The sequence below is a fragment of the Arachis hypogaea genome, chromosome 4 (genome assembly GCF_003086295.3).
Source record: "Arachis hypogaea cultivar Tifrunner chromosome 4, arahy.Tifrunner.gnm2.J5K5, whole genome shotgun sequence".
In the NCBI taxonomy this organism is placed as follows: Eukaryota; Viridiplantae; Streptophyta; class Magnoliopsida; order Fabales; family Fabaceae; genus Arachis; species Arachis hypogaea.
This window is the reverse complement of record NC_092039.1, coordinates 5,940,222-6,012,310: the sequence shown is the minus strand read 5'-3', so window position 1 is coordinate 6,012,310 and position 72,089 is coordinate 5,940,222. Positions and strand designations below refer to the sequence as shown.

General features: G+C 35.8%; 4 protein-coding genes, 1 long non-coding RNA gene and 1 pseudogene across 5 annotated transcripts in view; 4 read left to right on the top strand and 2 right to left on the bottom strand.

Annotated features, from left to right (window-relative positions):
* The first annotated feature begins 179 nt into the window (after positions 1-179).
* On the top strand, positions 180-2,446 carry LOC140184280 (uncharacterized). Its single transcript, XR_011880703.1, has 3 exons — positions 180-360; positions 451-505; positions 2,119-2,446. It is a non-coding gene; the product is annotated as an uncharacterized lncRNA (long non-coding RNA).
* An 11,508-nt stretch (positions 2,447-13,954) lies between these two features.
* On the bottom strand, positions 13,955-14,559 carry LOC112794171 (nuclear transport factor 2B-like; annotated as a pseudogene).
* Positions 14,560-20,773: 6,214 nt separating this feature from the next.
* On the top strand, positions 20,774-26,191 carry LOC112796001 (E3 ubiquitin-protein ligase UPL5). The gene is made up of 3 exons (XM_025838236.3): positions 20,774-22,963; positions 23,933-24,522; positions 25,213-26,191. Exons 1-3 carry the CDS (start codon positions 21,130-21,132, stop codon positions 25,474-25,476), a joined length of 2,688 nt encoding a protein of 895 aa, XP_025694021.1. The 5' UTR covers positions 20,774-21,129; the 3' UTR covers positions 25,477-26,191.
* Positions 26,192-27,503: 1,312 nt separating this feature from the next.
* LOC112796002 (uncharacterized) lies at positions 27,504-29,077 on the bottom strand. Its single transcript, XM_025838237.3, has 2 exons — positions 28,913-29,077; positions 27,504-28,211 (listed from the first exon to the last, which is right to left on the bottom strand). The coding sequence occupies exons 1-2, from the start codon at positions 28,925-28,927 to the stop codon at positions 27,789-27,791; spliced, it is 438 nt and encodes a 145-aa protein (XP_025694022.1). The 5' UTR covers positions 28,928-29,077; the 3' UTR covers positions 27,504-27,788.
* A 35,725-nt stretch (positions 29,078-64,802) lies between these two features.
* Positions 64,803-66,455, top strand: LOC112794170 (uncharacterized). The gene is made up of 5 exons (XM_025836288.3): positions 64,803-65,325; positions 65,503-65,614; positions 65,704-65,785; positions 66,014-66,065; positions 66,187-66,455. Exons 1-5 carry the CDS (start codon positions 64,936-64,938, stop codon positions 66,340-66,342), a joined length of 792 nt encoding a protein of 263 aa, XP_025692073.1. The 5' UTR covers positions 64,803-64,935; the 3' UTR covers positions 66,343-66,455.
* A 4,760-nt stretch (positions 66,456-71,215) lies between these two features.
* Positions 71,216-72,089, top strand: part of LOC112796000 (rho GDP-dissociation inhibitor 1) — a 3,465-nt gene continuing 2,591 nt past the window's right edge. The window contains exon 1 of the mRNA XM_025838235.3: positions 71,216-72,089. This exon is cut by the window's right edge and continues 42 nt beyond it. Within this exon, the coding sequence (XP_025694020.1) occupies positions 71,886-72,089 (204 nt within the window). The 5' untranslated portion in view covers positions 71,216-71,885.

The following is a 72,089-nucleotide window of genomic DNA, read 5'->3' as shown; positions in this document are numbered from 1 at the left end:
AGGAGGATTAGAAATGTAAATATTATATCAAATTAGGATAGAGCTCATTGAAACGAAAATTTTGACACTAATTTCGAAAGAAACGGTCCAAAATTAGATCGAATGGGCCGAACCGATTTAACCGGACTATCGATCCAACCGGATCAGCCCTTTTAAGTGAACCCAACAGTGCCTTCTCCCTCATTTTCAGTAGCACGAAGTTGAAAGCTTTTTCAGGGAGGAGAGGAACGAAACACCCCGTAACCTTACGATAAATTTTCAACTCCCGTAACTTTTTCGTCTGAGCTCCAATCGCCGTACTGTTTGTGGCTACGCGTTTACCGTGTCGAATTCTACGTTTCTATTGGAATAATTTCATAGGTAACTCGTTATTTCACACTCAGCCTTCATTTCTCCAATTTTTGAGTTTTGAGAAGGAATGTTGAATTTCTTTTCTTTTTGATGTTTTAGGAGCTAATTAGCTTGAGAAAAACGTTCACTCTTACTTATGTGAAACTTGGGTAAGGTGAGGATATGATAATTCTATTTTAATTTCATTGGATTTGAGCTTTGAGTATTAAATTGGATATATATGTGTTATAAATGTGTATTAGGTTGTGAATAAATAATTAGAACTTGAAATTGTGAATACTGGAACTTGGAGGAAGCAGATTAGTTGAGATTTTGAGGGCTGTGTTCTTTTAAGAAAATTGTCTTAGAATAATACTTGAGAATTGGCTAAGGTATGGTTTAGGTTTTTTGCATTTAATATATAATATTTTGTGAAAACTTAGGCTAGATGACCATACGATAAGTTGGAATGCAGGTGTATGTTAATGTTTAGTCATTTGTTGTCAAATATATTTGGTTGGTGCTTGTGGATTAACTGGTTATTTGGTGAATTATTGATTTGAGATATAACTATTGTGGAGGTTGTTGTGATAATGAGGTATTTTGTGTTAAAAGTCTAGGATTTGTGAACTATGATTCTTGGTTGAATTTTGGTTGTTGGATTTGAATATTCTATGAGTATAATTGTTGATCTGAGGTAGATTTATTGTGGTGATTGTTATGATGATGAGGAAGGGTACATTGAATTGAAAAGAATGCAGATTTGGACCCGAAAAGGGTGGCAAAGTCCGAATTTTAGAGGAGATGCTGTCGAAATTTTATAAAAATTAGAGATTTTGTTTATATGATTATTTAAAAATATTTAGATTCAAAGGTTATATGGTTTGATTTTGAGTTATTAAGAAAATGAGCATGTTTTGAGTTTGATTCATTTAGAAAAGAATGAATTATATTTTAAATTGGAACTATTGAGGGACGGAATGGGAAGTGTGATAATGAAGGATAAGTATTGAATATGATTTATGTATGATGATGAATGAGATGCGATTGAGAATGATGTGGATGTTGATGAATTATAACTGAATTATTTATATGGCTTATGAATTTGAATAATCTAAGATACGGGATTTCCTGGATTAAGTGTCGTGGCTTGCCACCACGTGTACCAGGTTGAAAAATCGATACTCTGTTGACCCTACGACGTAAGTGTGACCGGGCACTATATAAATTCCCGGGAATGTTACTCCCATTGAGCAATATTGATTATTTGAGAAAAACTATGCATAGACTCTTTGGGATGCACGTTGGGGGACAGTCTAAGTACAATTCAAACTTGTCGGGTTGGCTGGATAACCGACAGATGAGCCTCATCAGCCATAGGACAGGCATGCATCATATGCATATTACTTGAACTACTTGCTTGTGCTTTAATTGGGTGTGCCTATATGTACTTACCATATTAAATGCGTATTTGTTACCTGTAGTAATTGTAACCTTCTTGTGTTTGCCTTTATCTGTCTATTTGTCTGTGAAAATGCATGATGAAGTTGGAGGTATGGAGGAATGGCAGTATGGGACTTAGATTTAAGGTTATGTTAAGTTAGGTTTAAATATTCTTAGAAAACCACCTTTTATGACTTCTGTTTAATACTTTAAGCTCTATAATATGAGAGTCGGCGTTCTAAGATTGCCTCTGGAATTCTCAGGACCTTATATATTATATGTGTGGTACCTTTACCATACTAAGAACCTCCGGTTCTCATTCCATACTATGTTGTTGTTTTTCAGATGCAGGTCGGGAGCTATCTCGTTAGGCTTTTGGACTCTTAAAGCGGAAGGGTTACTGGGTAGCTTTGTTGTATAGTGATGTATATATATGTACTTAGTTTTTTCTCCACATAACTTGTCCTTTTTTATCCTCTTAGATATTTATGGAGAGGCAGGATTGTGTATATGTACTTTTGGGTTTTGGATATGTATGTATATATGTGTAAATATTCTCACGCCAGTCTTGACTTCACAAGTTGAGTTAGGAGCTTGTTATTTTGTATCTTTGGCACTCTATTCCTACTTCTGTTATCTTGTGTTTAATAGTTACGATTTTCTTAGTACGCAAGTTGACTCGTTCCTTGAGCGTTGCACTTTTATTTTGCGATTTTTATTTCCTCTATTCTTCAAGGCTCCTAGCATATTATAATTCTTCTGCTATTATATGTACTCATTTTATTTTATAGGTCGTAATACCACACCACCTCTATTTTACGACTTAAGCGTAAAATTTAGTGTGGTAGGGTGTTACAAATTTAATATATTTTTTATAATTTTATGAATTTATTTAAATTATATTATTTGATTAATTTTATTTATTTTTAGAACAAAATAGTAGATAGAGAAATAAAGATTAAAAGAGAAAAGAATGAGAAAGATAAAGAAAGAGAGAGAAAATTTGTTAATTTTAGAGAAAAAATTTTATTCTAATTGTAATGAATGAATATCTCGTGATACATTTTGGTTTATCAAATTAGTACTATAAAATATAAATTATAAGTTATATATAGAATGAGAAGGGTAGAGAGAAATACTGAAATAGAGAAGGAGAGAGAGGTAGATAAGAGGATGTAGGAAGAAAATTTATTAATTTTTGAGAAAAATAGTTTCTCTTAATTTCAATGAGAGAGTGTCATGTGACACATTTTGGTTATTAAATTAGTAATATTATATAATTATGTTTCAATTTTAGGTGCAATTAGAGAATGTCATGCTGCGCGAACATCTTTCTTATCTTTTTTTTTAGTGAATTTGCATGTGAAATTATTGAATTAAATCAAGATTTAGATGTTTTAAGTCACCTACTTTGAGTTTTTTTGCAATTTGATTTATTACAGGTGGCATTCGAGCGAGTTTGACAGAGTTCGTGTAAAAGAAAAGGAAGAAAGTGGATGATGTTGTCAACCCTGACCTCTTCGCACTCCAAGAAGCATAACTTGAGTTACAGAGGTCTAATTGACGCGGTTTCAGCAGCATTGGAAAGCCAACCTTTAGGGCTTTCCAACAATATATAATAATCTATAGTTTTCTTCTGGAATCACGGCACCAAACGCTACCAAGGTGGCGCCAAACTTTATCCAACCCAAGTTTGGTGCCAGGACTCATAATACGTCACATTTGATGCGTCCTTGGTGGCGCCAAACTTGATCCAACTCAAGTTTGCCGCCAGAAACTTGTAAAGCTCTTATGGGATGCGGTTATAGTGGCCTCAAGTTTGGCGCCAGACTCTTGGCCCAGGAGAACCTCCACATGATCTTTTTATGATTTCGTTGATTTTATTTGGTTTTGATAATTTATATTTAAATGAAGAAAAGATATTTTAGGTTTTAGAAAATATATTTTACATTAATTAGGATTAGATATAAAAAGAGAAGAGATATTGGTCTAGGGTTTCTTCTTCTCCTCTTTCGCACTTTTTAGAATTACACACTTTTTCTCTGCTAGGGTTTACTTTTTCCAAGAGCAACTAAACCTCTCATGTTAAAGTTAGGAGCTCTGTTTATTCTATGGATTAATACTATTATTTTCTACTTTTGATTAATGCATTGATTTACATTCAAGAATTAGTTTCATTCTTCATCCCATGGATTAGAATATATTGAAAAATAACTCTTTTCTAACTTGAATTCTTATTGATTCTTAGAAAAGCTATATCACTTGAATTATAAGCTTGAAACTAAATTCTCATGAACCTCTGATTATCTGAATTTAATGTGATGTGTGACATTTAATCATATTATCTTTGGGTCTTTAGGATTTTGTGTGGCTTGAAACTAGGATTTGAACTTAAACCCTCTAATGAGGTTAAGTGACCAAGGAATTGGCGGTTAATTGAGTTAGAAGAGGATTGAATTACTAAGAAATTGAAGTCTAATCACTTAAAGTTGCTGTGAATAGAATCTTTGCAAAATCAAGGTGGTTAATGAGAATTTTTAATCTGGAAGTCTAAACATCTCTAAAACCTTAACTGTTTTCTCAGATATATTTCACACCAATTCTACTGTTTACTTTATTACTTTCTGAAGTACTGTTTAATGCTTTTGAACCTCAAAACACCATTTTTTGCTTGCCTGACTAAGTGATTCATTCGACTATTCTTGCTCAATCCATCAATTCTCGTGAGATCGACCCTCACTCACTTAAGGTATTACTTGGTATGACTCGGTGCACTTGCCGGTTCAATTGTGGGCATTCTAATTCCGCACCATGTCACGTTGTACATTTTAATCGTCAAATTGTAATTAATTATTGATAATGATATATAAGAGAGATAAAGTAAGTGAAGAAATGAGAGAGTAGATAGAGATAGAGAGATAGAGAAAAGGAGATAACTCTTTAATTTTGAAAAAAAAAAAGATTTGATTTTCATATATACAGTAGTAGCTGACTGCTAAATAATCAAGGGATAAATGTATAAAAACAATAAAAAAATATTCGACATGTATACTATTTAGACGTTTACATGTGTAAATTTATTTTTTAATATTCTTTAACCATAAGATCGATTAATCATTAGTTTTATTATTATTTATTGGGCCATTATACAAAGTTTTAGACCATCAAAAAGACTTTAAAAAAAATTAAATAAAAAAATATGAAATGAAAAGATATTATATCTGATTTAAAATTTTAAAATATTAAATTAATAAATTTTTTATCTTATAAATTTTTTATTTTTTATTTTTTAATATAAAAATAATTTTATACACTCTTTATACCTATAATATTAACATTTTAAAAAAATATTTATTTTTTAATTTTTTTAACAGATAAAAAATTAATCTGTTATGATATTAAATTTTATTTAAAAATTTATTGTTAGTTAATAAATTATACTAAATGCGGAGGGCAAGATTCAATTTCCAAGACCAATCCAACTTGGTTAAAGGAAAAACATTCATGCATTGAGTTGAATTGAGATATTCTAATGATAATTAATAATTCAATTTTATGCGGCAGTGCGTATATAGGAACAAAAAAGTCTCATGAATTCTTAAATCGACCAGCAATACCAATGTTTGGTTTCATGTAGTTACAGATCAGCATGAAGAAACGTCATCGTTCGACAAATATTTGGTGGGTTAATTTGATCCTATGCATAGATAGAGTAGGATAAGGTTGTCTTCTCTTACGTGATTACTCAGCATATATATCCTTGTCTCATGAATTTGATTCGCTTCTACTTCTTTTCATTTTGTGTATAATAAATTGGCTATAATAATGCTATGTATCAATCAACCAAGGTCACGATCCCTCAAGTCAAGTGGCTCAAAATAACGTGTAAATGTTAGAGTATGTTATCTACACTAATTTTGTGTGTATATATTTTTTATATATTATTTATATTAAAAGTAGAAAATATTAATAATAGGATATATTAAAAGTAGAAAATATTTATAAAATTTGTGCAAATAATATTTTTAATAAAATAAAAGAAAAAAATCGCATGCATGCTCTGTGAACAAAACATAGATTGTGGATTGAGTGGCCATGAATTATATCCAAAATACTCTTAGTCACTCACTACTCACTATTTGGTATGTACCACGGTGATACTTATCTATGACAATTAGATTTATTACTTTCCGAGTATATAATGAATTTCGTATTGGACATTTTGGTGTATTAGACTAGATAAACTCTATAAATCCTGCTCTTTTATTTTTTTAATAATTAAATCCTACTTCGAGATGTCTAAATAAAGAACGATGGTATTTGTAAATCTAGTTTTCTAAATTAGTTCCTATTTAAGAGATCTACTAGCCTATATTAATTTGAATACCTAATTAACAAAAAAAAATGGAACTAAAAGAAAAAGATCCACGGATCTACAATTTTACTTTATATTGACTCAACACTTTTAAATATTTTTAAATATTATTAAATAATCACTAATAAAAAATAATAAATTGTACTGATTTTGTAGAATTATCCAAATTAAAATTTATAATGTAAATCGAATAAATTTTATTAAAATTTGTTTTCTCATCAAGGATATCCATCAAAAATGAAATGATTAATTTATTTGCTGCAGTAGATGTGATAAAATATTTTCATATCTAAGGTGGAATTTTCTTTCATTATTAAATTTTCAAAACTTTTTTTTGTTGGAGAGGTGGGCTATGCCATTTTTTTGGGTCTGAAATTTGTACACAATGACGATAAGTAGTGCGGTTTATTGGGCCTTAGAAAATGAAGCTACTTTTATTTGGTCAACACGGAAAACAAATGCGTGAAGAGCAAGACCAAAAAAAATTGAAAAGCATGCACAGTTTAGTAGAATAAATAAGTTATTCGCCATTATAAATATGGAGAGATTATGTTATTTGAGTTATAACTCATTGACATTATTGGCAATAAATTGTTATGTACACAAAATAGAATTCAAATCTTTTAACACTTATTTAAACAGATAAATAAATTAATCAATCTATCAATCAAAATTAGTTAACCTAAAATAAATTTATTACGTAGAGGGTCCAATTCAATTGGGCTTGCCTTCACAGGCCCTAGAAAAAAGATGCATTGGGGTTTCGCTCAATAAAAGCTTGCACAATTTTTTTAACCCAAACATGATCAGCCAAAGAACACTCTACGTATTAACACATGTTTCCTTGTTTGGTTTGTTGAACCGTCTTATCTCTCTCATGGAGAACTCTTCTCTCACATGGAGTGTTTCCTGAAATAAAGGTTATGTGCTTACCCGCTTATTATCCACATCTTTGCACAAACTCCTATTTCTAGCTTCTTTCTCTTATTCTCACAATACTACATATGGCCTACAACGAAGAGCAATCTGTTGATGGAAAAGTTATTTCTATCAGCCCAGAAGAGGATGACAACTTTGTTCCTGAAAATTTGAATATGGTGAAAAAGATTCTTTCGGACAAAGAACTTAGCTTCAACAGTTGCAAGGCAGCTCTTCTGAGAATTTGGGATCATCCGGATGGAGTAGCCATCTCCGATGTCGGCAGGAATAAAATGCTCATTAGCTTCAAGGATGTGCGGAAAGGGATCCAAATACGTAACGGAGGGCCCTGGAGTATTCGAGGGAGTTTTCTTAACCTGCAGATATAGAATGGACGACAGTCAGTCTATGAAGTGGATCATAGATATATGAAATTATGGGTAAAAATACACGGACTTTCACTTAATTATATAACAAGGAAAATAGCGGAAATTATTGGTAACAAAATAGGAACTGTGATGGAAACAGAAAATTCCAGATTGCATGATACACTACAGAGAACGTTCTTGAGGGTAAAGGTAACAATGAATATCACTAAGCCTCTACCAACTGGTTTTTGGTTAGCAACACAAAATCATCAAACTATTTGGGTTGACTTCAAGTATGAGAGGATCTAGGACAGTTACTGTTTGAATTGTGAAATTCTAGGTCATGCTAAGAAGGAATGTAGGAATCCAATGGCAATGGCTAGCTGGGATCATATGAAACCAAGGTATGGACTGGGTTTGGGGGTGAATCGAGCCAGGGTCATCTCAGCCAGGGGAATAGAGCAGGGTTCCAAGGAACTGAACAGGGAATGGACTGATGCTAACCAGGATTGTGAGGGGGTGCGAGTAAGAATGAAGTATATGAAGGAACACGTGGCAAAAGATAGTGCTACGGGTAGGGGACTAGAAGCAGGGTTTTAGAGAAATCTCAAAGCAAATACTGAGCAACAGACGAGGTTAGGTAGGAAAAGCCAGGGATCTAGACAGTGTGTTGAAGAGGTCTTAGAAAATTTGCTTTTCAAACATGTGTCTTCAGATGGCAAAGCTTTGAGAAGGGATGCCAATTTTGCAACCGCTAAAGCTGATGTCAGGAAAGGTAAAGGTAAGCTCCAAGAGATAGGTGAGGTTAATCGTGCACTTAGGCCCAATGCCATACTCTCTATGGAGCAGGAGGCTTCTGGACCTTGTAATCTTCAGAGTTTTAAAGAAGGGCGTCAAGAGCATCTTGGAGTCGGCGAGAGCATGAAGTGCCAACCTTTTGGTATTAAGACCGGGCTAGATGAGGTGCATTTTGGTGAGCCTAAGCAGATGGAGGATTGTTGTGAGCACCAACAAATGGAGGAAGCTGCTTGGGGGAACCCCAAAAAATTAACAATCAGGGAAGAATTGGAGAAGCTTTTTGGCAAGAAAGAGGCCCAGAGATGGAGACACGAATCGTAAAGCATGGCACTGGTCAGTTGTGGAGCTACAGGGAAAAACCAAAAATGAAGAGAGTCATTACTGCAGCTGGTAGAACCATGATTCAACGCATGGAGAATGGGGAGGAATATTATGTCGAACTAGCTGAGGAGAAGCAAGACATGGATGAGGAGCTTGCTGCTGTGTCGGAGCAGGGGAATGACAATCAACGTGTGTTGGAGCTGGCTTTTGATATGGGGTTGGACCTAAACTCTAAAAGGAAAAGGGATATATGCAACCTACCAGTCTATGTTGACATGGCGGAGGAGGACGAACAGCTAAGAATGGAGAAACCAGGTAAGAAGCTTAAAGATGATGCTGGAACAGTTATGGATGAGGAGGCGGGCCTTATCATACCCCACCAGCAGCCATGATTGTTGTTAGCTGGAACTGTCGGGGGATGGCGGCCCCTTCGACAGTATCTGAATTAAGAAATATTTGTAAATCCCTCAGGCCGTCTGTTTTGTTCCTTATGGAGACTAAAGCTAGCAATCTTACTTGTGTTAGGATTAAGAGAAATTAGGCTTTGACAATATGTTTTGTGTGGAATCCCGAAGTTGTCCGGGGGGTTGTGTCTTTTTTGAAAAAGTAATGTACATATTAATGTTTATGCTTGGTGTCAAAACTTTATTAAAACTCAAATCAGCACTGCTAATGATAGAGATTGGGAAGGAATTTTTGTTTATGGCCATCCCGATCACAAGAGAAGAAAGGAGTTATGGAAAGAGTTAACTTATGCTAATAATAATCTGGATGTACTCATGGTTTTCATTGGCGACTTCAATGATGTAATTGCACAACATGAGAAAGTTGGTTTGCATCCAAAACCGACTAGTCAGGTCGAAGCATTCAGATGTTTTGTAGATAAGAATGCTCTCATGGACTTGGAGTTACAAGGGTCAAAATACACATGGTTTAGTAACCCAAGGAATAGTTTTGTTACTAAAGAAAGGATAGATAGAGTACTTGCTAATTGGGAATGGAGAAAAGCTTTCCAACATGCCACTTTTTCAGCCTTACCAGCTATTAGTTCTGATCATACGCCTTTAGTTTTCAATGTTAAACCCAGGGGACTAAGGAGCAGATGCTTTAAATTTGAGGCTTTTTGGGCAGACCATGTTGATTGTGGTAATGTCATAAGCAAAGGATGGAACAGTGTTTGTAATAGTACGGTTGAGCATTGGACAACCTTAACTCGAAGGATGAATAATTGTAAGCAGGATTTGGCCAAATGGAGTAAGGTTAACTTTAAGAGGGTTGATGTTGAAATACAAAAATTTTTGCATAGCCTTAAACAAGCAGAGGAAAGCGAGTACTCAGATAGGCAACAACAGGAAATTAATGCTATGAAAGTGGAGATTACTAGACTGTGGAAACAAGAGAAAAAGTTTTGGGGTCAAAGATCTAGAGTGAAATGGCTGAAATTTGGTGACAAGAATACTGCTTTTTTCCATACATCTACCATTCAACGTAGGGACAGGAATAGGATTGAGAAACTGAAGGATAATAGTAGAGAATGGGTATGTGGGGAGAACGATATAGTTAACCTGGCAGTACTTCATTTTCAGAATCTGTTTAAAGCTTCAGATAACCTTGTTATGTCTGAATGCATTGGCAAAATCCCTATTAGAGTGACTGACAATATGAATCGAGAGCTTATGAAAGAGGTCTCTGATAAGAAAATTAAGGAAGCTACTTTCAGCCTTGGAAGTCTTAAGGCACCAGGTCCAGATGGATTAAATGGTTTATTTTTTCAAAAGCATTGGGCAATTATCGAGAAAGAGGTTTGTGAAGCTGTTAAGAGTTTCTTTTAGGAAGGGATCCTACCAAGCAGCATCGGAGATACTATTATAGTTTTGGTCCCTAAGGTCAATTACCCAGAAACTCTGAATAAGCTTCGACTGATTAGCTGTTGTAACTTTATATATAAGATCGTTTTCAAGGTGTTGGTTATTAGGCTTAGAAGAATAATAGATACGATTATCTTACCTATCCAGAGTGCTTTTGTGGGAGGATGCCTCATTCAAGATAACATGGTGATAGTGCAGGAAATGTTTCACGCTTTAAATAAAAGAGGGCAGCAGGCTTCTAGGAACTTAGCTGTTAAGATTGATATGAACAAAGCTTACGACAGGGTTGAATGGTCATTTCTAGAAGCTACTCTGAGAGCCTTTGGGTTTAATCCGCACTGGGTTAAAATGATTATGAGTTATGTCTCACAGGTCACTTATAGAATCAAGATCAATGGTATTTTGTCAAAAAGTTTTGTGCCACGGAGGGGACTAAGGCAGGGAGCTCCCCTATCGCCATACCTATTTATCATAGCAGCTGAAGTTTTTACTATCCTTATGGATAAGGCTAAAGAAGAGGGTAGAATCTCTGGTGTTAGAATTGTCCCTACCTCCCCAACCATTTCTCATCTCCTCTTTGCGGATGACTGCATTATTTTCTCGAAGGATAGTGCGGAGGAGATTTATCAGCTCATAACTACTATAAATATGTATACGGAAGCCTTGGGGCAGCAAATAAATGTTGACAAGTCTGGGATTACGTTTGGCAATCAGATTCCGATCAGAAAGAGAGTAGAAATAGAAGATATCTTAGGGTTACCTGCTTGGGATAAACCAGGTAAGTATCTTGGTCTTCCAGCTCAGTGGGGCAGATCTAAGAATGAAGCTCTGAGGTGGATTGAAGAGCGAGTGTCTGATAAGCTTCGAGGGTGGAAAGAAAGACTCCTTAGTCAGTCTGGGAGAGAGGTTCTCATTAAGTCGGTTATTCAAGCGATACATGCCTATGCTATGAATGTTGTCCTCTTTCCTAAAGGTTTTTGTCATCGTCTTAGTCAGAAAGTGGCTAAATTTTGGTGGGCTTCTACTGGTAAGGATAGGGGTATTTATTGGAGGAGTTGGGATAAAATTTGTGCTAGCAAAAGGGAGGGAGGATTTGGTTTTAAGAATTTTTATAGTCAAAATATTGCACACTTAGCAAAATAGGCATGGAGAATGTTTGAATGCCCTAATGCGGTGTGGATTCAGGTGCTTAAGGCTGTATATTTTCCGAATGAGGATTTTAAAGTAACCAAGGCAGGCAGGGGAGCATCTTGGATTTGGAAAAGTATTGTGCAGGGTAAGGATTTCCTTTTGAGAAATGGGAGATGGTTGATTGGAAATGGAGAGAAAGTGAGAATCTAGGAAGATAACTGGATTTTGAACATGCAGAAGAGTCCTCAGGTTATGAATAATGCCGTCACTTTTGTAAAGGAGCTAATTACTGAAGGATAGGGGTGGAATATTAACGAGTTAAGGAAACATTTTGATGGAGGTATTATAGAAAAGATCATTAGAACCCGGGTAAGTGTTATTGGTAGAGAAGATAAGTTTAGTTGGCCTTTTAAAACAGATGGGAAGTACACCGTCAAGACGGGATATCATGTTGCCAGGAGAGAGCAGAGTATTGGTAATAGCAATAGCTCATCAACCAGTGATGACTTCAAGGACTTATGGAGGGACATTTGGAATTTAAAAGTGCCTCAAAAGATCAGAACCTTTTTATGGCGGGTCTCACATAACATATTACCGGTTTTTCAAAACCTTTATAATAAAAAAATTTCTAACAGTCCTATATGTGTTATTTATTTGCAGGAACCAGAGTCCACTGAGCATGCACTGCTGCTTTGTCCCTGGATAAGGGCTGCGTGGTTTGGAGCTCAAATTCAGTGTTGTCTTACAGCTCATACAGTCTCATCTTTTGGAAAATGGATTATGGATCTTTTAAAAAATATGAAGGCATGTACAGGAACTGATTATGAGTTGTGTATTAGTAGGGTTGGTTTTTTTGGCATGTGAGGTGTGGAAAGCAAGAAATCATGCAGTACATCAGAGGTCTAAACTTAATCCTTTATTAGTAATCTATAAGGCTAAGCAAATGGAAATAGAATTTACAGAAATGGCAGAAGAACCAGCAAAAGGTTTTGTTAATGATAGAAGGACAGTTAGAAGGGTTACCTGGAGACCGCCACTACCAGGGTAGGTTAAGTGCAATGTTGATGCAGCGTTTCTTGCAGCCCTTTCTGGAGGAGCAACGGCAGCAGTATTTAGAAACCACGCTGGAAATCTTCTCACAGCCTCAAACTCTAAAATAGCGGCCACCTCGCCTTTAGCTGCGGAAGCCTTAGCATTTAGAAAAGCACTAATAATGGCAAAAAACTTTCAATTGGAAAGAATTATTTTTGAATCTGACAGTTTGATTCTCATCCAAGCTCTAAAATTAAAGGCATCAATTGCAGAAATTCAAGTTATTTTGGATGACATTTTGGATTTAGCACGACACATCTCAAATTGTGGGTTTACTTGGGTTCCTAGAGACGAGAATGCCTTAGCACATGAAGTAGCCAAGCTTTCAGCCGACGGTTCTCTTCAACAGGATTGGCTCAGGTGCAAGCCGCAAACCATCACGAACATTTTGAAAAGAGAGGACGACATGTCACTGCAAATGGCAAACAGATCATGAGCATGTAATTTGTTTTGGATTGGCGGTGAATCAATTGAATCAGAAAGGAATTATTTTGTATGTAGGTTGAAAGTTTGAGGGTAATTCAGTTATGCATTTTGGGACTTCCATCCTGGGGAGACGGGGATACAGCATGTTTGCTGGTTCCTTACCTTCCTTATTTGGATCTGGGTGTTCTGGCGCTGTTCCAAAGAGGGAGAGAAGACTTGAAAGATCGGTAGCATTAAGGGAAGAAGGCTGAGTTTCATTGAGTCCCAATCCATCTTCGATTTTGTCTGATCTGTGGCAGTGGGTCCGCATGCATCCCAAGGTAATGTGGCCACGAAGATTGGTGTTCCTGATGTGGGTCATATGCGGTTACAGCTTCGGCAACCTATCGAGATCGCAACTTGAGCTGCTGAGTGCTGGAGGGTGTTCACGGAGACGTCATTGCTGTGGCTTCGGAAGGAAAAGCTCTGTTATAGGCTTCATATTTAAGCACATCTTTCATCCAGGGGAGCATCACCAAACCCTCCGCGAAGAGTCATTGATCTACAAAGAGCTAATCCATACAGCATTAACAACTTTAAAGACTCAGGATATATCATTCTGTTGGCTAAGCAATGTTGCACGGCATAGAGGTTTCGATATTCCTTCAGGGCTTTTGCAATTTTTAGTTGCACAATAGTTCGTGCTCCTTCTAGTTTTTGGGATAATATCTTCTCGATAGCAAGCCTACTAAACAGGGATACAATGGTATAAGCCAAACGATACTATGCACAATTTTCATTTAGTCATGTGACTGCAAGTTGCTAGGAGAAAGCTACTGCAAGAAGGGAGCTCCACTCTCGACTAGCTTAGGTGCAGGGTTAATTTCTTCTTGGGCTGGGCTTGCTGTTGTTTGGGTCTGGGCCTTTTTTGGCCTGGATCCCTGACAAAAAAAAAAACATGATTAGCCAAGTTTTGACGATACAATTAATTAAAACGTTGAAAGTTTTCACTTAAATAAGCTATTATTTCTACTTATTAATAAAAGAAATTAGCTTTGTATCTTTTAAAGATAGTTTTCATATCATCACATATGCCATAGTCTATCTTCAACCATAGTTCAACTGGAATATATCGTTCGAAACATAGCAGCTTCCCTGTGGTGTTGGTAACAAATGGAACATTTGGCTGAACTTGAGAGCGTGTTGCTGGCCGGTGAGCTGGACGTTGCCGCTAACGAGGACAAGCATGCCGTTGGGGCGGAGGAGGGCTGGCAGTCAACGGTGGTGATGGAGTAAACGCATTGGTTGAAAGGGAGAGAGGTGAGCTTGGCAGCGATGTTCTTGGCGCCCTGGATCTTCTGACCTTCGAAGGTGAGCATGGAGCTGTCTTGCTGGTAGAGGTTCACCAGTCCGGCGTCGTTGTTGTCGAACGTCGTGTAGTAGTGTTCAACGAACGCCTTTGCCAACGCATCTGCATCCATTCTTGCTTCCTTTCTTCCTTCCGCTTAACTCTCACGCTATATTCAAGTTATTTAGAATGATACAATATAGAAGGTTTTTTATAGATGGTAAGAAAATCGAAATAATAAAGACGTAATATCCTATAATAAATATTTAAATATGTTAAATAATGCTAATTGATCTTAATTGATTCTAATTATATTCTATTAAAAAATTATTTTTTTATAATAAAAAATATTAAAAATAAATATATTATATACAATATATTTTTTTATTTTTATTTTTCATCTAACTTTTTTTTTTGGTTAAATATCCAGAGATTGAAGCACTGGAAGGAAAAAGAGGGTAAACCAAGTAGCTAGCACCTAGCAGAGATAAAGCCTAGTTATGGGGTGTGGGGTTGATGCAATTAGTAATAAAAAACAAAAAAGATGAGTTGAAAAAGAAACAGTAAATGGAAAGTACCAAGAATCTGCGCAATGAATTCCACAACTTCACTCCCAAAGTGAAATGAGAAAAACACACTCAATCAATCCATGCCATTCACACTTTCACACACTCTTTTTCACACACAAAGTTGTAGAATATAGAATTATAGACAACTTTATAATATATAAAAATCTAAAAACACATACGAGAAATGTTGTTTGTTGTATTTATTTTGTGAGAATTTCCTTTGGTATAATTTTTTTCACAAAGTTATCTATACATTTTGTGTGTTTAATTGTTATAATTTAATTGCAAGTTTTATATACAGCAAAATATTTTCAAAATGTAAATTAATAAACCATGTAATTATTTAATAATTCCTCGATGAATTTTTTAGTCACTTTTACGATAAAGATTTTAATATAAATATTTAATTATATAATATTATGTTTGTAAAATTAATTATTATATTCATTTTAAATATTTAAAAAACTAAGGGATAACTATATACACATTAAATTTAAAATATATTATAATAGTAAATACAGTATGAATTGATTTACATAGAATATTTTATTTGAAGTTATCTAGTAGTAAATATAGTATGAATTGATTTACATTCTAATGTATTTGACTATTTGCCTTGTAGAGAAAAGAACAAAATATTTTTCCATCAGAAATTTGCAATATGTGATATGTCTATTCAAATAAAATAATTTGAAACTAATGGGTAGATATGTATCCTTTGTTGAATGAATCGCACTCGCTTTATATGTAAAGAAACCAAATTAATGCTTGCAAATTGTAGAAAAATTCCTTTTTATCTTCCGTTTTTCTTTTCTACATCTTTACAAAAAGTACTTTGAATATTTAATCTCTTTTTATTCTATGCGGCCACTATTCCCAAAACTGGAATTATAAAAACAAGAAAAATAACTTTAGTAAAACAGAAACAGAAAGAAAAAAAAAAGACAAAACAAGAATAAAAGGTAGGTAAAAGTAGGGTGTTCGCGGTGCGATTTGATTCGGTTTTAAAGAAAAAAATCTTTCGATCTGAACGTTTAATTTATATGCGGTGCGGTTTGGATTTGATAAACTTTTTTTGGAAATCCGATCCGATTACAAGCGGTTTGGATCGGATTTGATTTGCGGTTTTTTAAATTAAAAAAATTAAATACATATAACAAGTCTCAACATCAAATTTTAAATAACCAACAATGACATAACAAGTCTTAACAATATCTTAAAAACCAACGATAACATAACAATAGAAATAAAATTATAGGTTAATTAAAATAAATGAATAAATAATATTTTGAACATAAAATATTTATTAAATAATAATAATATATGAATAATAGAAAAATGTATAACAAATTTAACATGTTATAAATATAATTGTAAATATAATAATAAAATAATAATATTATAACACATTGTGCGGTTTAGATTAGATTAGATCGGTTATAAAAAATAGATCCAAAATCCGATCAAATCCAGCGGTTTGTAAAAAATAGAATCCAATTAAATCCGAATTAGTGCGATTTTAATCGGTTTTCGATTTAGATGGGATTGAATGAACGGTTTAATTTAGATCGGTTTAAATTTGAACACCCTAGATAAAAGTATGGCAGCAGTCTTCTCCATCGTTTCTTCAATTCATAGACCATCATAATTTACCACTTTTTTCTCTTTTCCGTCTAAAATTTTGTATCTCTCAGACTATTACAAACATGAAAATTTTGCATCTATTAGACTATTACAAACATGAAAAAAAAAGAAGAAATATATTGATAGAAAGAAAAAAGGGAAGAAAATAATGAAGAAGAAGTAAAAAAAAATTAAAAGAAGAAGAATTAGGTTTTTTTTTTTTTTAAAAAAAACACTAGAGTAACATAATAACAAAAACGAGAAGCAACAACATAAATAAAATGAAGAAAAAAGAACATGATTTCATACTCATGTTTCCATAAATAATTTTTATTTTGTTAACAAATTATTAGACTAATTTAATTAGATATGATCACTAAAAAAATCTATTCATACGATAGAAATATTAAAAAATAAATTATTATTTGTATCATAAATTTTGGGGCAATTTACTTATTTAAATAAAATGACAGAATCTTTTACCCAAATGTGCAAAACGGATTGTTGTTACGTGCATGTGCAAAAACTCTATTCTATGTAATCCGTGTCAACCCACCACGGTTTTTTGAATTGTGCATAAACCGTGGCAGGCTGAGACGGTTTATGAGAAAACTTAGTTGCTTGTAAACCGTGGGAGGTTCCAGCGGTTTATGAAGGTGGCGTGGAAGGCATAAACCGTGGTAGGTTACCACGGTTTATGAAGAAGGTGAACTGGTCATAAACCCTTGTGGGTTACAACGGTTTATGTAGGTTCAATTATGGCCAGAAAACACATCGTTTATAGATCTACAAATAATATATAGGAGTACATAAAAAATACACAAACAGTAAGCATAGCTTCTTCAAAGATTTTTTTAATAATGAATTAAAAAAAATCATATTTAATAATGACAACCATTATTATCGTCTCCAAAAATACATAGGTACATCGGAATAAGTCATATTTAACAAGAATATTTTTAATTATAAATTAAAAAAATAACTATTTTCTAAAAATAATCCACTTCAAATATGTCAGATTGAAAAAGATTGAAAAGTTAACAATAGTAACTATTATCATCGTCTCCAGAGTACATAAGAGTACACAGGAATAAGTTGTATTTTATTTTTGGGAAATAGTTATTTTTTTAATTTATAATTAAAAAAATCCTTGTTAAATATTTATTTCGGTGTACCTGTATATTTTTTTGAGACTATAATAATGGTTGCCATTGTTAAATATGGCTTGTTTTTTTAATTTATAATTAAAAAAATATTTGAAGAAACCATGCTTATTGTCTGTGAAATTTTTTGTGTATTCATATATATTATTTGTAGATCTATATACTATTTTAGAGACGATGATATGCATTTTAAAAATTTTGAGTGAAGCTTGCCGAGAACTAAAGTGAACTTGCTTATTTTTATAGAGTTCGCCGAACTCCAAATACAAAAAAAGGATAAATCTAAGAAATTAAAGTTGAAAAATCATTTTTTGGAATTAATTAAAATTATACAAAAAAAACTGGTGAGACGCTTGTGTGATTTTTGTCATCATTCTTAGAAGCCACCTTTAATTATCTACTGTTATAAAATTAAAATAAGTGCATATGAAATTAAAATAAAGCACTTATTAACCCATGGTGCGTCCTTTTCTTCACAAAAGGATTATTGTCATTTTCTGGGTGGAATTTTATTAGAATCATTGTCACATAATTCATTGTCAGGAATAGTGAGGCACTTTTGGTTTTAAAATCAAAATTGTTATATTTATTTTTTTTGTATTTTTTATATACCTTTTTTATTTTAAAAACAATTGGTAGAAATATTTGTTTTTTCTTTTCTAATATTCTATTGTAACACAGTTATACATAAACCGTTGTAACCCACAAGGGTTTATGACCAGGTCACCTTTTTCATAAACCGTGGTAACCTACCACGGTTTATGCCTTCCACGCCACCTTCATAAAACGCTGGAACCTCCCACGGTTTACAAGCAAGTCAGTTTTTTCATAAACCGTCCCAGCCTGTCACGGTTTATGTACAATTCAAAAACCGTAGTGGGTTACCACGGATTATATAGAATAGGATTTTTGCACATACACGTAACAACAATCCGTTTTGCACATTTAGGTAAACATTTCGACCATTTTATTTAAATAAGTAAATTGTCCTAAATTTTGTAACATTGATAAAAGTACTTATCGAAAATGAAAATTAATGTTATACTCATAAAAGATGAATTTCGTGTTACAAAATAATCAAATCTTAATATATATTTTTTTAATAAAATTCTAAAATTATCCCTTTTTTATTTTCTTTTTCAAATTTACACAACTCTCACTGCTGCCACCAACACCTTTCTGATTACCACTACCTCTTCCTTCCTCTTCCTTGTTTTTACTTACTGTCACTGTCACTGAAGCACTTGCAGGAGTTGGAAGCTCAACACGTTCTACTACGTGGAGTTTGCCGAAATCAGCGTCGGCGGATACATGATCTTCGTTCCACCAGCAATGTTTGAGCTAGATTAGTCTAGCAGTAGAGGGATCATTGTGCACTACGGAACTGCCGTGACTCGGCTTCAAACTCAGGCCTATAACTCAATTCGCGACGCTTTTAGAAGCATGACTCGGAACCTGTCACAAACGGGTATACGTTCTTTGACACGTTTCCACCACCACCACCACCATGATCACCAGGAATGGTAGGCTGGCCTCACACTTTCGACAATCGAAGGTCGAGTTCTTCAAGGATGTAAACGCGAATCGGATACGGCCAAAATTTTGATCCGATCTGCACTAAAATTATCGGATCAGATTGGATCCAATATTTGCAGTTTTTAAGGTTGGATCCGATTCGATCCGCACATTTGCGGGTCGGATCGGATATCGGATATATCCGCAAAACACAAAACTATTTTTAAAAACTTATTTTTATTAAAAAATATCAATAAAATTCATTTTTTCATTCTTTTAAATATGTTTACTCTTAAAATAATATTAAACATACTTTTATTAGTTAGTCACCAAAAAAAACATACTTTTATTAGTTGAAATAAAAAGAATATTTACTTATTTATTTCTTTATTTTTGTGGATACGCGGATATGCGGATACCAACACAAAATTCGCAATCCGATCCGAAAGTCTTGCGGATCGGATCCATATCCGCAATTTTCATATCGGATTCGAATAAATACAACAGATATGCAGATCAGATCCGATCCATGAACACTCTAAGAATAGAAAAGCAACTCGCGATGAGTTCCAAGTTCGTGAGTGTAACTTCAAAGATTCGATAACATGCCAATAACTTTAAATTTGGAAACTTTAGGGTAAAATTTCGCAATCTAATGAAAGAAAAAGCAGGTATGTAAGAAAGACTCAGGAAGTGGAGGAATGACAAGTCAAAAGAACCGATTTGGGCGAGAGAAACATTGAGATCGTCGATGAAGAAGTTTCAAAAAAGGTAGATGGTTGTGAAGTTGGTGGATGTGAGACTGCGGAAGCGGCGGAGGAGACGGAGGAAGGGTCCATGATGGCGAGGGAGGCGAGGTGTGGATGCGGTTGGTTCGAAAAATAAGGGATAAGGTTTTATAATAGAGAAGGTGACTAAAATTTTTGGATACTAATTTCTAACATTCAAGAGTAGCACAATCCATATAGCAATAAAATTCATAAATGACGGTAAATTGTTGCCGTGAAAAGGAAGAGGAGAGATAGTGATAATCAAGCGGTGAGAATTGTAGAAACTTGTGAAAGAAAATAAATAAGGGGATAATTTGAAAATTTTATTAAAAAATTAACAAAAATTTAGAGTTTAATTATTTTTGTTCCATAAAACTTATCTTTTATGAGTATAATATTAATTTTTTTTTTGGGTATTTTTGTCTAATAATGGCAGTTTATTCAATATTAAATATCACACAAAAGCCATGCGAACTAACGTAAGCAAGATTCATTGGGAACCGTCGGATAGCACGCTCGGCCCCAAGGAAGCGGTTGCAACACGAGTCTTGTGTGTCCTTCCCACACCAGAGCAGCCCCCTCTCCCACACTAATAATTAGTTTTATTAATTAATAATTAATTTAGTTTTTATTATAATTGTTTTACAGTAATATTTTTTAAAAATTAATTAAAACTACAAAAGGACAAACTTTTGATAAAATTTAAAAAAATAAAATTTTGTTGAGTAATGAAAATATGAAATGTCGGATCTAAGATTCTAGAAACATTTGTAAAATTTAAAAGAATAAAAATTGTTGAGTATTTACTCCATTTTATATTTTTGTTGGTATGAGTCATGATGTACTGAAAATCTTCGTAAAGAGTTCATTGATGACGATAAACCCAACACAAAAAAATGCCAAGAAATTGTGATCGCTTCTTCTTCTAAAACGCTGTTCCGTCAAAAGACGCTTTTAACCTCTCGCCGGAAGAAAGAAGAAGCCAAACGGCTTCTAATCGCTTCCGATTTCGTTGCATGCGTTTCGTATTTTTCAAAGACTGACATCGCTTTGTTTCTCTCTCTGCAACGTGACTTTTCGGCGGCGGCAAACATGCCCATCACTCAAACCACGACTGCAGATAGTGTTTTCCAACTCCAACGCGCCAACCACTCCTCCAAGCGGAAGCTCGATGACTACGGTGATGAATATGGGGCAGATGCCGGCGCGGATTTCGCCGGCGGCGACCCCGAGGTCGCCTATGCAGCGGGATTCCTTGCCGGGATTAAGCGAGAAGAGACGAAAAACGCCTCAAATTCGCGGTACCGTGGCGCGGATGCTAGGGTTTCGTCGTCGACTCCTTCTTCGTCGCGAGCCGCTCAGTATCGGAGCGGGTCGAGGTCCGGGTCGCGGTTACAGTTCTTCGTCCGAATGATGTCGCGAGGGAACACTGTGGTGATGCAAGCATCTCCTCACGATACCGTGAAATCGATCCACGAGAGAATCATGGTATTGACCGGTATACCTGTTTTCGAGCAGGGTTTAACATACAGAGGCAAACAACTCCAGTGGGAGAACACTCTTCAAGAGTGTGGGGTTCAGAACGACGCAAACCTCCACCTGGTTGGTCGCATGAGGAGTACGGAGCACCCTCAGGCGTGGCAGGTTCTTGAAAACATGGTCAGTCTTGTTTTCAGGCTCTGTAGAGGCGAAATTGTTCACGAGGCTACCAAGGTGATCAAGAGCCTCATCACCAGTTACATGAACATGGCGCCCAAGGTTGATGATGCTACAGCATCTTATTTCCACATTTTCATCGCCTCGAATGCCCCTTCCATGCTGGTAACTCTTTATGTTTCTCCTTATGCTGGTAACAAGGAACGTGGTGATTTATTTGTCAGGCATTTCTTGAATTCTTGTCGCAATAACATGGCTAAACCTTATCACGGTCAGTGTGCGAGTGTGGTGTTGGAGTTGTGTAGTTTGCTTATGAGGGTTGGGTGTGATGATCCTCTGTATCTGCATTGCCGGAATACTTTGGGGTCTATGTTAGAGAGTGCTGGTTGTTGCCATGTTTATGCAGGTAAGCATGGTAAAGGTGGAGGGTCTATTTTGTTGCAGGATATCTGCCCCTTTGTTCGTGAGCTTTCGAATAGGTTGTTGAGGGATTTGGAGTTATGCATCCAGCGCCCCAACAGTTCGGGGCCATTGCAGACCGATGTTTCGGACTTTGCAGCTTTCTTGACCCCTTTGAGGAAAGGAATTACCCAATTGCAAGCTATGAGGGGTATGGGGTTGGATGAAAAGTGCCATGAGGGGATCTTGCTTGCAGAAGAAGTGGATTACCTTCACCTTATATTTATTCAAATGTTGGAGAAAATGGAACAATGCCTTCGTTCTATGCAGGAATTCTTGTCTGACAAACTAAGACGGGATCGGGATGTGGGTTTGACGTATTCTGGATGTTCTCAATATCTTTCTATCTTGAAGGAATTGTATCAAATCTCCAAGCTATATGATGGGGCGGAGGAAAAATTTTGGAAGGTTTTGATGAATCAACGAAGTATGCTTTGTATACTTGTCATCCAATATGCAAAGAGAAGTGATGATCACCAGTGGATTCTTGATCACAGATCTGTGACTAATTTTGAGGTGAGGAGGCATCTGGCAATGCTGTTGTTTCCTGATGTCAAAGAAGACTATGAGGAGTTACATGAGATGCTTATTGATAGGTCTCAATTATTGGCCGAATCCTACGAGTATATAGCACAAGCAAAGCCTGCATCTCTGCATGCTGGGCTATTTATGGAATTCAAAAACGAGGAAGCTACTGGACCGGGTGTGCTGAGGGAATGGTTTCTTTTGGTGTGTCAAGCAATATTTAATCCAGAAAATGCTCTTTTTGTAGCATGCCCAAATGATTGCAGGAGATTTTACCCTAATCCTGGTACATCTTAATTCTATATGTCCAACCATTTTTCTTCTGCTGTTTTCCATGCATAGTATAGTGATAGTATAAAAGATTAATAACCCAAATATATTCCGAGGAACTTTTAGTCAGATACTTTAATCCTTAATGAAGTTTAATCACCAAATTAATCCGTAACTTTTTATATGTTCGACAAATTAATCAAATTTTGGCAAGAAGTTAGACATTTCAATTCTTATCGTTATTTAGTAAAGAGACAGTTCCTAAAAATTTTTAAATTCTCCTATCAGTCCTTTATAGACAAACAATCGGACGTGAGGACTGATTTTTCTAACATAATTAAAGTTTGGGGATTCATTTGATGATTAAAATTTGTTGAGGGTTAAAATGTCCAACGAAAAATTTCTTAGGAATTGATTTGGGGTATTACTCAAACATACATGATTCATGATAAGACATTATAACAACTTCTGCTCTGATTTTTGTTGCCTACCTTATTTTATGGGACAATACTTTGTTCTTGGTGGTGTTTCCCATGCATACCGATATTTGGATAACGGTTACATTCTTTTGTATTCATATTTTTCTTAATAAATCAATCTTCATCTTCAAATATGCGGTTATCTGTATTAAATGGGAAAGGTTCAGAATGGTACTGAGCCAGTCCACCCATTAACTCAGTGTGGACACTGGGCATGCAACTTTGTTGGTTACTCAGATGTAGCAGCTACTTATTATTACTTAGCTTCTCAAGAATCGATGAATCATTGGATTGCCATTTCTTGTGTTTTCTTTTTGCAGATTTATCAACTCTGTATTCTGAACATGTATGATTACCATTAAACTGGAATCAAATGTGTTTTCATTGGAGACTATGGCTCCTTGTTCAATGTTGAGCATTTTTGTAACTTGCTCTATATAATGCATCTGTGAATATTAATAAAGCACTCATGCATAGCCAAGTTTACTATGTCTTCTTGTTTGCAGCATCTAAGGTAGATCCTCTGCATCTAAAGTACTTCAGTTTTGCTGGTCGTGTTATTGCATTAGCTTTAATGCATAAGGTGCAAGTGGGTATTGTTTTTGACCGTTTGTTTTTCAAGCAATTGGCTGGAAAGTGTGTTACTTTAGAAGATATACAGGCGGCAGATCCTTACTTGTACAGTAGCTGCAAGCAAATATTGGAGATGGATGCTGATTTCATTGATTCAGATGCTTTAGGACTGACGTTTGTGAGAGAGGTGGATGAATTAGGACACAGGAAAGTGGTTGAACTTTGCTCTGGTGGGAAAAACCTTGTAGTGAATAGTAAGAACAGGGAGAAGTATGTTTCTCTTCTCATTCAAAATTATTTTGAGACATCAATTTCTGAGCAGGTATCACATTTTGCCAAGGGTTTTGGTGATATCCTTTCTAACTCAAGGCAACAGCCGTTCTTCTTTAAAAGTTTAGAGCTTGAAGACCTTGATTGGATGCTCCATGGGAGCGAAAGTACTATTTCTGTCGAAGATTGGAAGGCGCATACTGAGTATAATGGCTATAAAGAGACTGACTGTCAAATATCATGGTTTTGGGAGGTATTAATGATACTGGTTTTCTGGAACTAACATGTCTTTACATCCTTTCTGCTCCACTCTCTCCTCTCCCTTTTTGTTAACTTTTTCTTTTGCGAATGTAATTTTACTTCCCCATTTTGAAGAACTTAACAGTTGAGTTGTTTCCGAATGAATTTATGATACAACTATGAATTTATGATACAACTTCTATTTTGTTAGCTAACTGTCTTCCTTTAGTCCTGATATCTTCAATTTTTTAGGTGCTACCTAACTCCCTCCTTGAATCTCTCAGATTAACATATGCATTCTTCCGAAATTTCTAATGTTCAGCGCATGCTGAGAACACCTCTTTCTACACACTACTCTTTTACATAATAGCCACTTACTGGTACCAGTTCTAGAGTACATATCACACTCACACAGATGTCTCCCTTCAGTTCATTTGCCCCCAAATACTATGATTTTAAAATATTTAACTTTAATCATAATTGGTGATGCTTTGTTTAAAGAAAAAAGAAAAAAAAGTACTTCTATAGTTTGGCCACTGTACTTTTGTGAAGCCATATGCTAATGAATTGCATTTTTTTCATATTCTTTCCAGTTTGAGCTATACTGTATGATTATTTAATATTATAAATTTTTCTATTTGGATCATGAATTGCAGAAATACAATAAATCTAACATTATATTCCGTCCAAAAAAATTTGGCAGATTGTTGGTAGAATGCCAGCAGAACAACGGAAGATACTTCTGTTCTTTTGGACATCCGTGAAATATCTGCCAGTTGAAGGTTTCCGCGGTTTAGCTTCCCGTCTATACATTTACAGGTCTATGGAAACTGAAGACCGCCTTCCTTCATCGCACACATGCTTTTACAGGCTGTGTTTCCCGCCATATTCATCCAAGGCTGTCATGCAAGATCGCCTTAGAATCATCACTCAAGAACACATCGGTTGCAGTTTCGGTACCTGGTGAGAATACATTTGCAATTTGGGGGCTACAAGTGGTTTTCGTTTTGACTGCACAGAGAAGTATCACTGCTCTGCTTTGTACAGTTATAGCATCATTGTTCCTTCTATCCTTGAATTGGATAATGTGAGAAGGTTCTGTAGTTCTGTTTCCCGAATCAATTCAGGGTTGGAATGTCATTGCTGCTCTGTCAAATGTTTATATCGGGCTCTAGTGTCAAAAATAAAACAGGATTAAAAAAGAAAATTTCATTATATTGGTGGTGATGTGGTCATTGTTCTGGTAAATAGGTGTTGGTGTTGGTCTTGGTTCATCTTCCCCGGTGACATGTAAGTTTGGACAAAATCATGTTCAAGGGGCAACTCTTCCTCCTTTTAATCTATTAGGAGTTTGAGAATTTCTAACATTCTCACTATTTAACCTATTTATGGGTTTATGCATTCTCGTCTATTCCAGCCAAGGCAACCCACAGGAGAGAAACTGCACTTGTTTCAGTGACAGAAAATCATTAGATGTCAAGGGCTTAAATATGGGATTACATTAGATTTTAGATATTCCTATCTGGTTGGTATGAATACTTCTAGATGAGTTTAGGGAAAAAGAAGAAAGAATGGAAATTCAGTTATTTTCTTCATACTTTTATGTAGCAGTTTATAATACTTGGGAGTTGGGAGTTTTTTGGCTTCTTTCTTCTAATTTATTTATTGGTAATTGTGCTAAATAGTTACATTCGGTTTTTCGCCAACTTTTCAAGATTGTTATGTTAAGTAAACATGAGGTAAAACTTCTATGGATGGATGATTTTCACGTGCCTATGAACATTTTTTACCCGTTATGATCACTTAACTAAACATGCTCTTAAAGGTAGATCTATTTCTGCTTTAAAAACTGTGATCAAAATAGTAGTGCTTAGTTAAATAATCAAATCCATTATGCATGTTTAACCAAATTGATTCTTTTATTTAATATCCTCTTGCTGCACTTAATTTGTGGAAGTTCAGCGTCTTTGATTTAGAAAAGTCCTTTCTTTCACCCAGTGACACACACAAAATTATAATATAGATAGGTGTTTTCTACCGTGACTATAAAAAGTGTCAGTAGGGCTGTATTTGGAAGGGACACAGAGATTAGAAGACAAACATGTGTCTCCACTTTTTTAAAGTATTAAATGGATTAAAATTGTGTTTTAGGACTAAAATTTTAGTACTAATTTTTTAAAACAAATGCTAAAAACTAATTTTAGCATCAAAATGAGACACTATCACACTAACTACTACGCTAAAAACATAATTTTATAATTTTTTTTAAATTGGAAAAAAAATTCGGTCATTTGTATATTTTTTTGGCCCATTATTGCTCCAAGACCCTTCTTGACCGTTTTCTATTTAGCCGTATTGGGCTTTCTATTTAACCTGACACGATTTGCTCTCTTTTTTGTTGCAGGAACCTTAAATTGGTCACTGCCTCCCTTCACCTTCGTAGATCAGAGGATTACAACATGCTGCTATCACCACAGCCTGTAGGAAAATTTCTCATCTCTACTGGAAGTAGAGATTAACCGTCAAAAAGCGATAACATTCTAAGAAGTTAGTTTTTTATTTATCTATATTATTTGTCATGGAAAGTACGTTTTATGTTCTTGTGATAAAAGATAAAAAATTTATTGTCATTAGTTTATCGGTTAAACTTGTTATAGTTCAAAATAAAACTAGATGTCAAATTCATAGTTGATGGTCCATTTATAGGCATTATAACTAGGTGGATACTACAATGAAGATGGCAAAAATATCTTCTTATGAAGATGCTTTGGTTAAAAGTGTAGTTTATTTATTTAGCCACACTTTAAACAAAAACAACATTTTTATAAATATCAAAATCTAACCATACAATTCATCATCCAAAGGTCAAAAAAAAATATACTCATATGAAGACAATTATATCATCTTCATTGTAGTATCCACCTTATAACTATCATAGAAAAGAAAACTACTTGGCAATGAAAGATCTTAAAAAAAGAAAGCAAGAGAATGATATAATATAAAATAAGAATATTTTATTGAAGCCTAGAGAAATACATGGAACACACCATAACAAACTCGTAACCCTAGAGGAGGAGGCATCATAAAACAAACCATACAATTTTCTCTCATATCCACCAACTTGGCATGCAAGTGGTGTGCTTATATGTTGCTAAATATCGAAAGACTTGAGCACCATAGAAAATATAACATAAAAAAGAAAAAAAGAAAAGAACTTTCCAACCTCAAGATGCAAAGAAGAAAAGGTAGACCCGATTCCAACAACCAACTCTGGTGTAATTAAGCTTCAGCCTTCTCAATAGCAACTTCCGGTTCTGCTTCCACTGCTGCCTCATCTGCTTTCTTCTCTTCCACCGGAGCTGCTTCTTCTTTTTCTTCTTCTGTCGTTACTGCCGTTTCAGTTTCTTTTGGCTCCTCTGCTGCTTTCTCTTCACTGGCTTCTTCAGCTTTTTCCTCTGCTGTCTCTGCCTCATCACTCTTCTTCGCTTCCTCTGCTACTACTTCTTCCTTGTTCTCAACCTCTTCAACTGAAACTGCCGGAGCCTCCGCTTCTTTTGGTTCCTCGCTGGTTTCTTCCTTCGGTGCTTCTGTTGCTGGAGCCTCCGGGGCCGCGGCCTCGGTGGCTGGTTGTTCAGCTGGTGCTGCCTCCTGAACCTCAACCTCAGTTGGTTTACTTTCTTGCACTGGTGCTTGTTGTGCTACCTGCGCACAACATCCATCCATTCATGTCATGCTCTGATGATTGCTACCTAGATTATTTTTTATTAATAGTAGATGTAGGTTCAATCTTACTTATAGAATTATTCTTACTTTTTACATCCCTACTTGTTCGATTATCTTGTTACCCTGGATACATGCAACTTGATTAAAAATAATAAATTAAATTCGTGACCAGGAAAGAAATCGAGATCACATGGATCCAGTGGAAAATCGTTCCTGATCAAGAAGCCTATGAATGCAACACGTTGATCTGATTTAAGCTGCTTAATCATGACCATCCACTTAGTTTTTATATTGGTTTATGTGTGTGTATATGAGAAAATATGTAACAAGAACAATAAAGTAAAGTTAGAAAAAATTAAACAACCACCGGGAAATAAAAATAAAATAGAAAACATAAGTAGTAAAGTGTCTTGATTACTGTTAACGCGTGATCAATATTCCGTATTATTTTGTTGATCCCATATTCGCACATCAGAAAAATAAAACTGATTGGTCGATCGTCAGAACTAATTAATTAACAAACTAACATTGACAATATAATTAAAGATATATAGAACAATAGAAATATTTGGTTAGTTAATTAATTTTCCATGATGTTCCTGTACAAAAGTAGAGAAAATAAAGTAGGGTATCTAGTACAAGAAAGAGATCAGAAACTGTGTGTATGTTTTTTAATTTACCTCAACACTGGCCATTTGGAAAGAATTGAAGAAACAAAGCTTAAAAGAAAGGAATGAATAAGAGAGAGAAAGGAGTGAGTGTTGAGTTGTGAGGAGGTGGTGAAGGTGAGAGAGGTTTATATAGAGATTAGAGATAGAGGCCAATACGTGTTTATTCAAAGAGTGTGTGTGTGAGTGAGGTGTCATCACTTATTGGAAGAATCTTTTTCATGTAGACGGCTCATGACACTGACACAAATTAAAAGACGCCAATTATGTGTGTCTAGCTAGTTGTAAATGTTTCTTCTTTTTTTTTTTCATTTTGTTTCATTTTTTCCTTTTCGTGTATTTCTTTCCCCTTCAAGATATCACAATATGTACACACGTATACTCATTCAAATTTCTTTTACCATTTTGACAATAAATACATGACCATTTTTTCTAATATACGAAGGAAACAAGATTGTTCTTGTCCGTGAATTTAATACGTGTATTTTTTACTGCTATTTTTTTTTTTTTTTTACTGTATCTCTTCGTCTGCATACTAAATACTAATTCGTCGCAGTTTTTTTTTTCACTATTATTTATTATTATAAGATACCAAATTAACTATTAATAGTGCTGGATTATATTCTTCTAGAGTTTCAACATCATGACGAACCTCGATCGGTTTATATTCTTTGCCAACATATATTCATTTTGGATTAGTAAAAATTTAATCATGTTCACAAATAAGATGATTTCAAAAGGTGACGTTTAGGAATCTTGATTATGTTTTATTGTGGAGCGAATCATCATAGAAACCACTTAAGTAACTGTGTGTTTATTTACTCTTAAATTGTATACTTTGTTGATTTTCTTTCATGTATTGAACTACATTGAACTCTGCCAATAATATTGATGTTGAGTTTCTTTTTACCAGAAAAAATTACCAACCTGTTATGTAATCGGTGATGATAGATGCACCAAGTAATTCAATGGTGCAAATCTAATAAAAAAATATTGCATAAAATGACACTATAAATCTATATTATCACTAGATTAGATTTTGTGATTCATGATTAATTAGATGAAGCATGCTTATTAAGATTCATCAATTAAACCGTATCTTCTTTTTTTTTTTTTTTAATATGGATCGGAAATTTCAAATAATTGAGAGCTTGTGCGCTGTAGGAAAAAAGCTACTTTGGATCTCGATCCAACACCTTATAGAAGATATATTTCTCAAAACTATGAATGTTGTTGTTTACTCATATCGCATAAGGTGACAAGCGAAAATGTACGAGACCCAATTTTGTAAGATCGGGCATGTCTTTTTATTTTGTGGAGAGGGCCACGTAGGTGATTGATTACTATCATGCATTCATGTTCAAAAGGACTTGCCTCTCAAAATATGTGCTCTATTCTATTCTTTTCTTTTCTTTTCTTTATCGCTCGACCCACTCCTCCTCATACCCCTAAAGTTCGACAGCTAGACACCCCCATAAAATGATCAATCATAAATAGTGAACAAATTAAATGTACATTTCAATTTCACCATATTAGAAGCTACCTCTTCTCCTAATAAAATAACTCCCAATAGATTATAGATCACATGTATATTATTATTATTACACATATACAAATTAAGGCATTGGTTAATGAGTAGGTGAAAACTCAGGTACAGTCAATTTTACGTGAAGTCGTGGATAACTGAGAGTCGTTAGAAAAAAATTTAATCAAATCAGTCAAATTATTTAACGACCCTTAATTATCAACTTCACGTAAAGTCGACGGTACCTGAGTTTTCACCTGATGGGTATTGTACTACCTTCTTCAAGTATTTTTCTAAAGCCTATGGTAGGAATTAACTGTCAAATTGACATTAACGTTAGAGGAGTTAAGAGGAATAGCCAATGGAAAGGGTACAAAGGAAAGGACTTAGGACGGTGCATGATTGGGACCCGCCCAATCCCATCATGAATGGTCATCATGACGGTCCAAAATACATATGAACAATGTGGAGCCCACATCAGAAGAAAATAGGAAAAAAGGAAAGAAAGAAGGAAGGTTTAATTGCGTGGACAGCTTATGATACCATGAACATGGGCCATTTTCATTGCCAAACAGCGCTTAGGCCTTTCGAAAAAGATGAAAAATCCACGTGGACCCCCATACCCCCTGCTTTCTACATCGTACACCCTTCATGGGGCCCACTTCAGGCCCTTGATGTGCCATGTCAGATCGTATCATGCTCTCCAAATAACTCTTTTCATAATTTATTTTAGAATACTATTTTTTTCATAACTCTTTAGTTACATTTATATATTTTAATAATGTTTTCTGTAATATGTATATATAAAATGTTCTTTTTTATTTAATTATATATTATTATGTCAAAATAAATTAACTTTTTATATATATTTAATAAATTTAATTTAATATATTATTAGTATAATTTTTTTTACATATATATTCAGTTATATAACATTATATTTACAAAAATAATTATTTTTTATATTTATTGAGTAATTAATTATTAAAAAAATAAATATAATTAAACGACTGTATAAAATATTTTATATTATTAATGTATTAAAATTAAACTCATATTTAATTATGTAATTTTATATTAATAAAAATAATTATTTTTTAGGATAAAGTATTAAATTGGTCTCCTACGTTTCGGATGAATTCTATTTTAGTTTCGAACGTTTTAAGTGTTCTATTTACATTCAAAATAGTTTTGATTAACATCAATCAAGTCCTGCCATTAAGTGTGAGTGAAATTGTTAACATCGTATCCGACGTGGCAAACTATAGGGGTAGAGGTTAATAGACGTACAATGATTTCCGCGTTGAGACGGAACACATACTTATTCTAAGACCGACTCTTCTTCTTCTTCTTGTGAAAATCAAATGGGTTGAGAAAATTTGATAAAGAAATACCTGACACGATCTTTTTCCAGAGACCAAGGGTTTCAAACTAACTGCTTCGGTGGAATTTGAATGTTACTGAAGAAGAAGAAGAGTCAATCTTAGAGTAAGTATGCGTTCCGTCTCAATGCGGAAACAATTGCACGTCTATTAACCCCTGCTACTTCTTCAGTTTGTCACGTCGAACACGACATTAACAATTTCACTTACACTTAACGGCATGATTTGATTGATGCTAATCAAACTATTTTGGACGTAAATAGGACACTTTAAATATTGAGAACTAAAATAGAAAACGTAAAAGACCAATTTAATATTTTACCCTTATTTTTTATATTGACCGAGTAAATAATTATTAAAAAGCTTATATAATTAGATAATTTTATAAGAACAATACGACACATCTAAGTCTTTTATGAATCAAGTCCAACTAAATTAAATAATAAGACTTAGAGTAATACTACCTACAATTAATTTTTGTTGATATTAGATTAACTTAAATGGACTTGCTTAACAAAAATATTTGGATATGTAGTATTCATTTTATAAAATATTTATACTATTAGTGTATTAAAATTAAACTTAAAAATTTAAATAAATATATAAATATTTTATATATTAATTAACAATATATTAAAATTAAATTTCTTTTATTTTGCTCATAATTTTTAATTATGTAAATTATTATGAATTGGAATAATCTGTCAAAATTAAAATGATAAATTTTGTTTCTTACCATTGATCTTTTTATACATACATAAATAAATATTAATCTATTTACCTTCTAGGAAAAAGATAAATTTATCCAATAAAAAAATTTAATAATTAAATTTTCATTTTAAATTATTTTATCTTAAATTTTCTAATTATAAATTGCACACATAAGGATATGCAATATGAAAACACAAATCATATTTTAATTATAGATAATGCTAAGAGATTAATACACTTTTAATGTAAAAAAAATTTAATCAGTATTGATTCAAGGCAAAATCAAAGAAAAATGTTAACCTCCTAAAATTTCTCTTAATTGTATATATCAAAGTTCAGATCAGTTTTACGGTTTCATAACAGAATGAATACTATTATATATTCACTTATTTGCTCTTAGAATATGTAATTTAAGTTCATAAAACAAGAGATGCATTATTGCGCGACATATCACCATACACACAATTAGTATTTCTCTCTTGTTTCTATTTCTTTTTTATATACGTCTTATTATTATTACTCCCCAGCGGTAAGACACTATTATGTTTGTTAGAAAATTATTGAACATTATCGTGGATCTCCATGATAGCCCTCATCATCTATAGTACCAAGATAATGTATATTCCAATCATCAACGTAAGCTAAAATGTCTCCTTCTATATAATTGCGTGTCCCAAACTCCTATGATGTTATATTTGTATTTGAAGCTCTTAATTTTAAAAAAGAAATTAACGAACATAAGTATCCTAATTAAGTGCAAATTTTCATAATCATAGATAGGATATTTTTGTAAAACTTATGTCACGACTATTTTTTTGTTGATGGATAGTGAAATTCATCATGTCATTTATATTGATAATAGAATTATTCTTTGTTGAAAAACCAAAATAATACTTCTATAAGTAACATGTAAATTGGGTAATCTAACCAATTTTATCAAGACTAGGGCAAAACTAGCTACTTCAATTGTTTCAAATGAATCAAAATATAGCTTCTTTCTGCCACACGGATTCTTCTACATCTTTTAATTGAATAATTTAAAAATATATATATAATTTGTATATATGTTTAGTTTACAATTAGATAATAAAAATGTGCACAAAAAAATTAACCATTGAATTAATTAATATATATTTATATATATATATATATATATATATATATTGTTTAATTAATTCATTTTTAATATTTGTTCGGTTGTTTGTTGAATCAGTTGAGAGTGGTCGTTGGGAGTGTGGGTCAGGACCTAAATACGGGAATTGGAATGAGAAATTGAGCCCTAAGTTCTCGGTTGATCGGCGGATGGGACCACCTGTAAAGATATTCCAATGTCAAAATAAGTATCCGTATGATAAAACGTCTAAATTAGGGTTATGGTAACGTACCTCTGGAGAGGGGTAGGTCCCTCTCCTTTATTCCTCTTCATTGGGTGGACCCTCCCGTTTGAGCCTAGTCGTCTAGAAGCTTATACTAGTTGTTCAGACTTCTGCTGACAATATCGTGTCATATGATGGACACGTTGTTGCTCGGACGGGTCGCGGATCTGTCTGGTGGACCTACGACTCTTGTTGAGCTAGGCCAGAATAGTGTCCCCAATACGTCAAGTTGTAGAACTTACAATTGGTACATTAGTGACAAACTCCATTTTGAGGGTTTATCTTGTGCTAATTTCAAAGGGTTTATCAATGATTTCACACACTTTCTGCATGAAAAGACAAGGATTTGCATTCCTTTCCTAGTTTTGTCTCATGAATGAAAACATGCTTATTTTGCACTAAAATAGATACATCTCTAATCTTCTCTTGATGCCATTCGATGCCGTGACTTGTGCGCTAAGTGGTTTCAGGATATAGAGTAGGAATGGACAGGAAAAGAGAAGGAAGACGGGTGCAAGGGAAGGAAGCATGAGAATTGAAGCTTTGGAAATTTCCGCAAGGGCGCGTGCGCGCACCTGACGCGCCCGCGCGGATAAGAGCAACGTGAAGCCGAGACCAAGAGCCAAGCCACGAGTCGGCTTGAGTAGCGGCTAAGCCAGGATTCTCATGGACGCGCACGCGTACGTCCCGCCTCCGCGTACACTCTAAAACCGCATCCATGGCGCGTGCGCGTACCTTGCGCGTACGCGCCGATGTTCGAATATGATTTTTTTAGAAGTCACGTGACTCAGGCGTGGAGTTGGTTAGAGATCTGAACTTTTGAGGAGTGTATTGGCGGGAAAAGTCTTAAGAGGACTAGGGGAGTAAGGGTAAAAGACACTTAGTTCATTTTCTAGTTTTGAGATATTTTTGGGGGAGAGAGGAGAGAGGACTCAAGTTCTTACTAGGGTTCTTCTTCATCAAAATTCTGGATTTCTACCCATTCTTTGGTGAGATCCATTGCAACTTTCATTCCACTTTGTTCATGTAATAGGTTTTCTTTTCCAATTTCAAGTTGTAGTTGTAATTGCTAAAATTCCTTGGATCTAGGATTCAACTTTATGATTTTTGGATTCCATTGATGTTTTGAGATTTTGATCCTCATTATTGCTCTTTGACAATTGTTGTTAATTCCTTGCATTGCAACATCTTTAATTCTACCCTTCTCTTCATTTTACTATGACCTTCTTTTATGCTCACTACATGTTTGATAAAATGTCAACACTAGCTATGGAGTAGAATTTTTACACTTGACATAGGGTTTGGTCATTGGAAGAAATTGAATAGTTGTATCAATAGTTGATTGAGAGTTAGGGATTGCTAATTGACTTGGAGTGCACTAAAGCTAGATTCCCATGAGGTGAAGCTAGGACTTGTGACTCAAGTTGATTGTTTTCATTTGATTTTCCTCTATACTTAGGGGATGACTAAATGAAGCAAGGCCTAATTGTTGTCAACATTGAATGGACTATAAGGATAGAAGTTCTAATGCCAACCCTAAGCCAAGCCTTTTGATACTTGATTGCTTGTTTCTCATTACTTTGCTAAAACCTTCAAAGAATTCCAACGAGGCTTACTAAGTCAATAAGATGCACACTTTGGCAATTCCAAGGGAGAACGACTCGGGAGACTAGTACTCTCGGATATAGATTGTAGATTTGTTTGATGATGGATTTTGCGTTGGTTTAGACTATACTACGATTGATCACTTGATAAATTCTATACCGACAAAAAAAATTCAATTGTCAAAATGGCGCCGTTGCCGGGGAATTTGCTTAGTGTGCCATGTTATTGTTTGGATTAAGCGTGTATATATGTACATAGTTGCACTTCATTGTAAATAATTCAAGTGACTAACCCCTCATTCGTTACAATGAATTTCATTTCCCCTTTATTGCATGACGCGTTCACAACCGAATCCGAGCTTAGTCCCTTTTGATCCGGAAATAGAACGAACTTTGTTTCATATTAGACAAGCTTGGAGGCGGCTTAAGTTTGGAAAAGGGGAAGAGGTTTTCACCACCTCAACCACCTTACTAAAAGTGAACATTGAACCGTCACTCAAAGAAGGGATTAATCCTACTTCCATCAATCTCACTAACGAATCTTCTTCTGTTTTAGGTACTAATACCATGGATGCTCCGAGGAGAGTTACCATCAAGGAAGCGGGTGCACCGGATTATGTCCTTCAACCCCTTCATGTAACTCACCCCAACTTGAATGCTAACTTTGAATTGAAGACCGCTTTGATCAACCTCCTACCCAAGTTTCACGGGCTTCCCGCACAAGACCCTATTCGACATCTCAAGGACTTCCATCGCATATGCTCAACTACTAGACGGGAAGGGTCCGATGAAATTGCTATATGGTTGTTTGCTTTCCCTTTCTCTCTTGAGGACAAGGCTAAAGAATGGTTCTATACCCTCTCTAGTGAAGTTACCTCCGATTGGGACTTACTTAGAAGGGGATTCTTGGATAAATTCCTACCTCCGGAAAAGATGGATAGGCTAAGGAAGGAAATGTCTTGTATTGTGCAAGGTGAGACGGAGCCACTCTATGAGTATTGGGAACGATTTCGTAAGCTACTAGATGCATGCCCCAATCACATGCTTGACACCCAAGTATTGCTTGGATACATATGTCAAGGGATGCGAGAGCAAGATAGAACCCTCTTGGACACTTCTAGCAATGGTTCTTTGTCCAAATATAAAACCGCGGAAGAGGCATGGCAACTTATTATTGACTTAGCCGAATCCAATCAACATATGAGGCGAAGAGTCAATCGTCCAAGGACCGTGAATGAGGTATCAACTAGTAGTGAAACCACCGCTCTAACTCAATCCTTGAATGAGATGACATCCATCTTGAGGCAACTCCAATTGAACCAACAACAATCACAACTTCAATCATACCAACAACAACACCCTCCACCACCTCAACAACACAACCAACAATTGGTCCCTCAAAAAGTATGTGGCATTTGCTCTTGCTACTCTCACTACACGGATGAGTGCCCAAGCCTTCAAGAAGATAATACATTGGCGGCTACCCATAATTTCTATGATCGCCCCAATCAAGGATACTACCAAGGCGGTAATCCCAACCAAGGGTACTCTTATCAAGGAGGAGGAAGCCACAACCAAGGAAGTGGACACAATAATCAAAATTGGAGAGACAACCATCAACAAGGGAATAGGGACAACAACAACAATGGAGGAGGTCAAAGATGGGGTAACAACTCACAAAACTTCTCACAAAACCGACCATATAATTCACAAAATCAACCATACAATCAACAAAACCCACAAAGAAACTACCAAACATATCAACCACCACATCAAAGACCACCACCCAACCAATCACAAGCTCCTCAACTCACATATACAACCACCACCTCCAACCAAGACGAAACACTCCGAACCATTATCCAAGGTCAAAAGGAACTACAAAACACACTTGCTTCCGGTCTCACCGGCCTCACCTCTACACTACAAGCTCTTCTTGCACGCATGGATACACCATCAACTCCCACTCCTCAACCCCCAATCCAAAGTGTCATTCCCTCTCAACCTCAACCAAATCCAAAGGGGGGCATCAATGCCATCACCCTTAGATCCGGTACGCAATTAAAAGAGAAGGAAGCAAAGGACTCAAGTCCTATCACAATCGCCCAAGAAGAGGAGAGAATAGATATAGAAGAGGTAGTGGAAGAGGAGACACCACAAGCCATAGTTGAAGATGAAGCCCAACCAACAAGGGGGACAACCAAGGCCAAAAGAACCTTGGAAGAAGAAGTTGCTCAACCACTTCCATTTCCAACACTTGCGAAGAAAGCTAAAAAGCGCATAGAACTCGACCCCAAAATGGTAGAAATATTCAAGAAAGTTGAGGTAACCGTCCCTCTCTTTGATGCTATCCATCAAGTTCCTAGATATGCCAAATTCCTCAAGGACTTGTGCATACATAAGGATAGAATTCTTGAATTGGAAACTATTCCATTGGGGAGTTCGATTTCCGCTTTAATGGGAACATTGCCCGAGAGGTGTGATGATCCGGGCCCTTGTATGGTCACTTGCACAGTCAATGGAGTTCAATTTAGAGATTGTATGTGTGACCTCGGAGCATGTGTTAGCATCATGCCACTCTCCGTCTACCGGGTATTGAAGTTGCCACCACTAAAAAGGTCGACGGCAAGATTTGTCCTAGTGGATAAAAGCATAATAACCGTAGCGGGTGTTGCGGAAGATGTATTGGTGAATATAAAAGGGTTGGTATTCCCGATTGACTTTTATGTCCTTGAAATGCCATCAAGCGAAACCGAGAGAGCATCGTCTATCCTACTTGAAAGGCCATTCTTGAGAACTTATAGATTTAAACTTGATGCTTACTCGGGGAACTACTCATTTGAAATAGATGGGAGAATTGTAAGCTTTAGCCTAGAGGAAGCAATGAAGCATCCACCGGAGAACCACTCTTTATTTCGGTGTGACCCAATCGATAACATAGTGGCCGAAGTGCATCTAGCAAGGTTAGATGAGAAGTATAGGGTTGAAGAAGCAAATGAAAAGTCAAGCGAACTAAAGACCACACATCATGCAAATCATCCGGAAACTCAAACCTCAAAGAATGACAAAAAGATGGAATTGAAGCCACTACCACCTCACTTAAGGTATTCATACCTTGATGAAGCCCAAGAGCTACCCGTGATAATTGCACAAGAGCTAACCCCTCAACAAGAAGAGAAATTGCTGAATGTATTGAGAAAAAAACAAAAGGGCAATCGGGTGGAGTTTGGCGGATCTAGTGGGAATAAACCCCAAAGTATGCGAGCACCGCATATTCCTTGAAGAAGGAGCAAGACCGGTCCGACAACCTCAAAGGAGACTTAATCCAACCATTCTTGAGGTAGTAAAGAAAGAAGTCATTAAGCTACTTGAAGCGGACATCATCTATCCTATCTCGGATAGCGAATGGGTAAGCCCGGTCCAAGTAGTGCCCAAAAAGTCCGGAGTGACAACAATCAAAAACGAAAGTGGTGAACTTATAGCAACAAGAGTGCAAAATTCTTGGAGAGTATGCATAGACTACCGAAGATTGAATGCAGCCACAAGGAAAGATCACTTTCCATTACCATTTATTGATCAAATGCTTGATCGATTAGCCGGTAAATCATATTATTGTTTTCTTGATGGCTACTCCGGATACTTCCAAATTCATATTGCTCTAGAAGACCAAGAAAAAACCACATTTACTTGCCCCTTTGGGACGTATGCTTACAAGCGTATGCCATTCGGCCTATGCAATGCACCGGCAACGTTCCAAAGATGCATGATGAGCCTATTTGCGGACTTTCTAGAGCAATCAATGGAAGTTTTCATGGATGACTTTAGTGTGTATGGTGATTCATTTGAGCATTGTTTAGGTAACCTTGAAAAAGTCTTAGAGAGATGCACCAAAACAAACCTTGTTTTAAATTTTGAAAAATGTCATTTCATGGTTAAACAAGACATTGTTTTGGGACACATAGTATCAAAGGAAGGCATCTCCGTAGATCCGGCAAAGATAAATGTCATATCCAGTTTACCTTACCCCTCCTCCGAGAGGGAAGTCCGTTCTTTTCTTGGACATGCAGGATTTTACCGGAGATTCATCAAAGACTTTAGCAAGGTGGCCTTACCCCTCTCTCGATTACTACAAAAAGACACCGAATTTGAGCTGAGCAAGGAATGTATGGAAGCATATGACAAACTCAAAGTAGCATTGACACAAGCTCCTATAGTGCGAGGCCCCAATTGGACTCAACCTTTTGAAATCATGTGTGATGCTTCGAATTATGCGATAGGAGCCGCGTTAGCACAACGCGAAGGTAAAATTCCCTATGTCATAGCTTATGCTTCCAAAACATTAGACGGAGCCCAATCCAACTACACTACTACCGAAAAGGAACTCTTAGCTATTGTTTTTGCTTTGGACAAGTTCCGAGCCTATCTTCTTGGTTCCAAGGTTGTAGTGTACTCGGATCACGCGGCACTAAAATACTTGTTGGCCAAAAAGGAATCAAAACCGAGATTAATTCGTTGGGTGCTTTTGTTACAAGAATTTGACTTGGAGATCAAAGATAGGAGTGGTTCCCAAAACCTAGTGGCGGACCATTTAAGTCGCCTCGAACACACAAAAGGCGACACCACTCCTATCAATGACTCCTTTCCTTTAGATGCTTTGCACGCAATCTCGGAAGTGGTTCCTTGGTATGCCCCAACAGCAAACTATTTGGTTTCACGCACTTTCCCTCCTAATCTCGACAAAAACAAAAAGGATAAGCTGAAAAGCGAATCCAAATACTATATTTGGGATGATCCTTATTTGTGGAGATGTGGAGCGGACCAAATAGTGCGAAGGTGCATACCCCAAACCGAATTCCAAGCAATCTTGGACGCTTGCCATGCTTCCGAAGGAGGTGGTCACTATGGACCCCAAAGAACGGCAAGAAAGGTCCTTGATTGCGGATTTTGGTTGCCAACTCTTCTCAAAGATGCTTCTCTCTATTGCAAATCTTGCCCCCAATGTATTAGGTTTGGAGATATTTCCAAGAAGGACGAAATTCCCCAACAAAATATGCTTTTTTGTGAAATCTTTGACGTATGGGGAATCGACTTCATGGGACCATTTCCAAATTCAAACGGCTTTCTCTACATCTTGTTAGCCGTCGATTATCTGTCAAAATGGGTGGAGGCAATCCCCACCCGAACGGATGACGCGAATGTTGTGTACTCTTTTGTGAGGAATAATATCATTTGCCGCTTTGGCGCCCCAAGAGCAATCATAAGTGACCAAGGATCACACTTTTGCAACAAAAAAATAGACGGCCTCATGAGAAAATATGGCATCATCCACAAAGTCGCCACAGCTTACCACCCTCAGACAAATGGCCAAGCCGAAGTCTCAAACCGAGAAATCAAGCATGTCTTAGAAAGGATTGTAAAGCCGAATAGGAAAGATTGGAGCACTAAACTCTCCGATGCACTGTGGGCCTATCGAACGGCTTACAAGACACCGATCGGCATGAGCCCCTTCCGGCTTGTATATGGTAAAGCATGTCACTTACCGATGGAGATTGAACACAAAGCCTATTGGGCCGTAAAGGAGTGTAATACGAGCTTGGGTGGGGCAGGAACAGAGAGAAAGCTTCAATTGGCGGAATTGGAATGTTTAAGATTAGAAGGTTACGACAACGCTAGGCTCTATAAGGAAAAGTTGAAAGCCATCCATGACAAGAACATTAGGAGAAGAGAGTTTAGACCCGGTGACCTAGTTCTTCTCTACAATTCAAGGTTGAGATTACTACCCGGAAAGCTCAGATCAAGGTGGGATGGACCCTACCAAGTGGAGAAAGTAGAACCTTATGGGGTCTACCACTTGCGCCACCCAACAAGCCCAGACATCTTCAAGGTAAACGGGCACCGTCTCAAATTGTATCATGGTGAGCAAAGAAAGAACTCCAAGGAATTTGAAGTGTTCCTCTTGAGGGATGCAACTCTTGAACAAGCACTATGAGCAGCTGAAAGTCCAACTTAAGGACGTTAAACAAAAGTGCTAGGTGGGAGACACCCCACCATGGTAAGATCTTCCTTTGAGCTTTGTACATAGACCCTTGACTTCATGTTTGTTAGATAGATTTTAATGTCAATTCTCCGTCATTTGTTAAATTCATAGATGGTTTACCAAGCAAAATGTCCTGCTATAGTGCTTAAGCAGCTGTATGGAGGGGGGAGTTGAAATGTCAAAAGCGATGTAAACATATGCACAATTAGGAAAAGCAACCCCCCCTCTGCGCGTGCACGCGCCTGGCGCGTACGCGTCCTTAAGGCACTCGACGGTCACCTACGCGGACGCGCACCGTGCGCGGACGCGTGGATTGCAAATAACAGCCCTCCATACATTTACTCGAGAGTTGCGCCCACACCATGCCAGGACCATGCCTGAAGCACAGGAAGCTCGCGCGCACGCGCACATGGTGCGTCCGCGCCCCTGGGCGAAATCTGCCAACTGACGCGCAAGCGTGCTATGCGCGTCCTCGCCGATTGCCCTGCTGCACTCCTGGTACATATTCCAGAGAGTTAGGCCACTCTCAGGCCTATACCAAGCCACAAGCCCAAAACCTCTGCCGCGTGCGCGCACCTGGCGCGCACGCGTCCATACACTGCGAGCACAACATGCGCGCGCGCCATAGCCGCGCACCCGCCCTTTGATCCTGCACTCCTCCCTGGGCCACTTCACAGAGAGTTGAGCCCCCTCCAGGCCCTTCTCATGCTTTGGGCACAACCGCGTTGACGCGTACGCGCACTGTGCGCGCACGCGCCAAAGGTCCTGAAGCAATCTCTGGTACTGCGTCCAGAAGTTGTGCCACCCCTGTGCCTCCCTTGTGCCCCCAGCCCAAGCGCATGGACGCGCACGCGCACCGTGCGCACGCGCGTCCCTTTCCACCTCGCCTCCCTGCGCGAGCGCGCACTGCGCGCGCACGCGCGGATGATCGGCGCAAATGTAAGAAGGGGCACACTCACCCCTTCACTTTCACTTCATATTTCCCCCCCCCCCCTTTCATACCTTCTACTACACATCCAACTTGAAAAAGGGGCACACTCCCCCTTTCACCCTCATCCCTCCATTCCCTCTTCTACACTACCTTCTACCATTTACTACCTTCTCCACCACTCCCCATCAACCCACACCACAACTCCCTCTCCCATTTTCTTCATCATCTCACAAGGTACTATACTAAGCCACCATCTCTTGTGATTCTTATTCATTTAGTTTCACCTTCTTTTAGTTAGCTTCTTTCTTCTTTTATTTTAGTTACTTCTTTAGGAGTTTTTCTTGTTCTTGTTTTCCTTTTCCTTTTTCCTCTCCCTCAACTTAACTCTTCATGGGCATTTGGGTCTCCACTTCACTTGCATTAGTAGATGAGTTGTGTTGCTTGTTTTTCTTATAATCACTATGGACCGTAATCATTAATATTGGATTGTGAATTACTCCATTGCTTTCACCATCTTCTAATCACACACTACAAAAGGATGCACACCAAGTGTTCGACGAAAGGCATACTTGACTTTTGAGCCCACTTTGACTAAATTGCCTCTCAACTTATCACTTTTAGGCGCATCCTCATCTCTTCCAATCCATCCACTCATTTTTTTTTCTCTTAACTTGCTTTCCATTTGTGGTCCTTAAGGGTATGTGCCTCTCATGCTTTCTTACTTGCATGCTTAAATTACCCTTACACCATATGAGAATGATTTGCCTTGCCCTCTCATGTTATCTTAGTTACATGTTGCAGCTGTCATGTGACAATGATACCCATATTCTACGGCATAACTTTTCATTGTATAATCACATTTACTTCCACTTATTTGGGTTTGATGTTTTTTTCCCTTTCCTTGTTCTCATAGGATGGTCATCAAAAAGAATAAAGGGAAAGCCCCCAAGAAGCCAACTTCCAATAAAGCGCACCACGACTTAACGGCCAAGCCACTCTTAAGGAAGACTAAGGGCCCCGTTGATGTTTTAGAGAAGGACAACCCTCCTAAGGATTCGAACAAGTTTCCCAACCGTTACTGCGAACTTGTTTACTCAAGAATGATCGAAAGGAATTATCATCCGGAACCCCTCCTAGTCCTACCGGCCCACCTCCATCCGATTGTGATGCCACACATTGACCGGAGACAATGGAGGTTCCTCTTGAGGAAACCAAAGGAGGCCAACCTCTCATGGGTAGTGGAATTCTACTCCAACTACCACTCTCCCCTTCTCACATCAATATTTGTGCGCCGAAAGCAAGTGTCGGTCGCAGTGGAAACCATCCAAGAAGTCCTTGGGATTGAACCATCATCGGATGTATATGACGCCTACGAAGAAGCCTTGGCTACATGCGATGACCGTGCATTCGATTGGAGCGCGATCCTCCGCGTCATTGCTTTACCCGACGCATATTGGATTCGGGGGACCATAAAGCAAAGACCCAAGGGTTTAGATGTCCGCCACCTCACTCAAGAAGCCACGGCATGGGCCCAGATTCTAGCTCACTATGTGCTCCCAAGTACACATGGGTCATCCATCACCGCCGATTTGGCCTTATTGATATGGTGCATCTTAACCGAGAAGCCGGTCAACATTTCGCATGCCATCCGCCAATCCATGGGGCACATTCATGCCAAAGGCAATCTACCATTCCCCGCTTTGGTGACAGAATTGGTTGCAAAAGCCGGCGTCAACCGAGAGGCTAAAGATAGGAGAACCTCAATTCCGGTCGATGGTGATATAATTCCGACCAAGAGATGCCTCAAGCCTCCGGAATCCGCCAAGGACATCGGACTACCCACACCAACTCGCAACACCACCACTTCATCTACATCACAAAAATCGGCCGCCCAACGCCTTGAAGACCTTCACAAGAAATTGGACCGTTATGAGCGGCGCAACCAACGCCGTTATGCTCATGTGAAGAGACTTCTAAGCATAGTCACCCCACCTATGGAGGAACCCGATATCTCCACATCTACCGCAACTTCAAGCGGAGAAAGCGATGACATCGGAGATGTGGGACACTCGGAGCTCAACCAACCACTGCGCCTAACCTATAGCACGGAGGACCGTGCTAAGTTTTAAGTGTGGGGAGGTCGGCCGACCGATCTCCGTAGGTGACATCTGAATAAATCTGAATACATTAGGATAGGGTTGCATGATTAGGTCTTAGTTGGCACCATTCGCATGATAAGTTTACTTGGTTGGAACAATGAAATTCTTTCTTAGAAAACCAATACTTTGGGACAACCATGGGGCATTGCAAATTTTAAATGCTTTAATGCCAAAATTGCATGAAGAATTATATTTTGGAACATGGTTTTGAGCTAAGAACACAAGCAAGTGAGTTTTGAGCCTAATGGTGTGGTTACATCTTATAACCACTTATTTTCCCTCTTGTGTGCACTATTCTCCTCCATGATTGCAATCCTTGATTTGTTTGATCCTTTATGTCCATTATTTTGTGTATACATGCATTTATGTGATTGAGGCCATCATTTCTTTAGCTCACTTACCCAAATGGCCAGCCCTTTTATATTCCTTTGTTAGCCAATTTGAGCCTACGATTAACCCGCTTGTTCTTAATTTAGCACACTACAAGCCTTAAAGTGGAAAACAATAAATATCCTTATTTGGATCTTTGATTAGCTTAGGCTAGGGTGAGTGAGAATCGTTCAAGTGTGAGAATCTTGGGACATTGGGTGCATAAAAGGGTAGTTTTGTATTCTCTATTGAAAATGTTGGGAATTGGGTACATGCTCATGTATTGATCAAATGTATAGACCTTATGCATTGATGTTCTTGTATGTAGAAAGAAAAAAAAATGAGAAAGAGAAAAGAAAAAAATAATATGGAAAAGAAAAAAAAATTTATAAAAAAAAAAGAAAAAAAAAGAAAGAGAAAAGCAATAAAGGGGACAAAATGCCCCAAAGTAAAGTTCAAATAAAATCAATGTATAAGTGTTGTGAAATGAATAGAAAATACATGAGTATGTGAAAAAAGTGAGAATGGGTAGTTAGATTAGCACTTAATTGTATAGGTCATTATATAGGTTAGGTGGAAAAGTTTAAGCTTATCAAAGATTCAAAATTCAAGCTCACTTAACCATATATGCATCCTACCTTAACCTTAACCCCATTACAACCTAAGGAGAAGACCTTATGATAGATGTATGCATGCATGAAATATATGTTGATTGTTAGAAGAAGAACAAATCTTGGAAAGCATGATTAGGGGAGAATTGAGAGAATCAACCCTAAACACTTGAGCGACCAGAGCGCAAACACGTCCGGTGAGGGTTCGATGCTCAATCCTTTGATTCCCGGCTCTCGCGAGCATTCCTCATGCAAGGTTGTATATATTGCATTTGATACTTAGAAATTGGCAAGTCCTATGCATTGACCACCATCGTGTCCCATATGCTCGCATATGTCATAAGGAAGCTGATTTGTTCCCAACCAAGTAGATAACAGCACTAGTCGTAGTTGCATGCATATAAGTAGGTTGCATTTCGTGAGTCCTATACGTTTGTGACTCCTCGGTCTTCTGTGTTTCTTTGCATCTTCCTAAGCATGAGGACATGCTAGAATCTAAGTGTGGGGAGGTTGACAAACTCCATTTTGAGGGTTTATCTTGTGCTAATTTCAAAGGGTTTATCAATGATTTCACACACTTTCTGCATGAAAAGACAAGGATTTGCATTCCTATCCTAGTTTTGTCTCATGAATGAAAACATGCTTATTTTGCACTAAAATAGATACATCTCTAATCTTCTCTTGATGCCATTCGATGCCGTGACATGTGCGCTAAGTGGTTTCAGGATATAGAGTAGGAATGGACAGGAAAAGAGAAGGAAGACGGGTGCAAGGGAAGGAAGCATGAGAATTGAAGCTTTGGAAATTTCCGCAAGGGCGCGTGCGCGCACCTGACGCGCCCGCGCGGATAAGAGCAATGTGAAGCCGAGACCAAGAGCCAAGCCACGAGCCGGCTTGAGTAGCGGCTAAGCCAGGATTCTCATGGACGCGCACGCGTACGTCCCGCCTCCGCGTACACTCTAAAACCGCATCCATGGCGCGTGCGCGTACCTTGCGCGTACGCGCCGATGTTCGAATATGATTTTTTTAGAAGTCACGTGACTCAGGCGTGGAGTTGGTTAGAGATCTGAACTTTTGAGGAGTGTATTGGCGGGAAAAGTCTTAAGAGGACTAGGGGAGCAAGGGTAAAAGACACTTAGTTCATTTTCTAGTTTTGAGATATTTTTGGGGGAGAGAGGAGAGAGGACTCAAGTTCTTACTGGGGTTCTTCTTCATCAAAATTCTGGATTTCTATCCATTCTTTGGTGAGATCCATTGCAACTTTCATTCCACTTTGTTCATGTAATAGGTTTTCTTTTCCAATTTCAAGTTGTAGTTGTAATTGCTAAAATTCCTTGGATCTAGGATTCAACTTTATGATTTTTGGATTCCATTGATGTTTTGAGATTTTGATCCTCATTATTGCTCTTTGACAATTGTTGTTAATTCCTTGCATTGCAACATCTTTAATTCTACCCTTCTCTTCATTTTACTATGACCTTCTTTCATGCTCACTACATGTTTGATAAAATGTCAACACTAGCTATGGAGTAGAATTTTTACACTTGGCATAGGGTTTGGTCATTGGAAGAAATTGAATAGTTGTATCAATAGTTGATTGAGAGTTAGGGATTGCTAATTGACTTGGAGTGCACTAAAGCTAGATTCCCATGAGGTGAAGCTAGGACTTGTGACTCAAGTTGATTGTTTTCATTTGATTTTCCTCTATACTTAGGGGATGACTAAATGAAGCAAGGCCTAATTGTTGTCAACATTGAATGGATTATAAGGATAGAAGTTCTAATGCCAACCTTAAGCCAAGCCTTTTGATACTTGATTGCTTGTTTCTCATTACTTTGCTAAAACCTTCAAAGAATTCCAACGAGGCTTACTAAGTCAATAAGATGCACACTTTGGCAATTCCAAGGGAGAACGACTCGGGAGACTAGTACTCTCGGATATAGATTGTAGATTTGTTTGATGATGGATTTTGCGTTGGTTTAGACTATACTACGATTGATCACTTGATAAATTCTATACCGACAAAAAAAATTCAATTGTCAATTAGCTTAGACCGTGTTCTCGTGTGATATAGACTTCATCTAATCGCGACTTCGCCAGCAGGACTCACACTTCTAGTGCTTTCCTCGTACGTGTGAGTTGTCCCCAACCGTTGCTCTGAGACGTCGCTTCGGTTTTTGTACCCGAAGCATTAGATGTCTTTTAAGAGTAATTTGAAAGCGCATGAAAAAGTCAATTTTGCCCTTGACCTTTCGAGCTTCTCCTCCTTCCGTTACAATTACTTTCCTCACTTCATTCTATCATTTCTTTTCCTCATTCTCTTTCTTTCACACAACTGCCATCACCACTCTTGTATTTCCTCATCCTCTCTACTACAACTGCTAGTGTTGGTATTGTTTGGGGATTTTGCTCTGCCACCGTGGGAAACTTGCCATTTTCTGCTTCCATCATTTTTCTTCATCACAAATATTGGTAAGTGACTATTTTTGTGCTTATTTTGCTCCTTGTTTGCCATTGTTGTTATATCTCTTTTTACTACTATTGCTTTTTGCTCTGGTATGTGTTAAGTAGTTTTTAAGAGGTACCATAGGTGTCATTATCATGGTTTAAGCTATGGTGGTTTTAGGCTACAATGTTTTAGTGTAGAATGAATTAGCTTTGGCTTAGGACCTGCCCCCAACTTCATGTTTTAACTTAAGCGGTGCCCTACTGTAGGTATGGCATAGTGACTTTCTATGAATCGTTAAGTATGGTGCACTACCGATGTCATGAGCACATTTTTCAGGATAACTGCGGAGGAGCTACAAGAGCTCCGCGGTTCAGGAGCACTGTGTGGAAGTGGTCTCGAGGAGGAAAATTACGAACTCCTAGTACCGGGCCCCAGGAAATGCATTTGCCAGCTCAATCTCGACACTTTTCGCATCCCTGACCGGATGTGGGTGTACAAATCTATGTTCGCCACCTTGGGTGTTCGAATTCGCTTCCCCCCTTCGTTATGGCCCTCTTAAATAGACGAGAAGTCGTCCCTTCGCAACTCCACCGAAACAGTTGGGCCGCCATCTGTTACTTTGATATGATTTGTGAATACTTGGAACTCCCGACCATTGTAGAGGTTTTCTCATCTTCTTCCTCCTCAAAAACCCTTCTCAAGAGGGTAGACACAAAACAGGATACCTCTCCTTTTGAGCCATGCAGAACCAGAGGATCTTCAGCCTCTTCGAAGACTCCTTCCACAGCTTTAAGGAAACCTTTTTCAATATGAAACCGGCTTGAGGTCGTCACCCCTTCTGGCTAACACTTGAAGGAGAAAGGCACATTCTTACCTATTAGAGCTTTGGCGCTAACTCTAATCACATAAGGGCTCCCCCTCTTTTGGCTTTCTGAGAATTGGTGATCCTCTTAAAATATTCAAAAGCCTTATCGCAAGATGGTCCCCATTCAAAGGCCATTCCCCTTTTTCATCAAGTTGAAAAAAGGCAATGCTTTAGCAGCTGATGCGTCGAGGAAACGGGATAGGGCTGTGAACCTGCTCGCTAATCTTTGCACATCTTTCACACTCTTGGGGCTTACCATGCGAAGCACAGCTTCATTTGTCCGGGTTAGCTTCTATCCCCCCTTTGGGTGATCATGAATCACAAGAACTTCCCTGCTTCCGTGGCGAAAGCATATTTCAAGGGATTCAGCCTTAAGGGATTCAGCTACCAGACTATCTGGCTCATCCATTTCGACTAGCATGTCATTGACGTAGACTTCTATCGACCTACCTATGTGGTCCTTGAAGACCTTATTCATCAACCTTTAGTAGGTTGCCCTTGTATTTTTCAGGCCAAACGACATGACTTTGTAACAATATGTTTCTCCTACCATTATAAACGCTGACTTTTTCTCATCAGGTCGGTGCATCGGGATTTAATTGTATCTCAAGTAAGCATCATGAAACTCAAAAACTTATCTCTGCTACTGCATCCACCAAGGCATCTATATTGGGGAGCAAAAATGAGTCCTTTGGACAGACCTTGTTAAGGTCCGAGTAGTCCACGCACATTCTCCATTTTCATTTGTCTTCTTCATAGGAACTATGATCGAGACTCTGATAAAACCGACTTCTAATAAACTATTTGTTTGTTTGGCTATTTTGTTTGCCCTTTTCGATGACATCTTTCTCTTCCTCTACGTGACAGGCTGCACCTTTGGTCTTACGGCCAACCGGTGGGACATGAAATTTAAGTCTATCCCAGGCATGTCGATTGGAGTCCAGGCAAAAAGGTCTCCGTTAGCTCGGATGACTTCTATTAGAGGTCCTTTCAATTCGTAAGGTAGGTTGCGATTCACAAATGTGAATTTGTCTTCCATTTCCCCTACCCAAAACTTTCCCAGTTTGCCTTGGGGCTTTGGCCTTGGGTGCTCGTCAATCATAGCGTCGAGATCTGCCAACAATACATCGGCTGCTTCCTTGGATCTCTTTTGTAAGGAAAGCTGGCATTATCACAAGTGACAGCCATCCCCAGATCTCCCCGAATCGTCCCTACCGACCCGTCATCTGGCACAAACTTCATTGTTAATAGCTTCGTGCAAATGACTGCTAGTAGGTCGTTAATTGTTCTCCTCCCAAGAATGATGTTGTATGTCATGGAGTCTCTTAGGATTACGAATTCAACCATTGTAGATTTCCTACTTACCCCGGAACCAACACAAATCGACAGAACAATAGAGCCGTCCAACTTGATATATTTGTCGCCTAACCATACGACTCCGTGGCAGTGGTCCTTGATGTCACTTTCCTTCACTCTTTGGGCGTCGAACATATTTCAAAACATGTGTTCAAGTCTGCTCCTGTGTGAACTAAAATTCGCTTAACCAAATCTGTCTCGATTGTCGCTAAAACCACCATTAGCAGGTCCTCCAAGAGGTTGTGACACCAGCAGTCCCTGGGGCCAAATGATATTTCGGGTAGTTTTCTAGGAGAAAGTTTCTCCCCGGTTGTCACGGCAAGTACCTTGGCATCTTTCTTTGTTGCTGACCTTGACTTTGGTGGGACATTCCTACCGACCACCACATTCACCACCACTGTTGGGATTGTGTCCAGATTCTTTGGAGGGTCTTGCTTCGGCTTGACAGTCCGACCCCGATCCTCTTCAAAACACTCCCTTTCTTTTCTTCTTGGTTCCCAGATGAACTGCGAAATTTATTTAGCTTCTTTCTCAGATAAATTGCTCTATCGTGTCTTGTACTCAAAACCCTTGTGATAATCACAATAGAGGATCTTGTTCCCTCTGGTCCGGTCTTTCAGTTTTCTTGGTTTGGGCAGGATGTCTCTGTCCCCAATCCATTGAAAAACTTTCATTATCAGGACGATCAAGGGGTGTAATTCATAAATTTTTCTATCTGGAAAAAGGTTTTAAATGGCTTCCCTAGTGCTATCTCTCTTGGAGCATCCCTCTGCTTTTCTGGGTTGCTGGCATGACGGGAGGAAGGGGTAGTTTGCTGTCGTTTATTGGCGGCTACCATCTAGCTAACCTCCTCGTCATTTATGTACTCTCTTGCTACGTACTTACGCATTGCATCTCTTGCATTGTCCAAACATGTGTGGTAGTTAAGTGTTTTTGAAAGTCCCCGTTCAGTAAGCTGTTAGTGAGTCACAAGTTGACCACAGAGTCCGTAAAGCTATCGATCTCTAAGCATTCATCATTGAAACGATCTAGATACTTTCTCGTGGACTCGCCAACTTGTTGAGGACTTGAGCTTGTGAGTCCTCGGTTGATTGGTGGATGAGGCCACTTGCAAGGACACTCTGATGTCAAAGTAAGTATCCGTTCGATAAGCGGCTAGATTAGTGTTGTGGTGACATATCTGTGGAGAGAGGTAGGTATCTCTTCTTTTTTTTGGTTTATCCAAACGGTATCCCCCAACCCGACAGGTTAAAGACTAATCCGTCGCACATCTGAACTCCATTTAAGGGTCTGCCGCTAGCCAATGAGTTGCTGCATGCACAAGGTGGGGTTCAAACTCCCGACACTTGTTTAAGCGGATGAGTAAGCTGACCACTCGACCAACCCAAGTTGGTTTAGGTCTCTCTTCTTTAATTTATTCCTTTCCGTCTGGTGGGCCCTCTTGTTTAGATCCCGTTGTTTGGAAATTTTTACCAGTTGTCCAGACTTCTGCTAACAAAATTGTATCATGCAATGGATATGTTGTCGTTCGAGTAGATCCGTCGGGTCATGAATTCATCTAGTAAATTTTCTGTTTTTATTGGGCTGGACCAGAACAACATATATTTTGTATTTTGATTTATTAATTATAAGAGTGATTAATTTCTTATGTACACATAATATAGTGGTTAGATATATAATTTGGTCGTGTATACAAATTAAAAGAAGAAGATAGATAATAAAAGTTTAACACTAACAAATTATAATTTCTGATTTTTAATAACAAGAATAATAACCAATAATGTTGATCTCTTTTTATGAGCTGAACCGCTAATATAATATCCTTTCACCCTAAGCAGAGAGATAGGTCCATTCCTATGTCCTATTGACACACATGCATGCAAAGGGTGCTACTCTATATATGTACTTTTCTCCCTTCCATAATTCTTGCTGCTGTTCCTTTTCCAGTTTTGTTTGTTTTACTATAGGGTGTATCAGAACATAAGTAAAATAAATCTAATCAAGTTGATGCACTTCAATTTCAAATAATGCATGAATTCGTAATATATTCACCTAAGGGGTACTATGAATACAGTATATATGTAGGACTAGGATCGGATTATAACTTATCTATCATGAACTCTAAAAGTTAAGTTTAAAACTAAGAAAAATATGTGATAGTGTGTATATTTTGTTAAGTAAGATGGACGATAGATGTTGAATAATTTTAATCAAGATCTTGATAAAGGTATGTGATGTAGTAAATTATTGTATCTAATAACCACATTTTTTAATAAAGATCTTGACCAAAAACCAACGGTAACGCTTCATATTGTAAATATGAATAGAATATCTGCAATTAATAGTAATAATTCTGAGTTAATCAATTTGATCATTAGAATAATAGTAATAATTCTGAGTTAATCAAAAACGAATAATTTTATAAATCTTCATTGAATATAAGAATATGTCTTAATATTAATAAATAAATCAACTTAAAATTGAATTGTTGTGTTGTCATATTTAAGTTAACCTAATAAATCTTTGGGGGATGATAAAGGAATTGCCTGTAAAGCAACAAAGCTTTGGTAAAAAGTTGAGAGAGGGCGGTGAGGAGAGTGGCCACACTAATTGGCCGTGAAATAATATCATCATTAAGAAGAAGAAAGACTTGACCATCCTCCAATAAGGACAAGACACGTCAGCGCTTACTAGGATATCACCTTTGAATGTCTCCTTGTTTGGCTGTCTCATCAACTCTCATGGCGTGATTGATTCCCTCTTTTACCCTAACATGCTTTGCTTAGGTACCGTTTTCTAATCAGCTTTCTGAATCATTCCAAACTTGATGACGTGGACCTAGATTCCTTTCGTGCATGCTTCATGTATTCATCTTCCTATTTATTCTATTCTTTTTCATCAATTAATTATTTTATAAGACTTGGTTGACTTACTGTAAGATGTAATTAATTTTGATCAACATCAAATATATAATAAAATAAATTTAATTTTAATATATTATTAGTATTATACTCATCAATTGCGTAAATAATCATTAAAAAATAAATATAATTAAATGATTTTATAAAATATTTTACATCATTATAATATCAAAATTAAATTTATTGTAAAATACATAAATTAAAATTGTATTGTCAATTTTTCTAATTTTAATTCAAAATATTGATTAAGAAGAAGAACCGTATATCAATTTTACAAAATTAAATGAGATAAGAGATAGTAGCATAATAATGATGGTTCCAGCGTGTAAACACGTAATAATGGGGAGTGACATGTGCATGGTGGCTGTGAGACGATCACTTTTGTGACTCATCAAACCCGAAATTGCTGCTTCGTTTGGTTTCAGATAGTGATTTGTCAACTATAGTATATTAGAATTTAGAACTTAGAGTGTTCTATTTGGTTTTCTATAACCACATCTTATCTTATCTTAACATACACACTGATTCGAGCTCAATTCATATATCAGCTCATGAGGTCTCAAAGATGAATTGCTAATCTTCCTATTGATGTCGATTGAAGGGGTAACAATTGTTAAAGTTATATATCTAGCTTTAATAATTTTGCCATCATTATCAGCTGTTGGTTGATTTAATATAATCCTTGAAAAAGAATTTAAAACATCTTTCCTAAAAAAATATCTTTTAGTTTCAAGTACATTAACTATCACAATGGTATTTCAAATTTTATTCTTATAACTAAACGCCAATCACTTTATTTAATTTCTATTATCTTTTATTTTTCTCAATTCTTTTGAGTCGTTTATTTCTACCCTTGTTTAATTTATTGCCATCTCAACATCAATATGGGGTTCATTCTCCACTTCATTATAGTTATTGGTCTTTTTTCCGTTCACGTTCTCTAGCTATCTAATATAAGCTCTCTCTTTTCATTCTCAACACGAATATAATGGAACTTCTGGTTAATGGCGAAAAAGTTGTTTTTCACGTGCTCCATCTCTCTTAAAAATTTGCTCAACATGGAAATAGTTTGTGATACGATTGTTATAACTCAATTCAACTATGTCTATAAATTAAAATTCAAATACAATAACAAATGTGACTTATTTTTAATTAGAGAGAATCTCGCTAATAATAATCTATTCAGAAACGGTTAATTGAAATATTTATTTTCGAAAGATTAAGCTGATTCGAAATGTTAGTGAAGTGTCGAAAAGAGAGCAGAAGTCAAAAAAACACACGTACAAATATTGAGTGAAAATTATTTGACATGGATTCGATTTCAACACTTAGACAAATCGAGTAGTTATTCGAATGAAGAATCGAGCAGTTATATGAATTATAGAGATCGAAAGCGTTATTTGAGTTAAGGATTTGTTGGTAACGCTCTTGGGCAGAAGAGCGAAAGCGGTTACCCAAAATTTCGCACACAAGGCGGCATCATGTCATTAATGGTCGGTTATGGAAATGAGTTATAAATATTAGAAAGTCTTAGAAAATCGGGGTTGAAACTTTGCTTCACACTCATATCCTAGAGATATTCTATCTGAGTCTGCTTCGAGTCAAATTTAATGCAAACCATTTCAATTCCAGTCAGTTTTACTTTTTGAAATCTTTATTTTACATTTTTTTCAGTTTTTTGCACTTTTCGAACTCAATTCTCTTTTAATGATCATCTAATTCGAGGACCTTTAATGCATTTATAGAAAAAAATGGTACCCATAAAAGAGGAGTAAGTTTCGCTTTCAGACCATTAGAATCGAACCACCATCAATTTGCTAAAAATCGATAAAACAGAAACAAACTAAAGAGATCAGACAAATATCTCAAATTCTCCACAGAAGATTATGCTCTATAAATACTAAACTCTAACTATATAAAAAGTACGCTATTCACAATAACTCTGTATCCTCATATTCTATTTTTATTAATTTGAGTGTAAAAATATTTTTGTAGGCGCTTGCCACCTTGCTCTTGACGTGTAACTCATCTCTTCCAAGTGAAGATAATCTCAAATTTAAATAGGACGAGTTACATCTCTCCTCGATTTATAGCGCAGGAACAGTTTGTACTTTGTATGAGAATATAAACGAACGTCACGATACGAGAAAACTTTGAACGGGGTTGAACCAAGTTTGATTTTCACTCAAACACTACCAGAAATACGGGTATTACCAACGGGAAGATACCCACGAATAAAAAATAGTGGCAAATTATATGATCGTGATAATCACTTGCAACGTCTTGTATCTCCGTGGCTAAATTTTGTGGATTTTTTCGACGGTTTTATTTGTTCGTGGCTAACTTGAGATGACTTTCCTCATTTACCACAGACCTAATGATCACCGTGATGAATTCAAACGATTTTCACTTCAAAATTTTGTCTTTAATTTGGCATTTTTCTCCATCTCTTTCAAAATATTTTTATGCAATTTATACTTTTTCTCAATTTTTATGCAGGCTTTTCCAATTCTCCAATTGTTAATTTTTTCTCCCTTCTTCCTTTCTAGTGCTACCGTCGAAAAATTATACTCTGCCATATCTCCGAATCTTTTTTTAATTTTTCTTTCTTGATTTAAAAATAATTTTTTTGTGTGGTTGTGTTGTTCATTACTTTATAAAAATCATATTGTAATATAATAAAAAAAGACTAATTCATATACATACAATTTTACTATTTATATTTTTTAGTTCTCACTTTTTTTTATTCGTATTCTTTCTGGCCAAATACAATTTCAGTGTTCAATTTCACATTATGCATTAATTTAGAGACTTTAGTAATAAAATAAAATGATTCAATTAAAAATAAATGTTAAAATTATAAAAAGAGTATCAAAAGAGTACAAAAAAAAGTACATATTTATCTTTAATAAAATAACTCTAGCTAATTCTAAAAAATAAAAAATATTAACTATAATTGATTAGAATAATAACTAATTTAATTATTCACTATTAATTTAGTGCAATATTAATGAACAAAGTTCTAATTCTTAAAATTCAGAATATTAGTTTTATAACTACATTTTATTATTCTATCTATTTATTAACATTTTATTAATTTAATAAAAAAATAAAATAAAATAAACTTTATGGAAGTTCATTTTTTAACTATGTACAACATTTTTATTCTTTTTTAATTCAAAGGTATCAAATTTTTAAGTTTTAAGTTTATTTATTTTAATTTTTATTGATGCCATTTTTTTTAAATTCAACGGGTCAAAATTCTAAACTCTAATTTGTATGTAAAATTTTTAAAATATAATTTAAAGTTATAAAATTTACAATTTAATATTTTTATTAAAATTAAATTTTATTCTAAATTAAAAATGATAGTTACTTCACTAAACAAAATTCAAATTAACATTTATAATAAGATAAATGAAATTTTTAGCGGTAATGTTAAATGTAACTAGTAGCCCACTCACCCAGTTTTTACGATAACTTCCTCACACTATTTTTTCTCCAAATTCCCTATTTGTTAGTTCCTGTAATTGATTCAAGTTTGATAACATGCAACCTATCCCTCTCGCTAATAACATTCTCTTCAGTTTCTCCAAATCCGTAATTTCTTAGCTCCTGCAACTAACTTTCAGAGTAAATCCGTTATGCTCAATCCGTTCCTGTTTAAATTCTGAGTACGATCGCATTAGACATTTTGTGGAAGAGAAAGGACCATGATTTGCAGCCGTTCGAGTACCGTCAGTTCGAGTCGCCGAAGAAGCAAGCAAAATCGGTAGAATCCGATTCTACGGCAAATCGCGAAGAAGACTTGAAGGAACCCTAGGTTGCTTCATTGCACCTCCTTCACTGTCACTCTCTCTGGAGGTAGTGCTCTGAATCTTGCCTCTCTAAAATACTGGTCGATTTAAATTTTCTCTTCTTGTTGTTGGTGGAGATGAATGCATTGTCTTGGATTTGCATGTTTTATTCATTTATCCTTTTGATGGTATAGAGAATGAATTTTTGGTATAAAGTATAATTTAAATGCATAAATATAATTATCTACTTAGTAGTACGTACTAATGTGATTAATTATATTCCTAATTAACTTTAGTTCTCCTTTATATGCTAAAATTCCTAAAATCAACATTATTTTGGTAATGCTCATAGCCATAGCAAGGTAGCAAATAAGAGTTATTATTTACATTTCTTATCATTTCTTGTGTTTCTTATTTTTGAGTCTAACTTTATACATTTAGTTTTGTATATTCTAAACCACTTCACAAGAAGAAGTTCCACCATTTAGATCACTATGGTAGCATCCATTCTTTAAATATGTAATTTTTTATATACTTAAGAGCCTAATCTTTGTGAATATTTCTTTTTATATGAGTGTTATTTTGTGATCATAATAATGTTAATCAGTGTAGATCAAACTATCTCAAACGAGAGAGATTTTAGTTTGATGTATGAAGAAGAAGGAATTTCCAAGAATGGTAAGAAGCATTCTATACGTTGATCAATAGAAATGAGGTGGCAGTAAAAAAACTTCTTAAAAAATTGTAAGGATACTTTATTTGATTTGCTTCTTTCAACCTTTCTTTCATTATAACACTAGACAGTAGTTGAGACTGTTTTCTTTCAATTATTAAAGCGAAGTTGTTGTGTGATTGAAATTTGAAATTATTTAATAAAGAATAAGAAAAGTGAATTCATAATTGAAGTGGAGGCTATAGGTCATGTTAGACATAAACATCTTATGTGCCTGCTTGGAGGGAGTTAACAGGTATTTATTTTTAGCAAAGTAAATCATTTTAAGTTATTATCTATGCTCTCACAACTCCTGAGTACATAGTATCTATTTCTTTGTATTATCAATAGCATTTTTATTTGTTTTTGTTTCAGTATTTAAGCTACTAATGGATGAATATGTGAACAATGGTAACTTAGAGTAATGGATGCATGTTGCCATGGAACAAGGGACACTTACCTGGAAGATCCGCATGCTCGATATGCTCAATATTTACCTGGTAAGTTCAACTTTCTACTCTAAAATATTGATCTTGTTAATTGCTAATACATTTCTATTTTTATTTTTAAATTCTGTCTCTAAATGATTTTGATTGTAATCTGATATCTTACTTACTTACATGAAACAATTGAATTGAAAATTGTTTAGTAGGATATAAGTCTAGCAATATATAATATATTGATTGATGAGGAGTTTAATGATATGTTTTATGTTGTGAAAATGAAAACTCAGTTTTATTGGGTATGCATTTTTACTTTTTTTTACATTAAACTATTATTTTAAATAATGTCTTGGAACATTTTTTTTTCATGAATTAAGAGATAACACAATCTTATTTGAATGTTTTTGTAGGTACTCCAATGAAGACGTTAGAGATCTAATAATGATGCATTCTGATACTTGATTTTGTAATAGTTTAAACTCATTTAGTTCAGGATATTTGCTTTTCAACATTATTACTTAAATTTCATATTTTTATTAATAAGAATTCTACTTATATGGATATGGCTAATTTTTTTTAATTTTATACGATATAATTTTGTACTAAGTAGCATCTTTATTATATATATATATATATATATATATATATATATATATATATATATATATATAGATTTTAATTTATCTTTTATGATTAGCCACGGAAAAAACCATGGCTAAATAACCCACTAACATTAGCCACGGGAAAAATTGTGGCAAAAAAACCCAGCCCACCAATATTAGCCACGGACAAAATTGTGGCAAAATTATACTTGTTGATTATATTATTGTCATTTAGCCACGGTTTAGAACGTGGCTAAAATAGTGAAAACCGTGGCTATTTAAATGTCTCCACGGATCACAAAACCGTGGCTAACAGGCCAAAAACCGTGGCTAACTGAAAATGCGTCGCCCTTGTTAGCCACGGATACCCATTCGTTGCTAATGCTTGATTGCCACGGTTTTTCTTGATTTTAGCCACGGTTTTTTCCGTGGCTAATCACCGTATTTCTAGTAGTGAAAATAATATAACAAACTTTTTCTTACAAAACGAGGACCAAATTAAATAAAACTCTCTATACTAAAATCTAAATATCTTGTAGCAAATTTTATGAGTGACTAATTTATTTAACAATATAAAAAATTTAATATTAATTTGATAATTAAAATTTGTTAAAATTAAAGTATTCGAGCAAATATTTCTTAAAAACCAATTTATGATCAGTTTAACTAAATTTCTTAAATAAGTTCTTTTAAAAAAAAACTTAAAATATAAAGATTTTTATTAATAACAATTTTTAAATAAGTTATTTTGTGTTTGAAAAGTTAATATAAAAATTCTTGTAAAATTGTGCATTAAATACGAGTGATAAAATAGCTTTTAAAAATAGAAAAAGTCACATTTTTTAATTTATTCAAAAACTCTTAAATAACTTTTTAAAAAATTAAAAATTTATCTAAAAAATTATACCAAACACTATTAATATAACTTTTTATAAATAAAAAATAAAAAAAGAGTAGTTTTTGGTATTTCCAAACGGACCCTTAGAGTATTGATCTCTAGTTAATGATTGAAAATATTTGTGATCAATAATAGAAATAAATCATCTTTTCTAATTTGTACTCAAACTATACAGTGATTTATTTGTGACACTAGAAACGGCCTAGAATTTATCAATTATTGGAGGTGACTTATTTAATCATCATCATCAACCCATTAGTTTCGTGGGCAATTCTTAGGGGAGAAAATAAGAAAAAAGATTATTATTATTATTATTATTATTATTGGAAGAAATAGTTCTTATTCAGTGTTCAAGACTTTTTCAAGTTAAAACTAATAACTATTAATATTAATAGATAAATACTAACAAATTTTTACAATGAAACCATATTTGACACGCACATAACGCGAGTCTTAGACTAGTAATGAGGTGCAATTGAGTTTGAAAGTCAAGAGCGGGGACTAATTGTTCAAGTTGCTTTTGGGAGACATGCTTTATGTATTTGGAGAACGACCACTTATATTGACAAACACATCGTTTTCAATTTGATCTTTCTTTTTGGAACTTTCCTTTTATTATATTGTGTTGGGCAACGCATTTGGGGCTTCGTTTTGTGTCCCAAATTAGAAACATACTAGGTCCCCTTACACCGTTTACTCGCAAACTTTTATAATGGAAATAAAATTAAACAAAATCGCTTGTTAACAATGCTATTTCTATTAGATTGGACTTATATATATATGGTATCATCAATCTATGATTCAAGAGGTCAATTTAATTTCAGCTAACTAAGGTTGGTTGGATCTTAAATTATTTGTATCATATCATAATGGATAAAAAGGAGGACTGAAAAAAAAATAATCGAAAAAACATAATATATTGAATGTTAGCTGCAATGTTAGTTATTATGTAATGTTGTTTACCAAGACTTGCTCTTTGTTCACCTTAATTCTCAAAAACATTTATAAAATAAGTCATAAATCGCTGAATAATTAATAAAAAAATGAAGTATGGAAAAGTTATAACAGCAAAACTTGAAGATATTATAGATATCTCATTTTTGGAATGCAGAATTAATAAGCTGCCACCACTCTATGAATTGTTCTACTTATAACTTGTCTCAATTTTGCTTCAGCACGCGCTGCAACAATTTTCACACTCATCACCCGTGCTCGATCACTATAATTAACATTGAAATGTTTATTGGTTAAGAAATATAGAATTCTTCTTTTTTTGTTATTTATTTTTTTTTATCAAAATCTTAGGTAGATTAATCGTAATTCTTCTTGATATTTACTTTATTTTAGTGAACAGTAGTACGTAATTTCACTAACGATAATTTTTTTATATTTATGCACGGACAAAGGTGCGTTCAAACCGCAATCTGAGGCATTGTCAAAAGGCAAAAGCATTGATGTTAATGAAATAAAAGAAACTGTAAAGAAAAAGATGAAATATGAACGATGATGACGATGATGGATGATTAGATTGGTGTAAACTTTGCACGAAAAATGTTTCTTTAGCACGAAAAATCTTGGAACAACTTTTGATATATCGTGAATCGAAGTGGGGTTTAAGTCCCTTCAAAAGAAATTTAGACGAAGATTGAACTGTGGAATTGCCCATGGCATCTTAATTGTATGAAAATTGGAAAACTAGCATATATGTTAGGCTGCGTTTGTTTTGTTTATATGTATGAAATACTGAAACATAAAATTATTTGACAGATAAAATATAAATAAAAATATTATATTTAGAGATATTAAATTAATATATTTTATATTTATTTTTATTAAAAAAATATAATTTATTTTTAATATTTTTTATTATTTTTATTAATTTTTTATAATTATATTTTTATTATTATATATTTATTCTACATTTTTTAATAAAAAAATAATAATAAATTAAATTTTAATTTTTTTAATTTATTATCAAATAAAATATAAAAATATTAATTTTTATATAATTTTTTTATATTTTATTTTTAATATCTTATTTTATTTTTATTGGGCAATTTACCAAATTAAAATGATTGGATGAATCTTTTACCAGATTACAACATTTGGAAATTGCATACCAATTTGTCTTGTTTGAGTTTATATAGAAACCGTGGGAGCCAACCACAGATTCCAAATGCACATAAACCGTGGGAGGTAGCAGGGTTTTATGAGTTGGAAATGCACAATGTAAACCGTGAATGTCCCTCATCAACAGCATCCTGACCACTGTGATACTCTCCAGATGGTCCTCTACCACGGGCCCGTCCACCACCATCCCGCTGACCATGTCGTCTGGCCCTACGTCTCGGAACACGATGATCAATATCACCTCCCTGACCACCAACACCCTGCCCCTCATCTAACTGGTCGGCCAGCCATCGCCACTCTCGATCCGTAGTACGTGTGCCGATATGCCTACGCCTGTCCACGCGGCGGTTGTCCGGTCTGTCGACAACCTGCACCATAGGAGGTGCCTGCGATGACCCTCTATGACGAGCCTCCTCAGTCAACACAATAGGCCTGGGATCCTGAAATGCAACCTCTGGGGATAAAAATCGGTGGGCCACACGACACCACCAGTCCAGGTACTCAGCTGATGGCCCAGGATCAGCAACTCGGTCAACGGGTAAAACTGAGGCATGCCGATCCTGCCAATGCTCATGCCACTCCCGATAATATGAGGGAAACCACCTATCTCCACCCCTGCCGTCCTTCGCATGAAGCCAGTCTATGTTAAGAGCCAAACGAGGGAGATGCTGAACCCCGCCGAACTGAGGCATAACCCTATCCACCTGGTGCCACTCAATCGCAGCAAAATAAATGAGACTGGTAACTGCCGTCCATAGCCTGCGGTGCTGGTCTAGTAGTATCTCTGGATGAACAATAGCTGCGACATCCGGAGTGGAATAGGGCTCCCACACGATCTACATCACGTAATGAAACTTTACGTAAAACAAATTCTATAACAGGCAAAACATAACTGAATGAACTATAAGTAAATTACTCACATCATGCACACGCAATCTATCCAAACAAAGGCGTGCACCCACCACTCTCTGATCTACTGCATCGTTCCTCGGTAGATACTGAGCCCACCTACAAGTTTAATTAAAAGAATGTCATAACATCTAATGGGACATGTAAATGAACAATTTCAAACTCTAGCATCATATTTCTTTACCTGGATGCAAGTGGAAACCCGAATCTGTTGAAATCACTTGGCCTCAGACAAGGAAATCTCCAGAAGATCCAAGACTGTAGAAGCTGAAGTGGCCCAGCCAAGTTGACAACATTTCTGTTTGTTCCACGACAAAGACATCTGTACAACCACGCCAGCGCGGCCGAGCCCCAGCTATATCTACCCAAGTCATCCAACGATGCCACATAAGGCAACCAGCGAAGGTGGACACGGTTGGCGTTCTTGTCCGCAAACAGCTGAGATGACAACAGCATCATAATATAGGCCCTCGCGTATATACGCACGATGTCCTCAGTAGCATCTGCTGGCAAAACCCGAAACCGCTCATGGAACCATGTGTAGCACACTGTCATCTGCTTCACTTTATTCTGCGGAGGTAACTCCCCAAACAGCTCACGGAACCACACCCATGCCGGTCTTCCATTTTCCATGAAATTCTCAAACTCACTAAGGCACCCACTCACAGGCTCACCATCAATCGGTAAACCCAGCTGATAGGCCACGTCCTCCAACGTGACCGTACACTCCCCAAAGGGCATGTGAAATGTGTGGGTCTCAGGACGCCACCTCTCAATGAATGCACTAAGTAGAGGCTCATCAACCCAGAACCACTGACTGTTCAGCCTAGCCAAGTGATATAAGCCCGCCGTCTCTAGATACGGTATGATACGCTCGTGTAAAGGCATATTCTGTTGTCTTCTCACACCACTAATAACCCTAGCAGGCTGTAAAAAGATAGATAGCGAACTCTCAACAGACAACAACAGCAACAATTTACAGTAATATCAATAAAAAACCCTAAGCATAACAACAATAGAGAAAATAACACTAACAATATTACTAACACGTAAACCTAAAAAATTAATTCTACCAACAATATAAATTACAAATTCAATAAATATAAAATACTCACTATCATGATAACAGGAAAAAATTCTATTATAACTGTTAAAATATTAATTTAACATTTACCATTAATGATAACAACATTAAACAAAAAATAATAATAAAAAGCCGGTTTAACCAACCTCTTGGTCGATAAATCCAGCCACATGCGCAACGCGGTTTAACCGGTACATCCGGTCTTCTTCTTCCATCGGTTCTCCACTAAACCGGTTCAACTTCTCAAACCAGCAACTTAACAAAAAAAAATTTTTTTCCCTCTCTCACCCACCAACCTTCCCCTCACTCACAAATCTCACAAATGATCTGCCCTCACCAGCCACGGCTTTGCTATTTATACTACTCACTCATAAACCGTGGCTGCCTCTAGGGTTTTATGTTCGAAAGCATTTACTCATAAACCGTGGCTGCCTACCACGGTTTATGCTTTACATTCTCTTCACGTAAACCGTGGCTGCCTACCACGGTTTACATACAACATGATTTGATCATAAAACCTTCCTACCTCCCACGGTTTATGTACATTTGGAATCCGTGGTTGCCTCCCACAGTTTCTATATAAATTGATTCAACGCAAAATGGTAACCAAATTCCAAATGTTGTAATTTGGTAAAGCTTTCAACCAATTGTTTTAAATTGGTAAATTGCCCATTTTTATTTTATTGTCAGAATCAAACCCAGTAAAGGTTACGCTGCATTGAGTGGACTTGTTTCACAATCCATGAAAAATAGAAAACTAAGTGCATTTCACTTTTTTTTTTTCGGGTGTAGACTACAAAACTTTTTTTCTATTGGGCCAACTCTAATTGTTATTTGACCTACGGATGTATAAATGACCCAGAGCAAAAAATAGTGAAGAAGTCATCAAAATGCATTGATATTGATGAAAAATAATAAAAATTATAAAATAAAAGTCACCTTTTATTATTATTTTAAAACCAAAGTTAAAGTGTCTTCCTGAGGAGAGTGCTTGAAATAATATAAATGTGAAGCAATGATATTATTCATATGAGATACCAAGCTTCCAAGTTTGGGACCAACAGCTTTTTTTTTTTTTCCCTTTTTTTCATGCCATCAAATGTTCTTTAACTTTGCTTTTTGTGATGAATTGAACATAACATTCTTAGATTTTGCCAATCTTGCATGGCTCCATTATTTTCATTCACTGTCCCCATGAAATGCAGAGAAATAATCTCCTTTTCACATACCTATGCTAGGAACTTGTCAAGAAATGTTCTTGTGAATAGAAGAAATTCTGTTTCTCTAGTTTCATACAATTCATTGATACATAGAAACTTGTGTTGTGATGAGAGGCAGAGAGGTAGCATGTCCCTCATTGCATATGATGCTAATAATAAGAACTACTCAGAATCAGAATCACAAGGTAACAACAATGAAGCCATGGATGCAGTTATGAAATTGTATTCAGCCTTCAAGAATAAAGACACACAAGACTTAGCTGATATACTTGCTGATGAATGCCGCTGTGTCTGCAATTTTCTCTCATTCTTCCAAGCCTTCCATGGAAAAAGGGTACAAATTAGGGTGCATTTGGTTTATATTTTCTGTTTTTAAGATTCTGTGAAGAAAAAATAATAAACACAATAAAATTCTGTATTTTGCTTTTATGTTCTGTTTTTCTTTTTTATTTTTCCTTCACAAACTCTTTAGTTAGAGACAAAGTAAAATTAGTGTGATGTTGCATTGCAGCAAGTGATGGAATTCTTCGGTTATCTGATAAAAATACTTGGAAACCACATCCAAATTGTGGTGAAACCAACTCTGCATGATGGCATGAACGTTGGTGTCCATTGGAAATTTGGTTATTACTCTCTCCTTCTTTCTCTGCTCTTCATGATTATATTATTTACTTGCATACCAAGCTATTCTTATGTGCTTTGTTGGGTGCAGAATGGAAAAAGATTCATGTCCCTCTAGGCAATGGTTTCAGCTTCCACATTTGCCAAACTTACCACGGAAAAGCTGTAATTAAGTATGTTTAGCTTAAGGAGATTATTCACGTGAAGATGTTTTTATGTAAAGATAATAGTTGTATTATCTAGGCATGTTTTGTTAAACAGTTTAGTCAAATTATCTAGCATATCTCAGTTATCATCGTGTAAAGATATTTTTATGCGAATGGTTTGATATTTCTTTTATCATATTAGAACAAAATTAATTCCTTATAAGTATTTTCTTATGGTTTTTATATTGAATTCAGAAATATTGAGATGTTTATGGAGCCATTACTCCACTTAGAACCATTTAGGCTGGTAAGCATTAACTTTCTTTCTTTCTTTTTAATTTGTTTATTATTTATATATTTTCCGAGAACCTTAACCTTGTACACACATGCTTGTTTGTGAAATTGTTTCTATGTTTGTTGTGACGCAGATAATAACATCAAGGCTGACACAGTTGGCGGAGAAGATCGCCTTATTTACGGCGGAGAAATCTGGAAACAAAAAAGCAAAAAAAGTTTTGTTGGTTGTGCTTGCTTTATTATCCATAACTGCCTCCTTATTGTTCATGAAACTTGCTGCTTCATAAGAGCCGTGTAAATACTAACACAATAGCATTAGTAACAAATTCAATTTAACAAAGTCGTGTATTGGACAACTTCCAATTTTAGATATAATACACACCTACACACTCTTCACATATTTATCAATTTTTTTTTTGAAGAAGTCGAGTCCGAGACTTTTAAAATGAGGAAGGAGTAGAATGCGGTGTAAGTTAAGGCTCATTGGCTAATTAAGTTTATAAAATGGACCATCAAAATTATGTTACACGAAAATAGCAGCAGGGAAAAAAAATAAAAGCTCATCAACTCTTTTCTTATTTATTGTCATATTAAGCACAAGTGAATACCAGAAAACAAAAAGAGTTCCAAATAATTCCATAATCTGTTGAATTTACTATTTTCTTCAAATTCTTCAAATTGGCATGAAAGGCTAAAGTCAAACAACATGATGTCAAATTAAATTTGTCTCGGGAAATGGATCCTGGGGTACGAATAGTGTATACAAAAACCTTAAAAATGCTGCTGCAACTTTCAATATATAATAATTAATAACTTCACTCAGTCTAATTCATATTATCATGATTTCATGTAATCATAGAGACATATCAAGGTCCGTCATTGAATGCATTTCACAATCGTATGAGGCGGGTATCATAAATTTAACCCCTTAGGAGTTAGGACCACACACTATGCCGTTAAGATTAATTATTATTTTATAGGTTCTCTCATGTCTTTTTCAATCACTTGACTTTAGTTGGAACATAATTATGATACAAATTAAACTCGTTATTGATGAGTTGGCTTCTAATTTTGATATTTTTCTCGATTTCAAATTACTACAAATTGTAATTTTGTGTTAAAAGTCAATGTGCTTAATTTTTTTCCTTAATTATATATAATTAATAAGTTTCTATTTGGTTTGCAGCCTCGTCACGGTGCCTAAACACGTGTGGATAGGGATGGCAAAAATCCCCAGCGGGGCGGATATCCGCGGGGATTTACCCGTCACGGGGCGGATATGGGGACGATTTTGTACCCGCGGGGACGGGGGACGGGGCCCCGTATATTAAACGGGGCGGGGGCGGGGATAGAGGTCCCCGCCCCGTGGAGACCCGTTTAAACTCCGTTTATCTAAAAAGACTAGAATACCCCATTTGTGTGTACTATGATTTTGTTAAGCATTTGTTATAATTATTGAATTAAGTTAAATATAATTTATATGATTATAATTAAGCATTTGTTATCATTTTCATTATCTTTGTTTGCTTTTTCTATTATAATTACTGTGATTTGGATAAACATTTGTTATAATTATTCTAAAATTTTTATTATTTTACTGATTTTGAATTTTTGGTTAAGCATTTGAGTGCTATACATGTAATTCATAATATTGAAGTAGATATTGATGTAAGTAAAATACTAAATTATATACAATACACTATTTTTTAAATTTTTTTCTAATTTTTTTCAATTTTTATTATTTTTTTATAAAAATCCGCGGATATCCGCGGAGACCCGGGTCCCCGGCGGATATGGGGCCCCCGTTACCCGTCACGGGGATGGGGCGGGGACGGGGACGAATAATGGAGGCGGGGGCGGGGGGCGGGGGGCATGTCCCCGCCCCCATGGGGACCCGTTGCCATCCCTACGTGTGGAAGAGAGTGAAACAATTGTGGGTTTTACATATAAAATTGTTGATAAAGTTAGCCCAAGATAAGACCGAATATAATACACCTTTTTATGAGGATTTCTTTCTTTGGTTAGTAGCATAGATTTCTTAAAATATTCTTTGACTACTTCTTGTATCTGCGTTGTTATATTATTATTATTATTATATGAGACAATAAATATATTATTATTATTATTATTATTATTATTATTATTATTATTATTATTATTATTATTATTATTATTATTATATGTTATTAAAGTTGACTGAAAATCTAATTCAATACAAAAAAAAAATTAGTTCAGAAATTGAACATTATTTCTTAATTGTAAAAAGAATATTGTAGCTAGTCATTTCTCTATCTTCCCCTGTTTTGACATCTTATGCAAGGTTTCAAAAGTGGAATTGATGATCATATATCATGTGAAAGTTAATTGTGACTTTGATGATATGATTTGATCCACATTTTGGACGTAAGGAAGTTGATGAATTTGGAAGGAACAATGCATCCAAGAACAGCAAGTGGTGGTGATTGGTTTATATATAGTGCTTTCAGATGCAAACGTTTGAAGAAACTTCCCTTCTTCTAAATCCATCATTAAGGCATGCTTTGCTACCTTACGTTACCATTTTCGAATAAATTATGGACATCCTTTTAATTCAAGAATTTATTATGTCATATGTGTTCTACATAATGATGCATTACTTTAGTTAAAGCATAGATTATAGATAGATAAACTTTGTCTTTATTAAAGTTTCCATTATAAAAAGAGAAAAAATAATAATCAATGCATTTTGTTGTACTTGTAATCTAGAAAATTTCTCTTCCTGCCTTAGTCATCGGTTTGTTATTATTCTTGACCAATTTTATTCTCTAGACATTTTCAATTATTATTCTTGTCAGATAAATTAATTTTTTATCACTTTTAATCAAAATTTTAATTATAAATAAATTTTAATATATTTTATTATAAGATAATTAAATTTAAATAAATTTTACTACAAAACAAAATATTTTCCATTCAAAATGAGGGAAAAATTTATTTTACAAAATTAATTTTTGAGATATTTTAAAAATAAAATTATTAAAAAATAAAATCTAAAATCTAAAATTTGTTAAAAAACGAATTTAAACGTTATTATAATTACAATGACTTTAAAGAAGCAGGCCCTAATAAAATTGAAACCATCTTTAATTTGTTAAGTTTACAAACAAATACAATTCACAGAACACAGGAGAATTGACAAAAGAAGGAACTAACCTTCAATTGGTCTGACATAAAATTCTAACCATAGTTGCTCACATCACTAAGATCTTCTTGTAAAAGTTTTAGGAACTATTTTCATGATTCTTTCGATACAAATCTTGCAACTACATATACAACCACATAGAACTGGTTATTAGCATCTTGTACGACTGTCGAGAGTAGTTGTCCCCATGATAGGTTTTAAGAAATGCTTCATCCAGGTGAAGCAGTGGTCTGCAGCCACTCTTAAATCCGAGTTTGCAGGCTTCGAAACAAACATACAATTTGTCAAATGTAGGGGGTGCTTGTGGTTGAAGAATTATATCTAGTAATGTAAAATAGTTAGAATTATTTTTGTGTATCTCTAACAAATAATTCCTCAATTTGCCATACTGTTCACTTTCAGTGCTAGTCATCCTCTCTCTTGCCTCTTTTACCGTTTTATACACCATTTTCGGATGTGAAAAAGATCAAACTCTTCTCTCAAAAAATCAATAGCTTCATGAGTGGTCATATGTGGGGGTGTTAGCATCCTTTTCTCCACCTTTTTACTGATCCAGTGTTGATCAGTTGCATTATTTTTCGGGTCTTTCGCACAAGTGTGCTCAGTTTTATATGTCTTCACTTGAAAGCATTGTAATTGCTTATTGTAAGACAAATGGACAATCCAAGAACAATCTTCATATTTGCATCCAACCCTAACTCTTTTTCTGTCATTGTTAATCTAAGCCAACTCCCTGCCTTCAGCGATAAAGATATCCTTTATAACCTCTTTAAACTTTTCAGTTGTAGCAAATCTTGTTCCAAACTCAAATATTCCTTCTCCAAAATTATACTGGTCATTGAATTCAGGCCAACGATGTTTGTTTTCCTACTCCTCAAATGAAATAGATGTATGAAACTCCTCAGATTTATATTCCCATACAATGTCATTATAATCTATGTTTACATAACTGATATAGTCTAGAATTACTGACCTTGCCATCTTAGTTTTATGGGGCTCTCTTGCAGACCTAACTTCATTGGGCTGTCTTGCAGGCCTACCTGTGTCGGGCTTATGAGCAGGCTCATTCTTTCTTGCATTAGACTTTGTCCTCTGAGACACACGTCTTGCTTGTTTTTTTGGTTATTTTTTGGGTTGGGTCATTCTCTTAGAGGAATCAAACAGTTGTTTCCTCTTCCCTTTGGCAGCTATAGTCCTACTGACACTATATTCACTACTCTCACTATTACTTTCATAACCGGGAGGTAGAGGTGCATATAACTCATCATCCGGATTATCATAACTATCATGATCAGACGACGAGTTATTCAATTTATCCACTTCAATTCGAATGAAATCTTTATCTACCTTAACATTTTTCTCACTAGCACCCTCTGCAAGCTCAGAATCATCAATATAATGATCAAAAAAAAGTATAGAACTCATCAGTGTCTTTATTTTTCATCTTAGCTTGCCGCATCTGGTTGATTCCTGCATTTTTCCTCAGTATATACAGTCCTGACTTTATATCCTTTCTCTTTAAATCATACCAATATGCCTCTTTATATGTTTGTTATTCCAGTCTTTCAAATAATATTATCAAATTACCAAAATTTACAAAATCCAAGTCCATTGGTAGGAATCTCTCAATTTTACCACGTAGATAAACTAACTCACTAGTAAAAACATTTGTAAAATAGTCCCCATGATGATAAACAGGAACAACAAAAACATCATCTATCTTTAATATTGTTCATCACAAAAAATCCAGATAGTTAACACTGAATCAAATTTATCTACCAGGATTAGTTCTAAACATTATTAAATCAGTACTTACCTAAATCCTAAACCCCACATAATCCATCTTCCATGTCCCTCACAATTATATTACCCAAAAATTCCAACCCACGACATGCATAACAAATATCATAATAGCCACAATATTTTTTTAACAATATCATATTGATACATAAATACATAACACGCCAAATAAATTTCACATAAACTATTTTTGTTATGTTTGAAAGAACACTTTAAACAAAAAGACCTATTTATCACACATTTTAAATAGTAAGCGGCGATTTTATATTTTTCAATCTTCAAAAACGAATTTGTCTACAAATTAAATTCTCAGACTAATTTATCATTCTCCCTAAACGTTATTATAGTTACAATGATTTCATTTCATACAAAACCACCACAAAAAGACAAAACATTTTTTAGATAAAAATTGTGCATAAAACAAAAATAAATGTATATTTATCCGTTGAAGTTTGAAGATGAGGAAAAGAAAAAGGTCGCTTCTACACAAAAAAACAGAGTGAGCGCCACGTTCTTTCACTCCATTCCATTTTTTTCTGCTTCAATCTCTTCTCTTTTCGGATCACCACATGACCCTTTCCTTCTTCTTCTCTCACTTCTCTTCCTAACAAAACAAAGTTGAGAACTTTCTCTCTCTCCCTCTGCTTTCTTGGCGTCTTTTCTTGCACCTCGAGCTACCTCTTCCAACTTCAAACCCTTCTTTCTTTTCTTTTTCTTTTTCTTTTTTCTCGTTCTGTGGAAGATTCTACCACTGGTGGGGGTTTATTTGTTGCTTTTCTTCTCTTTTTCTGTTACAGAATCCAACAAATTAAACAACTTTGTCGTGTTTTTTATATGGGATATTGATTCATGTTGAGCATTGGAGTGGGTTTGAATTCCAAAAACATAATGGGAGGTGCCGCAGATGATAACACCCCTTCTCGGGGTTATGAGAGTGGCGATGAAGGAGCTTCTGGAGGAGGAGAAGGAGGAACACTCAGAAGGCACAGGAGTGAGAGTTCCATTGTTGCAACAGAGGATGAAGATGATGATCATGATAAGAAGATTGAATTG

Excerpts from the sequence above, each read along its gene's own strand:
- LOC112794170 (XM_025836288.3), top strand. The coding sequence starts at position 64,936 with ATGGCTCCATTATTTTCATTCACTGTCCCCATGAAATGCAGAGAAATA. Across the intron at positions 65,615-65,703 it reads TGGTGTCCATTGGAAATTTG|AATGGAAAAAGATTCATGTC; the intron begins GTTATTACTCTC and ends TGTTGGGTGCAG. Across the intron at positions 65,786-66,013 it reads CACGGAAAAGCTGTAATTAA|AAATATTGAGATGTTTATGG; the intron begins GTATGTTTAGCT and ends TATTGAATTCAG.
- LOC112796001 (XM_025838236.3), top strand. The coding sequence starts at position 21,130 with ATGCCCATCACTCAAACCACGACTGCAGATAGTGTTTTCCAACTCCAA. Across the intron at positions 22,964-23,932 it reads GAGATTTTACCCTAATCCTG|CATCTAAGGTAGATCCTCTG; the intron begins GTACATCTTAAT and ends TCTTGTTTGCAG. Across the intron at positions 24,523-25,212 it reads AAATATCATGGTTTTGGGAG|ATTGTTGGTAGAATGCCAGC; the intron begins GTATTAATGATA and ends AAAATTTGGCAG.